This window comes from Coptis chinensis, chromosome 8 (assembly GCF_015680905.1).
Source record: "Coptis chinensis isolate HL-2020 chromosome 8, ASM1568090v1, whole genome shotgun sequence".
NCBI classification, from domain to species: domain Eukaryota; kingdom Viridiplantae; phylum Streptophyta; class Magnoliopsida; order Ranunculales; family Ranunculaceae; genus Coptis; species Coptis chinensis.
In genome coordinates this window covers 66,754,006-66,826,094 of record NC_141463.1, presented here as the reverse complement: position 1 = coordinate 66,826,094, position 72,089 = coordinate 66,754,006, and the positions used below count along the sequence as shown (strand labels likewise).

Genomic DNA, 72,089 nt, shown 5'->3' with positions numbered 1-72,089 from the left:
GTCAAATGCACCACTCTACGGGTTCAATGGCGACCGCACAGATGCTATTGGAGATGTCATCCTACCAGTCTCCATTGGAGAAAAAGAGGACATGGTCAAGACATCAACACGCTTCAGTTTGAATGATGTCAAGTCGTCATACACTTCCATCTTAGGACACATGCGAATTCACAAGATCCAAGCAGTTCCATCAACCTTACACTAAGTCCTATAGTTCCCCGGACGAGGCATCATGGATCTCAGAGGCAACCAACTAAAAGCTCATCGGTGCAATAAAGTCAGCGCAACAACCACGACCAAAACTCAGGTTGTCCAAACCAAAGACATCCCAAAGTCGCAAGATCCTCAAGCTTCTAGCCCTCCAGCATCAGCAATAGACAAGCTCAAGGAAAAGTCAATTTGGGCACAAATGATGACCCAAAATATGTTTATGTAGGGGCTGATTTAGAACCCAAACTCAAGGAGCAACCAATCAATTTTCTATCTCTCAATAAAGATGTTTTTGCTTGGTCGTATATTGATATGCCAGGAATCGACCCTCAGGTCACTTGCCACAAATTAAATGTAGATCCAACTGTAAAGCCTATCAAACAACGACCTAGGAAACTAGCACTCATATTTCAAAAGGCCATCAATGAAGAGATAGAAAGGCTCAAAAATGTTAGATTCATCAGAGAGGTCGAGTACCCGACTTGGCTAGCTAACATTGTAGCCATTCCTAAGAAAAATGGCCAAGTACGACTCTACATAGACTTCACCAATGTCAACAAGCATTGCCCAAATGATAGCTTCCCCCTACCTAAGATTAACATACTGGTAAATCAAACTTGCGGACATGAACTTCTATCATTTATGGACGCATATAGCGGATACAATCAGATACCACTTGTAGAAGAAGACCAGGAAAAAGCGTCCTTAACAAGCGAACAAGGAACAATCTGCTACAACGTTCTACCATTCGGCTTGAAGAAAGCTGGTGCGACCTACTAGAGACTTGTCACAAAGATGTTCAAAGACTTGTTGGGCGACTCTATGGAAGTTTCCATAGATGACATGGTAGTCAAAACCGAAAAGGTTGGCAAGAAGCCTTTGAAAGATTGCGCCAAAACAAGATGAAGCTCAACCCAGCAAAATATGTGTTTGGGGTAGCCTTAGGGAAATTCTTAGGATACCTCGTTTCACAAAGACGCATTGAAGCAAACCCAGAACAAATACGAGCTCTCCTTGAAATCCCAGAACCAACTTCCAAACAACAAATTCACAAGCTATCTGGCATGGTTTCAGCTCTTAATAGATTCATCTCACGTGCATCTGACAAATGCATACCATTCCTGCAAATACTAAAGAAGGGCGCAACATTCACATGGACAGACGAATGCCACAAAGCTTTCAACGACCTGAAGGCTTACCTATCAACTCCGCACGTCCTGTCCAAACCAAATGAAGGAGAAACACTAGGGCTTTACTTTGCGACTACTGACTTTGCCATCAACTCAGTCCTCTTTCGCGAAAGCGAGGGAATCGAAAAACTAGTCTATTTCACCAGCAAGACATTGGCATATTCAGAAAAGTATTACTCTCCAATTGAGAAAACAATGTTATCTTTGTTATACTCTTCTCACAGGTTTCGACCTTACTTCCAGGCTCACAGCATCAATGTCATAACAGATGTACCCATCAAGCAGGTTTTGAGTTATAACAACAAAACAGCCCGCATGGCCAAATGGGCTGAAGAACTCGGAGAACATCACATCAAATTTTTTCCCATAACATATCGTAAAGGTCAGGTCGCTGCTGACTTCCCCGTCGAAGATGTCAACTGGGAACCAGAGGCTATTACTTCACTCCATCAACCAACCACCCCAGACATATGGCACTTCTACGTAGATGGAGCGTGCAACAACAGCGGTAGTGGACTAGGGGCTGTGTTAACTTCACCAGAAGGAACCCATCTACAAAAGTCAATCAAGATCGATTTCACAACATCCAACAACGAAACGGAATATGAAACATTAATCACAGGCCTCCGCATGGCACAACAACTACAAGTCCGTAAGCTCAAAGCTACAATAACTCACAACTAATCGTCAAACAGATCACCACAGAGTATGTGACAAACGGAGCAAACATAGCCAAGTACACTCAGGTCGTTAATGATATCATCAACTCATTCATAATATTCTTCTTGGAACATATTCCCTGAGAGGATAACAAACATGCAGACAGCCTAGCTTTCTTAGCCTTGAAAACCCAAGATGCATGTCCCAGCACAGTCTACATTGATATCCTAGAGTGGCCCGCCTACCAACAAGAAAGCGTCAACAGCCTCATGGACTTCCAGCCCTCATCCGAAGAAGAGATCACTCAATCTTGGATAGGCCCATTCTTGGAATTTATCTTACATGGTGAGCTCCCAACAGAGGCAAGGAATGCTTATGCCATACAATTTCGAGCCCCCAGATACACCGTGACCAATGGACGATTGTTCTGTAAATCCGTAGGAGGACCCCACCTAAGGTGCATAGCTCCACGCGAATGCCAACTCATCTTTGATGAAATTCACAAAGGCGAATGTGGCAACCATGCAGGAGCAAGATCTCTGGCCCATAAAGCAATCGCCCAAGGGTATTATTGGCCAGGCATGAATAACGAGGCAAAGAACTATGTTCTCAAATGCCACCAATGTCAAACATTTGGCCATAACCATCTAAGTCCAGCACGGGAGTTAATCAACATAACCAGCCCTTGGCCTTTCCATATGTGGGGGCTAGACATCATGGGACCATTTATCCCACAAAAGAAAACAGGACTCAAATACGTTCTTGCAGCCACAGATTACTTCACCAAATGAGGTGAAGCAATACCACTAGTTCAAGTCAAGGAAGTCCACGTTATCAACTTTATATGGACTAATATCATAACAAGATTTGGTCTACCCCACACCCTCATCATGGACAACGGAACCCAATTTACTGGCACACAAGTCAATGCATTCCTACAAAAATGGTGCATTACTCAAGCATTTTCTATACCTAGATATGTACAAAGCAATGGCCAAGTAGAGGCCAAAAACAAATCCATCAAAGAAAATCTCCAAAAGAAGTTGGAAAGCAGGAAAAGCCAATGGTCAGAACAACTCGAGAACATTTTATGGGCATACAGAACAACAGGCAGAGCCAGTGCCAACGAGTCTCCTTTCACACTTTGCTTTAGAATAGAATCAGTCATACCATCAAAACTTACAATCACAACCACACATTCTGACATCGTAGAGTCAGGATAAAATGACAACATCTTAACCAAAGAAGTTGACCTCCTAGAGGAGCGAAGGGAAACAGTTGCAATATCCCTATCTCGGTACCACCAAACAATCCAACGATCTTACAACAAGAAGGTCGTCCCAAGATCTTTCCAAGCTGGTGACCTAGTCCTTAAAAAGACCTTAGCACCAGCCAAGCTTGACCCAACTTGGGAAAGCCCATACAAAGTTCACAAAGTCGTTGTAGATGGAGCTTACTGGATCAAAACTTAACTCGGTGATGTGCTTTCCAACCTTGGAATACAGCTCTACTCAAGCATTTTTAACAATGATATGTCTCCAAATGTATCAATCAAGTGAATAAAATTTCATCAGCATTTCGTGTATAAATGTTATCGTTGTATTACATGAATACCACGCATCTTACACTCGCTATCCGATCAGGGATATCAAAGTAACCGACCTAGCACCAACGCTAGGGTTAAGCATGACTCAGCTATAATTACCACGCAATGGTTAATTATCAATCAAATTCAATCCATCGTCTCCCAAAAGGACCATAAATCAACTTAACACCAACACCAGGGTTAAGCATGATTCAACTGTAATTGCCACGCAAAGGCTAATTATCAGTCATATATAATCCAAGGTGCCCCCAAAAGGACCACAAGTCAACTTAAGGCCTTTTAAATGGTTAAGTTTGACTCAACTATAATTATCACTCAAAGGCTAATTATCAATCAACAGTCAATAAGAACTTCCCTCAAAAGGAACTACTCAGTTAATACACACACCTAAGAACACGAAACAACCTAGGTGCCAACTACGCGCATCTATCAGGTCATACACAAAAACCTACGACCTACAAGCATTAGACAACCTAGCAAGGTATGACAGGTCGTCTAATCTACTACTATGCAACACAGGTCGTCAAATAACAAAACAAAAAGCAGGAGGAACAATCACATTCATACAAAATTCAAGGACAATTTCAATTCAAAACAAATAAGTAATTTAAATATTTTTACTTATTATAAATTCGGTTAGATACTAGAGGCCCCCAGGTTATCTTGGGAAAACAACCTCAACATCCCCATCAAAAATAGAAGTATCAGTATGGACAACAAAAGAGAATATAGTTCAAAAAGCTTCATCCAACATTAAATCAAATTATAAGAAGAACAAGATCAGTTGACACAAGGAAGATTCTCCACATTTAAGGGGTCCAGTTGGCAGCCCTCTTCACCAATAGGGCCACTAGTCGGATCACAACTTACATTTAGCACTTCAGTGAGCTCAGCAGCAGGAGAAGCACTTAGGTCGGTTGGTAGATTAGATCGTCTACTAGCATCTGTAATAGTACTCTCTACAGTTACTATTGCAACCCCACTTTCAATAGATCTCTTGAGGGTTTTGTACTTACATTCTAGCTCCATGTAATCATCCACCAGAACGTAAACATCACCACTCTCTACCAAGTCGACCAGGTCGTAATATTCACTCTGAGCTCGCTCAGCAATGGCCTACGATTGTTTGCTCTCAGCAACCCAATAAGCTACCTCCACCCTTGAAGCATAAAGAGACGGCTACAACAAAGCCACCTTCCCAGCTAGATCCCCGACCTAAGCCCTCATCCCCACCACTTCAGCCCGTTCAACCTCTTGCATAGCCAACAACTTGTCATAAGCCTCCTTCGCAACATCCAGCTCCTTCTTGTACAGGTCGGAGATAATTGTCATCTCCCTCAGCTTCCTATACATCGCCAAGACCTAACAAGATAACAAAGTAAGTCAGGAGTCAACATCACAAAGCACAAAACAAAAACTCAGATTGGAAGGACACTTACAAAACATAGCGAGTGATCCATGTCTACATCGCCAAGACCTAACAAGATAACAAAGTGAGTCAGGAGTCAACATCACAAAGCACAAAACAAAAACTTAGATTGGAAGGACACTTACAAAACATAGCGAGTGATCCATGTCTTTCAGGTTCGCCTCCAAGTCTTTCCCCGTCTCCAGCTGGTGCTTATCACCATCTAGGGCAATACTTTCCAGTAGCCCATTCGCAACTAGTGAAGACTTGAAACTACAGTCATTATTCTTCACTAGCCGCGTCAACCCACTTACGGGGTTGTAGTAGGTGGCCTGATTACGTCGAACGTCGAAATCACCGACCTTGTCACCTTGGGCGCACTCCCGACCCCTTACACTTTTTCAAGATGGTAGCGCTCCGGTCTCACTAGCCTTCTTCTTACCCTTTTCATTAGCCACCCCCACATCCACCGCCAACTCCTTCAGATTCATCTTCTTCAAAGGAGCCCGACTTGATGAAGAACGACCTTCCACCATAGCAGGTCGTTCCTCGGACTTCGGTTGGTCCTCTTCCCCCCCTGCTCAACCTCACCGACCTCGGCTTTCCCTCGGGCCGAGGCCTACTAAAAAGAGGCGGGAATATCACAACCTCTTTCAGCACTCCCACCTCCACGACCAGCCCTATCACCTTCACCCCCCTCAGGTTGTCTAGACATAAAACGGCTACCAGAGCCTCCTCCATCCATTCACACTCCAGAAATAGGTGCCTTCCTTTGATCCTCTCTTTCCATCTCAGTATCCGAGTTAGAATCAGAGATGTTAAATACTAGCTTTCAGGCCCTTTTCTTCTGCTCATCTTTTTCAAGTTTATCTTCACACCACCTCGTCTTTTGAAATAGTGTGCAACCTCCTCCAACAAAGACACTTTTCTTCCCAACTCAGCCTGTCAAACTCTTTAATAGCCCCCCAGAAAGCGATCCGCAATTACGACCTCTGCAAAACAAACAAATGTCAGAACGTAATCATATCAACTCGTAACCAAAACAAATGACCCACACAAATAGACGACCTACACATGAAAACGACCCACAAAGATAAATACCTACCATTAGTCCTCACACAACAATTCTCCAAAGCACATCTAGGAGGACAATAACTCCCCACAATCAACGGAGGCCTACGCCACCACTCCTCCTTACTCACACCAACAATCACAGATGATTTACCCCTCATCACTTGAAAACCAAAGTTCATAGCAGAAATATTTTCACAGAAAAATACTCCAACACGTTAGACAAACAAATATTGTAACCCCTCTATTTCAGCAGATCCATAACATGAAACACCTTCCAGCTATTACCTACAAATTGCAGGGGTGCTTTCCCACAAAAGTTTAGAACATCTAAGGTCAGAAGTGAGAATGGCAACCTTAACTCTGCCTTCAGTTGGTCATACCTAATTACAACCCCACCATCTTGAGGAACATAGTCTGAACCAAAAACGTTCTTCTCACTACTCAGGTCGTATATCATCAGATCAGGACTATCAATCCCAAACTCCCTTCTCAAGTTCCCAAAGTTATCAAGCACTTACCTAAACACCGCCTCCTCAGTCATCGTCTCCAATGACTATGTGCCCTAACACCATTATCTCCATCACATACAGTTCTCTATCTCTAATAATCCAACTCAACTTCCCCACTCAAACTATCACTAATAATCGATATTACAAAAGCAAAAGAAAACAAAAGATCAAATTTTTGAGATTGAAAGAGACGCACCTGAAGACGAAAAGATTTTGGTTTTCTTTTTTTCTCTTCTATTGTGTTGATATAATGAAGAAATGAAACACCTTCACACACAAAAACCCTTCAGCTGCATAAATCTCGAAAACAGACAAAACATTTTGCCTTCCCACAAAAAGCAATCATAACCTCGCCCACAAACCGCCGCGATTTAGGCCCATGGATCAGATCCAACAGTTCCCGCACATTTTCCAAACTTGTTCAAATAAACCAGTTGTCTGACACGTGTAAAAAACTTTCTTTTATCATTTATTTTCACACCACAGCTGTCCAAAAAATTAAATAAAATAAAGGGGGCTATGTAAGTACCCTCCGTTCTCAAACATATCACTACAACACACGTGTCCACACACTAGGTCGTATCTTCACATCACATCACCAGCTCGTACCACGCCACCAGGATGTGACAACGAACAAAACTCAGGTCGTCCTAAATATCAAGCACAGCCATATATGAAAGCAAATGATCCACCGCGATCCTGAAGCTCAGTCAACTCACCAATCAAGGAGACATTTACTTTGTAACATCAGAAGTAATGACGAATCATCAAGATAGCACAAAATATGGATCTACACTTGACAACGGCCTAGAGCAAATAAGGAAAGTCGGCTCAAACATCTATAAGTAGATAGAGATGAACTACATAAGCCTTGATTCAAGTTTACCCAAGGAACCATACGTAGACAACTCTTGTCTAAAGAAAGAGTGCAGTCATTCCCTACCAAACTCAACATCAGGTCGTAGACACAAAATCCACACCTCTACAATAAGTCAGCCAAAATTTTAACATCCACAACATCTTATTGCCAAGTAGAAATCATAGACTTCCAAAACAATGAGCTCTTGGGGCTGTATGCTTCTAGTATGGACGATATTATGCGGTTTGATCTGGCCTGATCAAGTATGTGTTGATCAATGGACGAAGACGGTGAGTCTAATGCATGAATGGTATCAGTAACTGAATTGGCTTGATCAAGCTACTTAAGAAGATGCATCGGTTGGATTTGAGAAGGCTTTATATACCGGTTTGCCATACTATGCACCTAACATTATACTTATGGATGATCAAATTTAGTAGGGGTGTATCTTCATGAGGAACTATTGACTCTGTTACCTCCATTAGGGTGCATCCGTGCGGGTTCATAACGGATGCCACTAGACAAGCATGAAATTAAGGATACAAGCAAGAATATTTGGAGGTTAGGATTCAATCCAAGGTTCTTTGGATTTTATATTCTTTGGGTGCTAGATTATAATTCATAGGGCTAGCTAGACAAATGCTTATTTGTTGATTTGCTTTTCTTGAGACCAACTTGTCTATGCCGGGGAGGAGTGGCAATTGCCTCCTTCATGAAAAGCGTAAGCAAGGAATTGATGCACTACAGACTACAGGGTTTACATTAGACCTGTGAAGCCACAAATTAGTGGTGGGTTGTTCACATTTTAGAGTACTTATAGGACAAATCCTCAGGTCTGTTGGAGTTATCCCTCACATGAGGAGAGAATCAGAGCTGGAGAGAAACGGAGCTGATTCGGCTTTGAATATGTCGAGGCGCTGGCTTCGAGTAAGCGCACTAGCTTCATGCATTTGAATCAGTCCAGTGTTTTGGCGCGACCCGCGCTCAAATGGGGCGCACTCGCGCCCAGGTCTAATTTTCGTGGGCTTCACTACAGTAACCGCAAAATTTGGTTTTTGGAGATAAAAACCAAAATCAAGGTTTTGGAAAATCTAACCAAGTTAGAAGGATTGGAATCCAGACTAAAACAAAGAGAGAGAAACCCAATCTTGAAAGCTATCAAGATTGAGAGATAACCTTTACAGAGATACAACCACTCAGAAAGAGATAAGAGTGATCTAGTAAGGTGAGAGACTGAAAGGAGAGATTGTAATCTTCCTTCCCACTTTATAAAGAACTGGCTCTTGTGGAAGTAGGCATCATTGGCCGAACCACGGTAAATCTTTGTTTTGTGGTTTGCCTTTATTGCTTTACATTATTATTTGTTGTTGATAGTTGTTTAGCGAGTTGGGCATGTTAGTATAGGCTGTAGTTGATATTTAGAATTTGTCTAGAGTTGAATTGTGTTCAAATACAACTTATCTGTGTAGTGGGGGAATCGATTGGTATTGGTATAATCCCCAACAAGTGGTATCAGAGCCAGGTTAGAATAGCTTAGGGTGTTATCCGAATCTTGGTCAGAAGGTGTTTGACGAAATTCCTGAGAGAAGATTTGAAGTTAAATAACTTGTAGAGATGGACCATTCCGTGAACACTCGCATGATGAGTCTGAATAAGAAGAACTACACCATCTGGAAAGCCAAGATGGAAGACTTGCTATCTAATGCGAAGGACTTGGCACTTCCCATTGAGAATGAGGGAGTAAAACCGAAAAAGACTAATGAGGCCGAGTGGAAAAAGCTTGACAAAAAGCGATTGGATACATTCGACAAATGGATTGACGACGATGTCTTTCACCATGTGTCCCCCCGGACTACAGCCTTGATCGGGAAGAAACTTCGAAGACCTTTATGAGAGGAAGTCGGGTGGAAACAAAGTGCTAGTCGTTAAGAAGTTTGCGCACCGCGAAGTACCAAGAAGGTTCTTCAATGTCTGAGCATCTTAATGAAGTACAGAATATCATCAATCAGATGCATTTGATGAATATCAATTTGGGAGACGAAGTTGAGGCTTTGTTTCTATTAGGCTCTCTACCCGAAAGTTGGGAGACATTAGCAGTTTCTCTACATGGAACAGCCAAAGATGAAATTGTTACCATGGAGATGGCTACCACGTCTTTGTTGAATGAGGAGACTAGAAGGAGTGCAAGAAGCAGCTCCTCTCACTCAGAGATCCTTTTCACAGAGAAACGGGGGAGAGGTCGAAACAGAAAACCATCTCGTTCTAGAGGTGATGATAGAAGTAAATCTAGGGGTGAAGCTAGAACTCCTAAGGTAGAGAGGCAATGTTACTATTGTGCCACCAAAGGCCACTTCAGATATGAGTCGCGAAACAAAAGAGGGATGAGAAGAATAATACTGTGTACATGAAGACATGGTGTAGAGGAACGGAAACACAGGCAGAGATACTACCGCACTAGTCGACGACCTAGTGGAAATTGTGTCAGATTGTGGTGTGTGCTGTCTTAGTACCTCATGTCAGGATATAGAGTGGGTGATAGATATAGGAGCATCCTATCACGTCACACTGCACAGGGGATTCTTCACTACCTACAGCTGTGGTGAATATGGTGAAGTAAGGATGGGTAACAGTGGAGTCTCGAAGATTATAGGCATTGGAGATGTTCATGTAGAAACCAATGTCGGCTACACATTGACACTCAAGGATGTAAGACATGTCCCTGACATATGGTTAAGCCTAATTTCGGCTGGGAAATTAGATGACGATGGCTTTGTAAACTTGTTTGGTAACGGGGTATGGAAACTGAGCAGAGGTTCCATTGTAGCAGCCAGAGGAAAGAAAACTTGCTCTCTTTACAAAACACGGGCTAGTTTGTGTAAAGCGTATTTAATCGCGGTAGAAGAAGAAGCTTTCATCCGAGCGTGGCACAAGAGACCGTGGTCACATGGGCATAAAAGGGATGGAAGTTCTTGCTAAGCAAAAGGCCGTGCCAGATATTAAAGGTACACATTTAAATACATGTACTCATTGTTTGGTAGGAAAGCAACACAGGGTGTCTTTCCAAAGATTCCCGTCTCACAGAAAGGACACTGTCCTTGAACTAGTGTACAGAGACTTATGTGGTCCTATGAGAGTAAAGTCCCACCAGGGAGCTTCGTACTTCTTGACATTCATTAATGATGCGTCAAGAAAGATATGGGCCTATAGTCTAAAGACCAAGGATGAAGTACTTGGCGTGTTTGAGAAATTCCACAGCATGGTGGAAAGAGAGACTGGGAAGTTGTTAAAGTGTATTCGCTCAGATAATGGGGGTGAGTACATTGGGCCATTTGAAGAGTATTGCCAGAGTCATGGGATTTGCCATGAGCAGATCGTTCCCAAGACACCGCAACAGAATGGAATAACAGAGAGAATGAACCGTACCATTGTAGAGAGGATGAGATGCATGTTATCTCACTCTAAGCTACCTAGAAGCTACTAGGTAGAAGCAATGCGTACAGCCGTGCATGTGATCAACCTGTCGCCAGCAAAGCCTCTGAATAGTGATTATCCAGAGAGAGTATGGTCAGGCAGAGATGTTGATTATGGATACTTGAGGGTATTTGGGTGCAGGGCATTTGTGCATATTCCGAAGGATGAGAGATCCAAGCTTGATGACAAATCCAAGCAGTGCATTTTTCTGGGTTATGGAGATGAAAAGTTTGGTTACAAACTCTATGATCCGATTAACAAGAAGGTAATCCGAAGTCGAGATGTTGTGTTCTTAGAAGACCAAACTATAGCAGACTTTGAGGAGGGTGAGAAGCTACATGCTTTCACCAATGATCTTATTGATTCAGAACCAGAAGTTCCTACCGGAGCGAACGCGTATGCATTGAGAATCTGAGAGAACCATGAGTTTGAAGCTCATGATGAGGATCCTATTGCTCATGATGGGATAGAACCTATTGGTATAGAAGATGCAGATGAGATGCATGAACCACCACCAGAGCAAGCAGAAGTGCATCCTCCTGAGGCACCAGCAGATGGGGCAAGGAGGTATGACAGAGGGAGACTAACTTCAACCAGGTATCCACCACATACGTACGTGCTACTATCGGATGGTGGAGAACCTATGTACTATCAAGAGGCACTTGAAGGTACAGACAAAGAAAAGTGGTTGAAGGCCATGCATGACGAGATGTATTCTTTGCATAAGAATCACACTTATGAGTTAGTTGAGAAACCCACAGGGAGAAAAGTTCTCAAGAATAAGTGGATATACAAAGTCAAGCATGAGGAGAACAATCCTCACCCAAGGCACAAAGCTCGCCTTGTTGTGAAGGGATTCGGTCAAAGGAAAGGGATTGACTTTGATGAGATTTTCTCTCCTATAGTGAAGATGACTTCTATCCGGGTGGTATTGGGTATGGCCGCAAGTATGAACCTAGAGGTTGAAAGCAACTAGATGTTAAGACGACTTTTCTTCATGGAGACCTTGAAGAAGATGTCTACATGGACCCGACCCGAGGGTTTGAGGTCAAAGGCAAGGAGCACCTAGTATGCAAGTGATAAAGAGCTTGTATGGGTTGAAAACAAGTACCGAGACGATGGTACATAAAGTTTGACTCCTTTATGGCGAAGCAAGGATACAAGAAGTCCTTCCTCGATCATTGTCGCGTTTGTTCAGAGATTTCCGGATGGGGATTTCATAGTTATTCTTTGTATGTGGATGATATGTTGATAGTTGGACCAAACATCAACAAGATATCCAAGCTGAAGAAAGACTTGAGTAAGTCCTTTGAGATGAAGGATTTGGGTCAAGCAAAGCGATAATTTGGGATCACGGATCACTCGTGACGAAAGAGTGTGAAGTTGTGGCTTTCTCAAGAAAGCTACATTGAAAGGTGTTGAAGAGATTCAACATGGATCAATGAAGCGGTCGGTTATCCTCTTGGTGGCGGTTCCGCATGACCAAAGAGATGTGTCCTAAGGGGTGAGTATGAAAGCGAGTCGATGGAAAAGATTCCTTATGCATCCGCAATGGGGCGATTTGATGTATGTCATGGTGTGTACTAGACCGGATATTGCTTTTCGCCGTTGGTGTTGTAAAAAGCGATTCTCACAAATCCGGTCGAGCATTTGGGAAGGTGTTAAGTGGATATTGAGATATCTCAAAGGCACTTCCAAATCGTGTTTGTGCTTTGGTGGAAGTAAAACCTTACTTGAAGGCTACACTGATGCAGACATGGCAGGTGATGTTGACTCGATGAAGTCCACCTTCGGTTATCCGGTTACTTTTGCCGGGTGAGCCGTTTCTTGGCAATCTAAGTTGCAAAAAGTGTGTTGCCCTCTCCACCACGTAGCCGTAGTATATTGCGCCACCGAGTGTTGCAAAGAGATGCTATGGATGAAGAGGTTCTTCGATGAACTAGGGCTAAAGCAGAAACAGTTTGTACTTCTATGTGATAGTCAAAGCGCCATCCACTTGAGCAAGAATCCGAGTTTTCATTCTAGATCCAATCACATACACATACATTATCATTGGATTAGAGAAGTACTCGAAGACACGCATTTGTGTATCGAGAAGATTCATACCGAAAAGAACGGGTCGGATATGATGACCAAAAAGTCTCCGAAAGGTAAGTTTGATATTTGTTGTCTTCTTCTTGGGAATGGTAGCGACTCCTCCCCGCTGATTTGGAAATTGCATGGAGGTATCTCCCCTCACCGCTCGAGGGGAGATTGTTGGAGTTATCCCTCACATGAGGAGAGAATCGTTTGGAGAGAAACGGAGCTGATTCGACTTTGAATATATGTCGAGGCGCTGCTTTCATGCATTTGAATCGATCCGGTGTTTTGGCGACCCGCCAAAATGAAGCACTCGCCAAGTCTAATTTTCGTGGGCTTCTGATAAAGAATGAAATTTGGTTTTGAGATAAAACCAAAAAATCAAGGTTTTGGAAAATCTAACCAAGTCGGAAAGGATTGGAATCCGGACTAAAACAAAGAGAGAAAACCCAATCTTGAAAGCTATCAAGATTGAGAGATAACATTTACTGAGAGATACAACCCCCAGAAAAGAGATAAGAGTGATCTAGTAAGGTGAGACCGAAAGGAGAGATTGTAATTTTCCTTCCCACTTTATAAAGAACTGGCTCTTGTGGAAGTAGGCATCATTAAGGAAACCACGGTAAATCTTTGTTTTGTGGTTTGCCTTTCTTGCTTTTACATTATTATTTGTTTGTTGATAGTTGTTTAGCGAGTTGGGTATGTTAGTATAGGCTGTAGTTGATATTTAGAATTTGTCTGGAGTTGAATTGTGTTCAAATACAAGTTATCTGTGTAGTGGGGGAATCGATTGGTATTGGTATAATCCCCAACAAGGTCCCCAACCCGCTGCCACTGGATCATTTTTTTTTTTTTTAGTTTTTAATTTATTTGATGAGCAGCACATCCCAGTAAATTCAGGTGATCGAAAAGCTGGATTATACCACAATTAATCTCAGAAGCTCAACCTTAATCCATATGAGACTTTGAGTTGCATATCTGTAGCCTGCTTTCAGATTTTGGCATGTTTCAGTATGTCATCTAGTTCACTAATAAACTAGAAGTACATTTTTACCAGATTAACAGATGCCCTAAGAGTCTAAGACTCCTGAGTTCCCTTCAGGCCGGTCTTCAGCATTTCTTCTGTCAAAATGTATGTTGCCTTCAGCTAAATGGATAAATTAACTAAATCACTAAAGACCAGCTTTTATCACTTGAATCATGTAAGAATGCAATGCAAATTCTATTTTCTTATTATTTGGGGAGGTATACAATGGTTGGAATAATTCTTTTTCTTTATCATAAACTTTTCCTTTTTTTCTCTAGATTGTTGTTTCGCTCGGTTTCCCTGTTATTGTCACCATCTATATTCTCTATACTAAGAATTGTTCGGTGATTGGGTGATGTTACCAATCATCTCCAAAGATATACAGGGCTGATCTACAGGTACCTGCACAAGTTCAAATTCAAACCAGTAAACTGAGTTGCCGAAATGCTTGAGTTAAGTAAGTTTAAAGTAGAATAGGACTACCAAATCAATCAGTCTTAGCTAGCTAATGATAAAGATCAACTATATATGGTAATGGTGTTACTTACAAAATGACCAGCGCCAAGTATCCAATAGAAATGAAGATTCTTGTATGATTTCTTAAATGCTTTTGTGACTGATTCATCTCCATCACAGTAAAGAGGGTATCTGTCTGAACTCAAAAACGTCTTCAGTCCTTCCCACCTGAGATAGTTTAGCAAGTTTCAAGATATATTGATAGTACACAATTTAAATGTATTCTTAAATTTTAGCAGATGAAAAAGTGGAGTGAAAGGGTTTACTCAAGCTTCTCGACCCAAGCTTCTACTCCAGGAGTTGAACATATGAGATCAAGCTATCAGAAAGTAAACAAAAGTCATTTCAGTACTAAATGACAGAAGAATCATAATGGCTCAGCCATATTCCAACGGAAGTGCTGTTATCACATTCCCCCAAAACATCTTGTTGGAGTTAGTCTTGTACGTACTCTTGTATATAAGAATCAGATGGTTTTGTCAATATTTTGAAAAAGCTTTGCACAAAAGCTGCATGGCGTATACATTTATATCCTGACTGAAGTACTCAACTGATGAAGCAATAAACATTTGTATTGCTGTCCAAACTACAAAGTATAGTCATGTAAACATTTGATCTGTTGAAGGCAATAGCACAGAATCCATACCTGTCCATTATATACTGTCACATTTATCCCTTTCGCTAGGAGTTCATCTACCTGAAGGAGTCATCGTGAAAATGTTAACAAATTTTTGAGATATAAATGTCAGGTTGTACATACAATCTCCACTTTAATTAGTACACCAGCCATTAATCGATAATATTTAATCTCATATGATTGAAAATTTGAAAGGTAAAAACAGCTGACAGAGAAAAAAGTTCAAATTGTAGAGGCATGATAAGCATGAATATGGCCTTATAAGCATAGGATAAAAATTCTGGTAGATGGAGAGAAAGATCAGAACCTATGAAAATATCAAGGAATTTTGCTAGAAGTCTGGAAGCTGTTTTTTGTGATTTCTCAATCTTCAAATAATTGAGGATTTATGAAAACTAACCATATTTATGTACTAAGATTCCTTAAAGAGTAGCAGAAGTATGAATTCAAAATCTCGTCTAAACTGATATGAATGTGTAATGACTAATGAGACAGCGGCATACTAATGTATACCTCCTGGATCCTTGGTTTCATGAAGGCGCCTATCATAGCTGGGAAAACAATATCTTCTTGCCCTCCCCATCTGCCACATAACACAGTACACAAGGTATCCCTCAATTTTGACAAAATATGTACCTTATAGTAGTATGTGGTGATTTAAGAATGACTCACGTAATATTATTAGGAATAATCTTTAGCTTCTCCCTAATAACCCCGTTCAATAAAATACTAACGTCATCTTCTGCTCCTGTAGGCCTGAATGAGTACAAATGTTTTGAGTACCGCTGGACTGATGTTGCTTTTGATGCTACACTAGATGTACTTGAAATAATAGGGTCGTTTCTCTGGTCCAACAAGATGTTATAGAAGTCCTGTGCGACAAAGAATATTTAAGTTTTAATCAGTTTAGAGAACAAAATTTTGGATGGGAATCAGGAACGAACAGACAGATAAAGACACTTGCCACATCATTACTGCTAGCCCTTATCATATTCTCAAGTTCTTCCCATGACTGTTCTGCCTCCAAGTATTGCCCCTTCGCAAGTTGTTGCTTGATCGTTTGAGCTAGACTGTTTGCAAAAATAATTACGTTACAAATCTCAAATTTTCATCTTCATTAATCAGCTTTTATGTGCAAGAAGAGATATATCTCAAACCTGTTTGAATCATTTAAACCATTGCTGTCAACCCTCGAAACAGCTTTGAGCAGAGGTCCCCATGATAGCTGCATTTCAGAAAGTACATTTAGATGATTGCTATAGTTTAGGAGCATATAAGATAGTTCAGGAGTTGAAAAAACTTTACTAAACATGCAAAACAAGGATATTGTATTTGAGGTAGAGAGTACAAACCACAAAATCTTCTGAGGAGATCCAGCTATTTCCTAAAGCAAACCCTGGATGAATAAAACAAAAAGAACAGGATCAGCCAACCAATAACCTAAACAAAGTCTGAAACGGAGTATCGCAAGAGGTTTACGTTACTGAAGTGTTGGTTACAAAGCAGGATTGCAAACAAGATGAACCGATAGTTTTCGACGATTGGGATCAGACTATAGTTTGAAAACAGGAAATCTATTTCGAAACTCAGAAGTCTTTCAAAAGAAAGAAGTCGAAGGGAACTCAAGATTCAGTTGAACAATCAATTTTGATCTGAAGTCAGATGAGTCTAACAAGTGTAAAGTTGTTAGATTACCTCCAAGTTTGAGGTTCAATTCCCCTGCTTCGACCGCCTTCAGAATAGATAATCCAACAGTAACAGCAACCTTCCCTCCATATGATTCTGCTACGACAAAAAGAGGACTTTGTTGAAGACTCATATTACCATTGAAGAGTTCCTTTAACAAGGTAGTTAAATCAATTGCAGCCTCATCATCAGTTTTAACTGGCAAACTGTCATCCTTCACATCATCCACATAACTGTATCCTGTTCCAACTGGACTATCCTATATACCATTAGAAAAAGGCACCTTCGATTAGTCTATTTCGCAACTAGTATATTCAACTGAAGCAATTGAAAAAAAAAAACATAGTAAAGAAACTAAGAGATGGAAATGTACCACAAACAAGAGATCAGCTTTTCGAAGCCAAGTTGAATTACGGGGCTTCAAGTCCCCATCCAAGGGCCCTATCTCTAGAAAATTTCCAAGTCCAACTCCAGAGGCTCCCTAATTCAATTGATTAACTGATTCAAATTAGATGCAGTGTGGTTACTGTGGTTCTTTTGTAGTGTAACGTTCTTATTATTTGTTTATCAAAAAGAAAGTACACACACTCTGTATCATATGTCTCTACATAAATGCGTGTTTATGGCGCATGTACACATGTATGTATGTACGTGTTCGATATACTCACAGGACCACCTTGCAACCACAGAATTACAGGCCAAGGTTTAGAGGGATCTTCAACTCTATATGGACTTTTGTAGAGCCACCAGAACAGATGAGCTTCTACATAATACAAACAACATCAATTAGCAAACACAGTTGTAACATTAATTACAAAGATACACAACCTGCAGATTAACTATAGAAGAATGCTAAGGCCCTTCACAGTGTTGTCCTTGCACTAAAATCTAATGGAATTAATGAACTTAAAAATTAATTAGGAATTACTGGGTCGAACTTCAACGTATCCCCATTGTTCCGATCCATCTTCAGTTCCAGCTGCTAAGGCTGAATGTCCACAAAAGAGGGGAAGGGCTATCAGTACAGAAACTAGAAAGAAAGACAATCTTCCCATTGTAGTTGTATGAGCAAAACGAACACTGGATAGCAAAAATAATCTAAACTTTGATTTATATATGAAAAAAGAACAAGAACTTTTGCATGGGAAGCTTCAGTATCTGTTCATAAACGAAAAGGACTGAAAAAAAGGAACAAGAACTAGATACAAAAGTACACTATGGTTGTGATACAAACAAGTTATGAAATATTTGACTTTCTTTATAAAATGCATAAGAATTTGGTACCATTATTTGTTACGGGAATGACAGGATTGGCACAAACAAGGAAACAATGGAAGAAATGGCAAACAAAAATACACAATATTAAATTTAGGCCGCTTTATTTGTCTTTATATTAACGTGCATGGATTGCAATAATGCGGCGGTAGTTTGAAAATTGCAATAATTCTACGTTATTTTGGTGACAGTTTCGGTATTTATTATTTAACATGAGTCCTGTTATTGACGGACCCATTTTGTGCTCGGGCAGGCCCCGGCCCAATTTGGGGTCAGTAATTACAAATTATGTCTTGGACAGACCCCATCACTAAAGCCCGAACAGAAATAAACCGGAAATAACCAGTTACACACTTACACCCCCAACCAAAGAAACCAGTTACCAGCCTTTGTCCCCTTCATTTAGAACTAGCCAATATGCCAGCCTGTGGCCGACTTGCTACATTAATAGTTGATTTTCTCCAGCCTATTATAAGTGTATTGCGCTATTATTTTGATGATGAACTGATTAAGTACTCAATGTTTTAAAAGAAAAAATTCAAGCCTATTATTAAAGTGTATTGGGTTTTAAAATTAGTTTGGACCTTTTTGTTAAATGTTAATTGCTTAGGGAAAGAATAGGCTGTCTGAAGACATAAATTTTTTTTGGGCAAACACAAATACTTTTAGAGAGAAGAACACATATTGCCAAATTAAACATACTTCTTGTTTTAGGGTTACATTTAGAATCCCTATCGAATAACTCCAACCAAATTAAATTCCATACCCAATCAATCATCAAATTAAATTGTGGGAACTTCAAATCGCGTTGGGCTGCAAAAAAAAAAAACCACTATAAATCAGTTCATTCTTAACTAAAAAAAATGAAATATTTCAAATGGGTTTCCTATTCAAATACCTGGAGTAGTTAAAATCAAATGGGCATTATCTAATTTTTTTTCATGTTAATTATTCTTTGACGTTACTTCAATGCATTGGTATCTAGTTTTCAATTTTCCGTTAATTATTCTTTTTAGTTTAGTTCAATGCAATTGTATACAATTTACAATTTTCCGTTAATTATTTTTTGAGGTTAGTTCAATCCATTGACATCCATTTTCTGATTTTCCATTAATTATTCTTTGAGTTGTTCAATCCATTGAGATCCAGTTTTCGATTCTCCGTTAGTTATTATTTGAGGTTAGTTCAATACATTTGCATCAAGTTTTCGATTATACGTTCATTAATCTTTGAGATTAGTTCAATGTAGATGTATATAGTTTCTGATTTCACATTAATTATTCTTTGACGTTAGTTCAATGCATTGGTATCCAGTTTTCTATTTTCCTTTAATTATTCTTTTTAGTTTTGGTCAATGCAGTTGTATCCAGTTTACAATTTCCAGTTAATTATTTTTTTAGGTTAGTTCAATCCATTGACATTTAATTTCCAATTTTCTGTTAATTATTCTTTGAGTTGTTCAATCTATTGAGATCCAGTTTTCGATTCCCCGTTAGTTATTATTTGAAGTTAGTTCAATACATTTGTATCTAGTAGTTTATAATTTCTCGTTAATTATCCAAGGTAGTGTGTAATACCAACATCTATTGATGATTATATAGTGTCCATGCATGCAAACATGTCATTAAAAAAAATTATACATGATTATTTAGTTTCTGATTTCTCGCTAACACAACAAAATAATGTATCACAACAAAGAAAACACATGCTTCTAGTCAAGAGACATCTATTTTTAGGAAGTGATAGTTGGTCATAAATAAGACTACATGGGCCGCAAGCTCCTAGTAATGGAGCTTCCATGCATATAGGCATATAGCACATGAGGAAGGTTATGTGACACCCCAAAGTGTAGGACTGTAAAAGGCCTAAGAGCAATTTATGCAAAAATGCATAAAGAATCTATCTATCAATGAACATGCATCATTTGGGAAATGGGAACTCACATTCTTCTTACAATGAAAAAAGTTGGTTTGCCTTCACTAAAAATAAAATAAAAAATACAATGAACCGAAACATCAAAAATGCTTTGACTGAACAGAGTAAAATTTACTGAATGATATTTATCCAAAAGACAACTCCATAGGACATTCTCTAGTGTACATATCATAATCGTTTTGAAATCATTACAGATGAATTAAAGCATAAAGTCTAAAGATCAATGAATATTTAGGCACTAAGAGAAACAAATTTCCATTGGCCAAGAATCCTTCTTGATCCAACTTAAAAAATTGGGGATTCACACTTCAGTCTTCTATGATCGAAACTCTCAATATTTCTTGCTTGCAAGTCTTGCAAATCCTCGGGGTTTCTATAAACTTAATTAAGGTCTCTTACAGGAAAGTCTTGGAATACATGGTCAAACGGATCAAACACTGGATATTCAGTATTAGATGTTTTGTTAACTTTCAAGCATTTCTCTATATTCCTAACTTCCTCTCTAAATTTTTCTCTAACTTCTCTCAGTTGATGGAAGATTTTATTCAACGTCACCCGCTTTGCTGTTGGAGAGCTTCAGGTCTTATATGAGATTCTGTTACATTCCTGACATAATCTGTTACATCTCACCGAATTGAATCAAATACTTATCTTTTTACTTTATCAGATAGGCATGCAAGAAAATAAAAATAAATAAATGTTGAAATTTGAACCATGAATGTAGCGCTACTGATAACAACATACATCCATATTTGATTGTGAAATGTTGTTTTTCCAACCTAATATTCCATCCTTTTACTATTTCCATTATATTTGAATTGCGTAATCACCAATTTGTTCAAGATCCACTTATTACTTTGAGATTAAAGTAATAAGTTATATATGAAAGAATGTCATATATATATAAATCATGGACACCATGAAATAATAGTTTATTACACGGATTTTCTTAAGAAGAGAGCGCATACCTATTAAGAGCATACAACTTAGAATTTCCAAAATAGATCTCCCTCAAGCAAGTGCAGATACCTACAATAAACATGTTTAGAATGGTGCAAATAGTTCAAACATTAGTGTCTCTTGGTAATAATAGTTAACTGATAACCAAGTTCTCGTATAGCTTTTACTCTATTTCCTCAAACTATATATGAAGTAATTCATTTGAAAAAAGAAAAAAAAAAACTAAAGAAACTAATAAATTGCATAAAGTCAATATCATTTAAGCATCCAATGATTTTTCATATCCAACCAATGCTTGCATAACACAATTGCATAATGTCTTACCACTATTGTTACACTTATTATTCTATATACTTTCAAGTTATATTATTTAGTTCACTATAAATTTAATTGCGTAAATCTGTCGAGCCAAATCCAAACAAAAAGCTTAGCATCAATCAAAACAACTGCCAATAGCAGTAGCAATCTCAAAACAAAAAACTCCATGCCAGAAATCTAAATCTAACCATATGTATATAGATATTGTGGATCCAAGAACATTTTTAGATCATTGACTGTTGAAACCTTACACAAAAAATGGTAGCAAGTAAATACACCTAATGTGGAATTACTACTATTTCAAAAGGGCATGCACATTAGCTTCCAATAAGATATAAATAAAGTTAGTTAATCACTTAATTGTACCCTCTCAATGTTGCAGCTTTGTACTGCACTCTATTGGATTTGAACTGTTAATCATTTAACTTTCATTGAGTTGTGAGGACCCAAAGTTAAACATTCCTATATACCTAGCCACCTAGGTGCACTTGTATCGAAAACAAATCCCACAAGAGATGTTGTGGCAACCCTAAAACCACTGTAATCCCATCACAAAATCTATGTTATGTTTAGTGGAAAAAAGGAATGTAGATACCCAATGTAAAAAAAAAAAAGAAAAGAAGAATGTATAGGTATATAAGAAGACAATGTTTCAAGAAAGGAGTACTAGCAGCATTGTGGTGCCATGTTATTCGTTTGAGCCGATATTTGGGCAAGCTTCGAGGTCGAATTCCTTATAACCTCGGGAGGGTGACGTATACAAGTTTGAAGTTCGAAGAGCTTTTGCATATTGGTGGGTTTCCATGTCAACAAGCTGGTGGACAAGCTTCTTTAACAAGGGGAGAGTGATGTAGAACATTAGTTGTTGTCATCTGTGTCATGGGCATGCGCCCTTAGTTGAATCTAAGCCTATGGTTTGAGTCCATTAGTTAGTTGTGACACATGTCATGTTCCTATTGGTTTATGCTTTCTAGGGTTAGTATAAATAAGGGCTTATAGTTAAGGTTTCAGGGAGTTGTTTTAGTTATGTTATGAATTATTGAGTGATTATCAATAAAAGGTGAGACTTTTAGGGTTTTACAAAGTGTAGATTTTGATTAAGTATTGCTTCTGCCACTTCAATATATATTATTTGGTATCAGAGCATTAGTTTCCAGGGGTTCACGGCGATTGAATTTACAATTTAATTGAAACACAATTAAAAGACGACCTAAAAATCACTCTTTTATTGAATCTCTCAATCACAAATCACACACGTAAGCACAACTACTAAAACTCTAACTACAAGCCCGTTATTTAAAGTAAACCTAGAAAGTATAAACCAATAGGAACACGACATGTGTCCAAATAACTAATGGACTCAAACCATGGGCTTGGACTCAACTAAGGTGCTCACGCCCTCAACATCACAGCAATGTACTAATGTTCTACATCACTCTCCCCATGTTGAAGAAGCTTGTCCACAAGCTAAAACAGTGGAGCGTCTGAAGCTGGAAACACTGACAAAGGTTCATGCTGGAAATCTAGGACAAGATCAGGTGCCTTGGCAACAACATCTTCGACCTCATCTTCACCTTCACCTTCAGCTAATGAAACAGGGAGCTTCTTCTTCTTAGGACACTCGGCAGCAATGTGATCCATAACGCCACATTCAAAACACTTTCTAGCAGCACTATATGTCCGAAAGCGATCGACCGCGGGGAGTAGCGGTGTAACTATACTTGCAGAACCAGTATAAGGTGTAGAAGTCGTACCAGGTGAAAGCACTCTTTCAGCACGCAATGCATATTTCAACGCGGTAGCCATGTCCTCAATCTCAAACATGATAAGTGCTTCACGAATTGACTTGCGCAGGCCATTCAAATAACGATCCACCCTCTGTTCATCAGTTTCAACCAACCCAGCACGAGTACACAACAACTGAAATTGCTCAGTATATTCTTGAACCGAAGACAACTGTTGTTTCAAATTCTATAAATGAATGAACAAATCTTGTTGGTACTGTTTAGGAACAAAATGTGCATGTAACTCTCGGCGCATACTAGTCCAAGTGCAAACACGCCTATAACCTTGATTAACCTTCCACAAATTTAATTCATCCCACCACACCAAAGCATAACCCTTCAACTTATTGGCTGCTAATTTAACCTTCTTACCATCCTCTAGGTTTTTATAATCAAAGGCCTTTTCAATTTGATTAAGCCAATCAATAAACTCATCAGGATCGAGTTTACCATCAAAAGTAGGCACATCGATTTTAATATCACCCGCCTGACTCCTCTCCAATATACGGAGGAAACGATTAACATCAACAACCCTATTATCAATATTCTGAATACCATAATCTTCATCAAAATAATTAAAATGGTCAGACCTTTCAAAATCACCTGCCTGACGATTAGGGTCACAGTCTGGCCTACGACCACTTCAGTCAGTAGAAGGAAAAGGAGGAAATGGAGACCAACCCCTATTCTTTTGCCTTGCATTGCAAGGAATGGGTTATTCCCAAAAATTCCTATCACCATCAACCCAACGCTGCCCAGGATGTTGGTAACCACGACCTTTACCTCGAACCTAATTAACCCGCGAAATCTCACACCCTTGTGGAGGAAGACGCGCACCTCTAGATGCCTTTTGCATTGGTAGCCCTCGATTTTGGCCATTAGGTTTAACCTTGGCTGAAAAATTAGATCTTGTGGCCCTTGGGGCGCACGACAGGTAGCTGTTGGACTGGTGGTGGCATTATAGGTGGAACACGCACAGGGGGTTCACCAACACCTTCATCACCTTGACCATCTCTAACAATAGGTGGTATATGATCACCTACTACACCCAGGGGATGAACCTGAATGTCGTTATTCTCTCTAACAACTCTTTCCCCGCCATTATTCTCTAGAGCAATAGGTGCAAAATGGTTTAGAAAAGGGACTATACCAGCACTCTGCAAGGACACATCATCAGTATCTGAAACCACTGAACCATTATTCTCTGGTGGTGGCAGCTGTTGGGCCTCTCTCTGTACTGTGGCTGTTTGTTGTTGTAGTAAAGTTATGGAACATCTCTGTCATGTTTTTCATGTTTTCCTCTAAACGAAAGATGTGAGTTTCCATGAATGGAGGATGACCTCGAGTTGCTTTGTTATTCACCATAATAACACAAAAAAATTTGACTTTTCAAGAAAAAATTTCGCCGTGAACAGTGACTCGGTGAATAGTAGTCGATGAACAGTGTTTTCGCGAATAGTTTTTTGGTGAATAGTAACCCCTGAAATTAATTTGCTCCGATACCAAATAAAGTGGTTAAAAAATTTGAATCTACAACATAATTTGACTTTTCAAGAAAAAAAATTGCCATGAATAGTAACCTGGGTGAACAATTACGCGGTGAATAGTGCCTGATGAACAGTGTTTCACAAACAGTGTTTTCGGTGAATAGTACTGTGAATAGTAACCCCTAGAATTAATCTACTATGATACCAAATAATGTAGATCTTACTGGAGGAAGCTTCAATTTAATTGAATCTACACTTTAATTGAAACACAATTAAAAGACGACCTAAAAATCACTATTTTATTGAATCTCTCAATCACAAATCACATACATAAACACAACTACTGAAACCCTAACTACAAGCCCGTTATTTAAAGTAAACCTAGAAAGCATAAACTAATAGAAACACGACATGTGTCCAACTAACTAATGGACTCAACCATGGGCTTGGACTCAACTAAAGGGCTCACACCCATAACATGTAGAGGGAACATAGGCGCACACCTATGACACTGACAGACTCGACTAATGTTCTACATCACTCTCCCCAACCGAAAAAAAATCCGTCATGGAATTTCTAATCAACAAAAACTTAAGGTAAAGAGAACTGCGTCCACAAGCTTTGGGAAATCGGCCAATACCCCAGCTGAAAGGAATCCAACCATGAATTTTTCTTTTGTAGCAGCTTCCCTAGCTTAAAATCAGTAACCCACAACATGCTCTTGGACATAGATTATGAAAACAATAACCAGAAGATGCACCAAAAAATTTCGGTACCAATAGCTTGTCTTGAAAGCTCGTAACTTCACCAACATATGTGACTTTCTTGAAGGAAATCCAAATCTGCAATCGTGCTTTTTTGAAAAACAAATCACTTCATTTGTCAAAGTGAGTCACAAAATTTTCCCAAAGTAGATCTTTGTACTTATAAAAAAGAGACTCATCTTCATACTTATCAAAGATTGGTGGAGTGCCTAATAGGGGGGCTTCAACATCTGCCGGCAGTCGAGCGGCGCCATCATTGAGAGGTACACCCTCACGTTCCTCATTGAGAGGAGCTTCCCTATTGGTGTTTTCTTCCATGCCAACTATGTTCTCTCCGTTGTTTTTTGGATCTGTATGCAAAAGGGTTCAGAAGAGGGATTGAACCATCAACCTGAGATGCATCATCAGTACTAGTTACTGAACCATTATTCTGTGGTGGTGGAGGTGGTTGTTGTACCTCTCTTTGGACTGGAAACTTTGCTTCCATCAAGTTCTGGAACTTCTGTGTCATATTCTTCATGCTTTCTTCTAAACAAGACAAGCGAGTATCCATGGATGGAGGACGACCTCGAGTTGCTTTGTGATTCATTATAACAACACAAAAAAAATTGACTTTTCGAGAAAAAAAAATTGTCGTGAACATTAACTTGGGTGAACAGTGATGCAGTGAATAGTGCCTGATTAACAATGTTTCGTGAACAGTGTTTTCGGTGAACAATACCGTGAATAGTAACCCCTGGAATTAATCTACTCTGATACCAAATAATATAGATCTTACTGGCGGAACCTTCAGTTTAATTGAATCTACACTTTAATTGAAACACAATTAAAAGACGACCTAAAAATCACTCTTTTATTGAATCTCTCAATCACAAATCACACACATAAACACAACTACTGAAACTCTAAATACAAGCCCGTTATATAAAGTAAACCTAGAAAGCATAAACCAATAGGAACACAACATGTGTCCAACTAACTAATGGACTCGAACCATGGGCTTAGACTCAACTAAGGGGCTCACGCCCATAACATGTAGAGGGAACATAGGCGCACACCTATGACACTGACAGATTCGACTAATGTTCAACATGTTATGGGTGTGAGCCCCTTAGTTGAGTCCAAGCCACTTATAGTTAAGTTTTCAGGGAGTTGTTTTAGTTATGTTATGAATTATTGAGTGATTATCAATAAAAAGTGAGACTTTTAGGGTTTTACAAAATATAGATTTTGATTAAGTATTACTTTCGCCACTTCAATCTACATTATTTGGTATCAGAGCATTAGTTTCCAAGGGTTACTGTTCACGGCGATTGAATCTACACTTTAATTGAAACACAATTAAAAGACGACCTAAAAATCAATCTTTTATTGAATCTCTCAATCACATATCACACACATAAACACAACTATTGAAACCCTAACTACAAGCCCGTTATTTAAAGTAAACCTAGAAAGCATAAACCAATAGGAACACAACATGTGTCCAACTAACTAATAGACTCGAACCATGGGCTTGGACTCAACTAAGGGGCTCATGCCCATAACATGTAGAGGGAACATAGGTGCACACATATGACACTGACAGACTCGACTAATGTTCTACATCACTCTTCCCAACTAAAAAAATTTGTCATCGAATTTCTAATCAACAAAAACTTCAGGTAAAGAGAACCACGTCCACAAGCTTTAGGTAATCGGCCAATACCCCAGCTGAAAGGAATCCAACCATGAATTTTTCCTTTGTAGCAGCTTCCCTGGCTTAAAATCAGTAACCCACAACATGCTCTTGCACTTAGATTATGAAAACAATAACCAGAAGATGCACCAAATTTTTTTTGTACCAATGGCTTGTCTTGAAAGCTCGTAACTTCACCAACATATGTGACTTTCTTTAAGGAAATCCAAATATGCAATCCTGCTTTTTTGAAAAACAAATCACTTAATTTGTCAAAGTGAGTCACAAAATTTTCCCAAATCAGATCTTCGTACTTATCAAAAAGAGACTCATCTTCATACTTATCAAAGATTGGTGGAGTGCCCAATAGGGGGGCTTCAACACCTGCTGGCAGCCGAGCGACGCCATCATTGAGGGGTACACACTCACGTTCCTCATTGAGAAGAGGTTTCCTGTTGGTGTTATCTTTCATGCCAACTCTGTTCTCTCTGTTGTTTTCTGGATCTATAGGCGCAAAAGGTTTCAGAAGAGGGATTGAACCATCAACCTGAGATGCATCGTCAGTACTAGCCACTGAACCATTATTCTGTGGTGGTGGAGGTGGTTGTTGCACCTCTCTTTGGACTGGAAACTTTGCTTCCATCAGGTTCTGGAACATCTGTGTCATGTTCTTCATGCTTTCTTCTAAATGAGACATTCGAGTATCCATGGATGGAGGACGACCTCGAGTTGCATTGTCATTCATCATAACAACACAAAAAAATTTGACTTTTTAAGGGAAAAAAAATCGTCGTGAACAGTAACCTAGGTGAATAGTGACACGGTGAATAGTGCCTGATGAACAGTATTTTCGGTGAACAGTACTGTGAATAGTAACCCCTATAATTAATCTGCTCTGATACCAAATAATGAGGGGAGATCGATAATTCAGCCTGCGGATGTATTAGTCTACAGTTGGTCTGAAGGGAGACATGTATGTGTTGATGTCACTAGAGCCTCTCCGTTGGTAGGGCTTGGGAATGGAGTCTTTGAGGTGGGAGAAGCAGCTAATAGAGCAGCGGCAGGGAAAATTGAGAAACACGAGGAAGCTTGTAGAGCTAACCAACATTGTTTCATTCCGTTCAGTTTTGACACTTTTGGTTTCTTAGCATAACAGTCTGTTGAGCTCCTTAAGAAATTGCAGAAAGTTATGGACTATAACATAATGACAGCTAGTTCTAACGAGTTTGTCTTTAGGAGGATAAGATTTGTTATTCAGAAAGGACTTATGGCGCAGCTTGTTGCACGTTTGTCCTAATTATTTGTAAAATTCGTTATCATTATCAATAAAATTTCCACTTAAAAAAAAAACAAAAAAAACAAGAATTTCAACATATAACAGTGATTAAGATAGAAACAAAGATATTCACCAAATAAAATAAAAGCAATTAATAGACGTAATACCTGTAACAACCTTACCAGAAAAGAATGAGATCTTCTTAGTATGTATAAGTGCTAGAATAATCAAGAGGAACCAACAATGTGCACCTACAAAAAATTGGGAATTCCAACCAATAAGAAAAAGAAAAAGTTAGTACTAAATCTAACCAATGGAGTGGCAATATTCAACTTCACATCATCCAAATGATACAAAGGGAAGGAATGATAAACAACATGAAGTTATCAAATAAGGCAGGTGTGCTACTTAATATAACCAAATAACACATTTTCACCCATTCTCTTGATTGTGATATACTTGTGATAAATGGACTAAAGTCACTCTAAATTGTAGCAGAGGTCGGTATTAGTAACCCCAATTTCGATGACCTTGATATAAGACAAAGGACCAACATTCATTTTACATTTATTTACAATATGGTAGAGGATGAAAAGTAAGCCATAGCACCCCTAAGCCTAACCTGCCTTATTAATTTAGTCCTCTTTCATATCAGTTGTCTTATTTTTTGAAAAATGAAAAACCATTCATATAAACAAAAACATATTAACTAACTTGAACTATTTTATTCCAGCAATCTATAACTAAATCATGTGAGATTAGGAACCAATTTATAGGTAAGGACTGAAGATGTAGTATAACTTATGGTAGTAAGCCCACACTTGCAACTAATATACATACCAACATCTAAACTGGAATAAAATTTTAAGCTACTATTTGTAAAATATGTAGTATAACTTATATATAGTAGTATTCTGGCTAGATGCAATAACAGTCTAAACGAATAAACTACATTATAAAGTTATTGAACATACCAGAGGAATAATGGTGGGAAGTGTCCTTGTTACTCGAGTAAACAGAACCGACATTTATTAAACAAAGGATTTCTTGTTTCAGCATATATAACAGCAACATCAAAAACATGCTTAAATGATGCATTTTCTCCCGTCAATAAATATCGTTCAACAGCTTTATGATTATTTATAGCAGTAGCTATGAATTATTAGACTAAATATATCAAGGCCAGTATCCAACAACCAATATCTATTTTAACAAAGTCACGGAAACCTACTTCAATACCAAGACATAGATTTAGAACTCAGAATCATAAATTACTATTACTTCCCAATAGTTAGTACACAACTTGAATTTTTAACTTACTCGAACTATCTAATCATTGTCACTATTTTCGACTAAATCAAGACACCCCAAATCAGTACAAAGACTTAAAATTTGATATTGGTTCCACCCATTCTCACATTAAATTTTACTTTACTACTAATACAAAACTCTGACATTTATAAGTCAAACTGGTCGGGAAAATAAAATTAGAGAGATTACCATAAGGCGATTTGAAAGAAGTTATTCGGAAAAAGCAAATTCTAATGTATGTCCCGCTTCCTTCCTTGTCAAATGAAAGAAGATATTCAGAGAAATCCCAAGATGAAGAAAGATAAAGACATGAAAAGAGAACATAAAGAAAAGTGCTTACCAATCAAGTAATTTTCATTCCATTGTATGTTTCAAGTTTATGCTAAATCTGCACCATTTGACCATTCGACCAAACTCCATTTGAAATTTTCTTTAAAACATATCATTGACCCTACCAAGCAGTGAACAACAAAAACATTCATAAGCAAGACAACTCAAATTGAGATTTAACAATTGAAAAAAATAATTACACTTATTCATTTGTTATGGAATATATTAGGAAATTAAATGGGTTAAAACGTATAAGGTGTCAATAGTTAACTACCATGACATTTCCATAGCACAAATGATGGAAGCAGATATGAAGTAGCACTACTTAATTCTTCCTGAAAAATGTAGTCAACATGTTGATCTTATTGTAGGTTAGTCAAAAGCTAAAGAACAAAAATGCAAGTTGATCTTATGGGTCGTTGATCAGGCCTGAGTTGTTTCAGGTCCATGCAAGTTCATCTTACAAAGCCTATAAACAACTTCGGTCCAATACTTAATAGGGAATTTGGGATTTAGTTGGACTTCACAGTCGTATGTTCATAACACTTAGAGATATAAGTGTGTATAAATGAAGTGGCATGACATGCATGGCCAACTTAAGGCAACTTAAAACCTAAGGTGCCTAAAATGTGGCCTCCTCAAACACTTTTTGTTAACTTAAAAATACTGCACATAGTAAAATTTAAGTGAAATTATGAAAGAGATGCTTATTTTTAGGTATACTATGAAGGCCTACTTTTAAGGACCGCAAACGTCAAACAAATGCAACATGATTTGTAAATACAATGAGATTCCATTCCATGTTATCACTTATCACAACAACGGATCTAATTTGAAAAACCGAGTTTTGAATCTCAGAAGAGAAAAAACTAACATGACGTTTAAAAACTGAGAGATCATTAGTAGGTATTTTGAAATTATACAAAGAATATGTGTTTTATCCCCACAAACCTACACATAGAGAGCATACCAATATGCTCTTTATATAAGCATACACATTGTCATAGACCATCATCACTAAAGTGTTTTACGTTAGATTTATGTATCGTTATTCGTTAGTCGATTTATATTCCATTGAATACTAGAATCTAAAGTCACAGTTTCTTGAAATGCACAAATTTCCAGAATTAGTTATTTTCTTTGCAATAATTTCAACATTTAGATTAACAAAATTTTGAGTAGTGTTCGTCATTCTGCGACTAATTATTTCGTGTTTTCCTGAACAAACGAAACGGAATCGAAATGGTTAATATATATAATGCGAACACCACACCTAGATTATGTTCGTAGTTGTTTCACTCTATGGTCGTGAGATTCCAATCAATTCAAATTGACTACAATACCAAGCCACTCTTTTACATACAAAACATGCGTACTATTCGCTCTTAGCAAAAACAAATTGTGAAGACCATGTTACAGCCAATCGTATGTTTGCATTCCTAGCTTACAACATCAAACCTCCTATAAGATTTTAACCAACATAACTCGTCACATAATTGAAGCACATTTATCAAAGGCCATGTTACAGCCAGTTGTATGTTTGCATTACAGGCTTACAACATCAAACCTCCTATAAGATTTTAACCAACACAACTCGTCCCATAATTGAAGCACATTCATGGCATCCTCAGCATATTCAAACAATTTTTTGTCAAACAACAAAAGTAAAAATGAAATTCTACAGCAACACCATACACTTCATGGCTTATACTACCCTCAATAGTCACAGTAAACATCTGTTCTAATACTATGATTAAGTCTATCTAAATTAATGTAGCAATCTCATATTCAATACTTGAACGCATGGATGCAGTGTCAAAAACAGAAAACTTACTTGTTTGCAAATAGGACAACTGGTCACGATGGTGCACCAATCTCAAGTTGGAGGACATGGGTTCCCTTTCTCTGTCTTTGCTATTGGTGCTTCATAATGTTCTCTTGCGAAGACCTAAGAGCCTTTCTCACTATAGCCTTGGTACATAGCTTGGTCGACAATGTTTGCACCATTACATTTAGGAACTCTTTATGGAACCCAACCTTGTGACTCCATGCAATTTTTTCTGCCATAATGATCGAAAGGTGAAATATCACTATCGCTACCCTTATTTTGGTTTCCACATTTCTTTGAGCTGGGTCAGGTGAAGCAAATAAATATAGAAATGGTCAATTCATATAGAGAATAATAGAATAGCACTTAAAACTACTTTTGCATTTTAAACCTAATGTATACACCTGGATATAAAACCTTTTCGAGCATGAAAAAATGGGAGTGTGAATGCTCTAACCAATAGCAAGGCACTCATAAAGAGCTTTGACTCTGTGAAAACCTAAGTGCTCCATTGACTCAATGAAAGCCAAATTAACAGTCATTTAGTCAACTTTACAGTTACCTGTTAAATCATGAAATAGATCACAGGTGGTGCATGTCGAGCATCAAGATTATTCTCGTAAACAGGTCCAATGTTTCTCTTCTTAGCTAGTGTCTAATGGATGATTGTCTTCTAGAGAACCTACATCATAGACACAGTCTTGATATTTCTTTTGTGTGAAACCATTAAACCGTTCTACGGGTTATGCATTTCTTTGAGTTCTTAACATGTAGATTAGTATCAACATTTCACACTAAACCATTCAGGACACTATTAAGAGTTTTCATCAAAATACTCATAGTAAGACGATCAGTATTTTGCCTATTAAAATCATATACAGGGCCAAAGGTCATGTAAACACTTTATAAAATTACTTTAATATTTCCACTCCCTTAATATCTTCTTGATGATCTTTTGCTCAGGAAAGAATTGTAACAGTTACAATATCCAAAAGATTGCACCATGGATACAAAATTAATGAAAATTGTTTTCTCAAAAATATTGGAGGTGACATTGAAACTTGCAAATCCCACATGCAACAATTTGAAAGGTTAATATAAAGATATCCATCTATTGAAATTTACTTAATAGTCAGCTAACAACATTTATTAACACATACATATGGTAAGACATTCGAGAGAATAGAAAAGATAACTTACTATACAATTAAGTTTATTGGGTTTGCACTTTCTTTCCATGTTGTCCAGCACCTGAAAGTTCCCAAAACTATGAAATCATTACCACTTAAAAGCCTATTTGAAAATGGGAAGAAAAAAATATGAAGTCATCCTCAACCAAAGCCATTTATGCTAAACAATATATCATAAAAATTAGCTAATCTTTTCTTCAACAATATATTTATGAAAAATCCCAAGAAGTATGATAAGTACCAAAAACTGTAATATAAAATCCCATAGAGACATAATATTTTGGTTAATTATGTGTTTAATAATAATAAATTAATGATATTTTCGTGCTTTTACATGATTGAGGAATCAACGTGAAAATGAGGATAAAAGCCAGTATTTAAGCATGGAATAGTGTGTTTACATGAAGTATTTCAATTTAACCCACATGAAGCTCAATGAAGCCCGACTAAAGCACAGGAAATCAAACATGACAGTTCCAAGTTAGAACATGATCAAAGTGCCGAAAAGGCATCAAACTTCTGAAGCCCGTATTTACTGAACCTAGACTCCAATAGGAGGAAAATGAACCATCAAAAAGATCAGTGCGGTGAGCTCTACACATAGGCGGGACTTTGTAAAAAGTCAACTTTTTGGACCCGCCACTGGTCGAGGCATGAGGGACCCACTGTGCGGACCTACAGAATCTGACAACCAAACTCACACGTCAAGCTTCCTTACAAATCAAGCTACAATAAAACCATGAAAGACTTTTGAACATAACTTTAGCACAAAAGTCCTAATTGATGGCATGATTACGTGGCATGATTAGGTGGAAAAAAAAGTCCTAATTGGTTGATTAGGTCGCAAACAAATTTATTTGATTTTGGCACAAAAGTCCTGATTGGTGGCTTAATTAGGTGGCTTAATGTCTTGATTAGAAAAATATCAAGATTTCTCATTTATGGATGCAGTTGGTTGTTAGAATTCACAAGGAAGTAAAGAAAATGAGAACTCATTGCTATAAAAAGATGTCTTCATGAGCAAGAAATAACTTTTGCTCCATTAATTAAGTTTAGTCCAGAGTAGAAAGTTTTCATGTTTTGTAATTTTTGATTTTGTTAAGTCAAGTTTCTTTTAATATTTTTAAATCTATGTAGTTAATTTAAAATCCTTTCTAAGTAATAAGTATCATTTTTTTTTTATATTGTCTTTTCTTTACAATCAAGTTAAGTTGTTGTAATTTGTAAAATCTAAGGATTATAAGAAAATCAGTTAAAACTTTCGTAGGTTTTAGTAATTTGAATGTCAAACACCGTAGAGTAGCTTAATTAATCAACTGCAAATCCTTCTCATGAATTCCCTAGGTAGAAATTCTAGTGAAATATCTACAAACAAAGGCTCTAGACTTTAGGTGGAACGATTCCCTTACTCGAAGTGTATTACAACGTACACATGAGTTAGGTATTTGATCAAGTGTACTCGAGTGTGTGTGAGAGACATAGATTTTTATACATGCAAAAGGGTGATTATCAATTAGCGCCGCTGCCATCCTAAAGACTCAAGGGAGCTGTGATACAAGCTGGAATATCTCCATAGGCAACCCCCCCATTCCTACCCTTTCATCTCTTTCATTTTTTGCTTTGTTTTTCGTTCGAAATTTCTTTGTGTTTTCTTACTGATTCAGTAATGTAATTTGTTTTTTCTCACATACAGGTTCCATATGAGTTGAAAAGCCATCTACTTGAACCACTGGAAAAATTCCAGCTAAATGCAAATAGTGTAGAGCGCGCACCGCGCCTTAGTTGGCCTATTTGTAACAAGTCTACCCGTAAAAAAATAATAATAAAATAAAAGAAAAAAAAGAAAAAAAAAGTAAAAAAGTAAAAAAGTAAAAAATAATAATAATAATAATAAATTTTTTGCCAAAGATACCAAAAGTACCAAAAGTACCAAAGCTTTGTTTGTTTGCCTTTGTACCAAAGCCATTGCATCCCATGAAATCTTGACGAGGTTGAATTATTTTGGGGACTATCCAATTCAGTTCTCGAACCTGGGACAATACTCATATCATGTTCTAGTAGCATAAGAACGTACTTCACGGCTATTGAAGATGCTATTTATAAGCGTTGCACGGGCATTTCCAGGTTTCAACTCCTAACATTTTCGTTTCTTAATATTATCATGTTATATATTATTATTTCCATGATAGCCTATATATACGCATGCGTGGAATTTGTTTGCATGTTTACAATATATATACGTATCAGTGGATGTTGTTACATGCTTAGCATCTATCTATATATTAGTGCACTATTTTGTTCAATAAATTGATTTTGTCATGAAAGAGGAGAACATTCCAATGAGGGTTAAAATCAGAGTTGGGTAAGTTGTTTCTAAGTCCTCCGAGGTGAAGCTGCTCTCTATATGACATTCACAATCTCACTGAGTATTGATGAAATCAAATTATTATGCAAAATATATATGTGTCATTTAGAGTAGTATATTATTTTATGTTGCCTAGTTAGTTTTTACGTATGTGATATCCCTTTTTGCCTAGTAGTCTATATATATGTATGAGTGGTTTCGACTTGCTTGTTAGCGTAGATATTCGTATACGTAATATATATTTGCCTATTAGCCTCAATATATGTATTAATGATGTATATTTGTCTATTAATATAAAAATATATATCGATAATACATCTTTGCCTATTAGTATATATATAAGTATGAGTAGAATCTCTTCACATACTAACGTCTATAGCTACGTATGAATGAACTATGTTGCATGATTTGATTTTATATGCATATTTAGTAACTTACACTTGAAAATAATAAAATAATCATTAATTAATTAATTAATTAAAAATTAAAAATTAAAAAAAAATACCACTAATCATAATAATGCTAATAATTATTATATTGTGCCTTTATCCTATGCATAATTTTTAAATAGCTTAAAAAAAATCATAAATCATAATCATATGCCAACGGTGTTGAGGAAGCTTGAAAGATTGAGGTTCTCTAATTAAGGAACGTGTTTGCACAGAAAACCTCCCTCATATTATGCTAGTGTGCTGGTTGATATCGACCTAGCCAATCCAATTCCGGACCAAATATTTGTGGAAGTGCCTGAACTAGGGATTGAATTATGGCAGAAAATTCAGTTTGGATCAATTCCTAAGTTCTACAACCATTGCAAGTTGGTAGGACACTTAGTTGTTGAGTGTAGGAATGCCGCAAAAGGGAACGACTCAGTGGCACAAGATTCTACAGAGAACGTAAACTCAACAAATGACAGAGGGAAAGGTCCATTAGACCAGGAACCTCAGGAGGACAGGGGAAGAATGTCGAAGAACCAAAAAAGGAGACTGAAGAGAAATAAGAGAGCACAGGAATGGAGACCTAGACCACTACCAGTCTCTAATAGCACAGCTCTTGAAAGGCAGCAACAAGTAGAGGAGAATCAGTATGGGCAAGTGGACGATACTCACACCACAACTGAAGTGAATGGAGAAGCATTAGGACCCCGACACCGGGGAGTCCTCTGTATCGAAGTAAGAGAAGTCCAACAGGGGGAAGCGAAGGGATGGGATGAATCTAGACATTATCAATTATGAATTAACTCTCTCAACCTCTCGATTCATGCATGGACACCGAGGATAGAGCCCCATAATAACTGAATCAGGCAGATTCCATCTGCTGACTGATGTGATAGACTCTACGGAGTCGGAAGCTTCTGAAGTCGAGACAGAGCATTTCCATGATCGTATTCAGCTTGAGGAGATGGCAGTGGTTGACCCTGTTACTCCGAATGTGGAAATATTGTACGGAGTTACAACAAGATCGGGGAAACAATGTGGTAGAAGAGGGCCTGATGTCAATAAACAGAAGGACTCGAACCCAAGGAGTTGCAACAGTGGCAAGAAGAACAGGGGCAGACCTCGAGGCTCCAAAAATAGGAATCATCGATGAGGACTCCTATGTGTTTCTGGAATGTGCGAGGTGCAAACGAGGTTGTGAAAGCGAGAGAAATAAACAAGGTTAGAATAGAGAAGAAGCTTAGTGTTTTTTGCTTGCTTGAAACCAAAGTCAGGCAAGATAAATATGATCTCATTAGGACCACTTGTTGTCCGCTATGGGAGCATATGAATAATTACAATAAGGATCCTTCGGGGCGTATTTGGATATGCTGGGACCCTATATTGATGGAATTGAATAAGATATCGGAATCAGACCAGTACATTCACTGCAAGGGGAGATTCAAACCTACCAATGAAGAGTTCCTTTTAACTGCAGTGTATGCCAGAAATATCAAAAACCTCAGGATGCAGCTATGGAGAGACTTAATTATCATCAAAAGCTCAGTGAATTTGCCTTTGTGTATAGCAGGAGACTTTAACAACATCACCAAAGCGGAAGAAAGAATGGGTGGGAGTCCAATGCATCCTAGAGAAGCAGAGGAATTTGTAGACTGTTTGCACAAAATAGAATTATCCGATCTGAGATTCAATGGATTTTTTTACACATGGAACAATAAAGTAGAAGGAAAAGGCAGAATAATGACCAAAATTGACCGCTGTATGGTTAATAGTCTATGGGAAGATGAATTTGCAAATTCCATGGCAGAATTTTTGCCCCACGGAGTCTCTGACCACTCGCCGATTCTTCTCTTTTGGAATGATTTCGAGAGGAGGACGCCACCTTTCGGGTTCAAGAACTTTTGGCTTGAACAGCGCTAGCCCACACTATCCTCCAAGAAGTGTGGGCGAAAGTAGTATTGTCTCCAATCCTATGTATGTGCTTGATGCAAAAATTAAAGCTTCTGAAGGAAAGATTGAAGCCGTGGGCAAGGAATAACTTTTCAAACATCCATGGAAGAGTTCAGCAGGCCAGAGAGAACCTATATGATATTCAAAGGCAGCTCTAATCTAAGCCTTTGGACCCTTGGTTGGGACAGAAGGAACATGAAGCTCTACAGAGATACAGTGAATTAGCAGGTATTGAAATCTCGGAGATTAAATGCAAGCAAGAAAGTGAATGGATGCTAGAAGGAGACAAATGTACATCATTTTTTTTTTAAATCCATTGAAGAAAAGAAGGCTAGAAACGAGGGGATTTGGGCTATCCGAATTCTCGCGGGATTTGCTATCACAGACGGAGCAGAGGTGATCAAGACTATCATCGAAAGTATTACACGGCCTTCGAACCGAAGCGAGAGGAGATAAGTGATCGCGAACTTTTTCACACGGTACAAGTCCAAATACAATCTCGACCACATGAAGGCCATCATGGAAGGCGGAGGAGTTATCAGTAGCGTAAAAAAAACTGCTCTATTTGAGATGAAAGAGAGAACACACCCCGTAGGGCGGACGGGTTCACTCCTATTTTCTTTAAAGTCTTTGGGAAGTAGTCGGTCATGATTTCTCACTTGCTATTCTTAATGCTTTCAAATTATGCAAGTTTCCTAGAGGAGTTAACGCCACTTTTTTATGTCTTATCCCTAAAGTCAACAATCCCACAAAAGTTGAAGACTTTAGACCCGATAGCCTTGTGTAACACTATATACAAATGTATTTCTAAGGTTATTGCAAATAGGATTAAGATAGTTATTGATCGTTAGTGCAGTCTAACCAATCAGCTTTCATTCCTGGCAGATCCATACAGGATAATATTCTTCTGTCGCATGAGCTTCTTCGAGGATATGACAGGAAGCATGGCACTCCTCGATGTACCATTAAGGTGAACATAAGGAAGGCATATGATATGGTCAGTTGGGAGTCTATAAAGGCAATGATCAAGACCTTCGGTTTCCCGGACAACATGTATCAGTGGATAGACATGTGAATATCCTCTCCTTCTTATTCGTCATGATAAATGGTGCACGGAAGGATATTTTAATGGAGGCGGAGGAGTCGGAACAAGGAGACCCCTTATCTCCTCAGATCTTTTTGTGCTAGTTATGGAGATTCTCGGTTGTGTGATCAAGGAAAAGCTCAACAAGTAGAGATATCCAGCATTACCATTCCAAATGTAAGAAAGCGAAAATCTCCCACCTAGCTTTTCTTTGATGACGTTCTTATGTTACGCAAGGGAGGAGAGATCGCCTCCATACAAGCCATGAAGGAATGTCCGACATCTTCGAAGCAAAACTGGGTTACAAATCAATAAGCACAAGACATCACTTCTTGTGGGAGGACTTAATGATCAAGAGGCTATTGCTCTAGCCACCATCTTAGAGGTTGAGTTGATTAAACCTCCAGTGAAATATCTTGGTCTTCCACTTATCTCTGCTCGCCTGGGCATCAAGGAATGTCAACCCCTGATAGAGAAGATTACTCAGAAGATTTCTAATTAGAAAGCACGGGTCTTAACGCATGCGGGCAGACTACAGTTAATAAAGTCCATCCTGTTGTCCTTCCACACATATTGGGCACGAACCTTCATTCTTCCCAAGACAGTACTCGAGCAAGTGGAAAGTATCTGCGCTAAATTCTTATGGACTGGTACGAATAATAGGAGAGGACTGCACCAAGCAAGCTGGAGTACAGTTTGTCAATCACAGGAGGAAGGTGGATTGGGAGTGATGAATACCCATAGATGGAATGTGGGTGCACATTGTGGGCTGATTTTCAAACTAGTCACGAAAGCAGAATCCATCTGGGTAGATTGGATATGGAAGCAACACATCAAATCCAACTACTTTTGGACTATGCAAGTCCCCAGAGACTGTTCTTGGACGTGGTGAAGTATCTTGAATAATAGAACCACAGCCAAGAAATTTGTCAAATATTCAATCGCAAAAGGGGAAGAAACATTGTTTTGGCATGACATATAGTGTGAAAGATCACCTCTGATCGAAGACGCTGAAGCAAAGGCAGAATGGGACTTTCATCTGAATGCAAAGGTGAGTATCATCATTTCCAATGGAGAGTGGAATGACGCGGTCAACCTGATGCAGTCTCACACCTTATGGGAGGTTATTAGAGCAGTGGACATCAATACCCATCTTGCCGCACAGGATCGTAGTGTGGGCGCTTTCACCCAAGGGGTTGTTTACATCACCCACGGTGCTTATCGGGCCCTCTCACCCGGTCAAGGACAAGAAAAGATGGCACAAGCTGGCATGGGGTAAGTGGGTGTTACCGGTGACACTCATTCACTATATGGCAGCTTGTTTTATAAAGTCTCCCGACTCAAGACAGATTGGTGCAAAGGAAAATCCTACTTTCTTCATCTTGTTGCTTATGTAATAACAGCCGGGAATTTTCAGGACATCTGTTCTTTGAGTGTATGTATTCCAAGGAGATCATCTCTAGAGTCAAACGACTTCTTGGTATTGTCACTGATAACATAACAGCTAACAGGGAGTGGTCGTCGATTCTGCGACTATGCAAACAGGCAGATGTGGGAGAGGTATACAAGGTTTTTTTCTGCGCTGCTGCAGCCTATATTTGGCTGGAAAGGAATGAACGCAGATTTCAGCACTCTACCAAACTAGCGAAGAGGATATACGAGAAATTGGTCAGAGATACAAGGAATTATTTGCAAGTCCTAAGACCAGAAATGGATGATACGGTCAGAGCAAGGAATCTATTTCAGCAACTCAACCTTGAAACCAAATACAAGAAGCAAAGGCAAACCGAATGTGTTTGGAGACCTCCAAGTGGCAACCGAGTGAAAGCAAACACAGACGGAGCCTTGAAAGATAACGGTCTTGGGCCAAGGAGGGATTATAAGAGACAAAGAGGGACAAGTGGTAGCTGGGTTCGATGGCGTGGAGGCTTGCTTTGTCGGTGTTGTTCCAGGAAATCAAAGCTATCGACATATGCCTGCAAAGATGTCTCGATGAAGGTTACAAGGAAGTGGAGGTCGAGTCTGACTCATTGAGAGCGGTGAATGCAATCAACAAGCTAGAGAAACCTCCTTGGTTCTGTCTTGACATGCTTAAAGCTATAGAGATGAAAAGAGACAGATTCACTTATATATCCTTCTCTCATGCTTATAGAGAAGTGAACCGAGCTGCGGACTATCTAGCTTCTCTTCATGACGCATCTAGTTCCGTTGTACATTTTGTTCCCCCTTTAGATCATAGATTACAATGTATTGTAAATGACGACGCAAGTGGGCAAATCTATGTACGAAACAGTTAAATCAATACAGGTGAGGGTCTGCCTAACCCTAGCTTAATTTGGAAAAAAAAAAACCTCCCTCATATCTCTCATGTGACCTGGCTGTTGGTTTATGTACCCGTATTCCTCGCTTCACTGCTACATTAGCAAAAATGTAGGCCTACGTTGTTCACTTCTAATTCTTACGTAAATGATAAAATTCATGTAAAAATAAGTTTTTTTTGTGCCTCAGATTTAATTTTATGCTTGCATGAGAGTAAGGTCTGGAAATAATAAAGAAGAATATACTTATCGTAGGCGAAAATACAATAAGCATTTGCATAAGCTCTCACCTCAAAAATGTTCTTCATCTGTTAATAGTAATCATCAAAATCCTTTGTTGGCATTAACTCCATTCATTATGGCCAACGAACCTCTACCAGCTGAGAAGCCCCTTTCGGACTTCTATACTACTTTACAGGAAGGACCTTCTTCCTGCATCAAACTCGAGGATATTGTGGGTGATTTTTTAATCCCGCCCAACGTTTTTGGATTGTTACCTGTTTATAATGGTTTAGACCATGAGAAACCATACAATCACCTTCGTAGGATTTAGTAAGTCGCCACAACTTTCCAACATCCATCCGTCTCCAAAGAACAAGTCTTGCTAAGGTTGTTTCCTTTCACCTTAGCTGATAAAGCTTCAGTTTGGCTAGCAGGTCAACCGCCACAATCCATCAAATTCTACACTCATGTACATACTACAAACTTGTGCAATCTTTCATGGTCAAATTCTACACTCAGAAGAAAACTATTGAAATATTTTAGAAAATCCAATTCTTTCGCCAACATCCTCATGAATCGTTTACCGAAGCATGGAGTCAATTTACCGATCTTCTTTTGGAATGTCCCCATCATCAACTTGACACCGCTGTCCTCGTCCGTTCATTCTTTAATGGCCTTTCCGATCATCAAAAAGAAATGTTTGATGTTATGAATGGCAGTTGTTTCATGGACAAAGGAGCTACTGAGGCATACAATTTTCTTGAAAAACAAGCTTCGAGAGGTACCCACTGGGGTAACACTGATAATTCAAGATCATCTAAAGATACTACTCCTAAAGCTACATCTATGTTTGAGGTAAAACCTGATCCATAATTGAAAACTATGATTGAGTCCCTAACCAAGAAGGTAGATGCTCTTGCAGTTCAAGTAGACGATCAAAAACCAAAACAGGTCATGAACGTTAACACTTCCCCATGTTTTCTTTGCCTAAGTCCATCTTGATGCATATTGTCCTTTGTTATATGACTCCACTACCCAAACATCTGAAGAAGCTTGTGCAGGCAACATCCCTAATGCACCATGGAGACAACATCCGAATTTCGCTTGGCGACCAAATACACAGCAGATGGCTCCTCCAGGTTTCACCAATCCGCCTGCTCGACCATCCACCAACTATACTCCATACCATAAAGGGAATAATCAGCAGTACCAACAAGGTCAAAATCAGGTTCCACGCAATTCAAATCCTACCTACCAAAACAACCGTAGCCTTGTTATAGTGAATCAAAATTATGGATATCATCCTCAGCCCACCAACAATGACCATGACCTAGTTCCTATTGGTCCACCTATGTAAGCTTCTGCTAATAAGACGACTGAGACTTTCCTGGCATACATGAATCAACAATCCCAAATTCTGACATCGATCCAGCAATCTCTTCAACTTTTAGCGCAGGATAAGAGTCAAAAGGGTGTGTTTCCTAGATAAGCAGTTCCAAACCCTAAGCTAGCAAACATTGCCTTTGAACTCAACAATGCACCAACTATGAGTAATCCAAACCATGGTGAGGTGAATTAAGTCACTACTCTTCGATCTGGCAAAACCATAGATAATCAAATATGTATGCCAGATGCATGATCACCCGAACACAGCTGAATTTCCCAATATACCTGATTATGATGTTGAACCTACACAGGAAGCACCACTTCAAACCAAGTCATCATCCACCACACCGGGAAACGAGTGAGCTGATCCGTATGCCAAATTCCGACCAAAGGCACCGTTTCCTGCATGTTTGTCAAAAAACAAACCTGATAAAATTTTTGATAAGATTCGAGAAACGTTCAAAAATTTGACCATCAACTTACCATTTCTCAAAGCCTTCAAACAATTGCCAAAACATGCAAAGTTTCTAAAAGATATGTGCACCACCAAAATAAGAACCAATGTTCCTCAACAAGTGTTCCTCATAGAACAGTTCCCTTCCATCACTGAAACCAATGGTATTGTAAAATACAAAGACTCAGGCAGACCCACCATTCCATGCATATTGGGAGACAAATATACTACTACTACATTACTAGACCTAGGCGCAAGTGTGAACTTACTTCCATATTATCTATTCAAACAACTAGGTCTCCATGAGCTTAAACCTACAAACATGACTCTGCAGTTAGCCGATCCCTCCATCAAGTATCCCAAAGGCATTGTAGAAAATGTCCTTGTAAAAGTCTGAGATTTTTACTATCCCGTCGATTTTGTCATGCTGGATACAGAATTTGCCTATGACTCTATTCCTATCATCTTAGGACGTTCTTTCCTTGCAACTGCAAATGCCCTCATAAACTGTCGGGATGGTTCCATGATCATGCCATTCGGAAATCTTTCTGTCAAGGTAAATGTTTTCAAGCTAATGAAACAAATTCCAGATGCTAACATTGATGGTGAGATTAACATGGTTGATAGTCTCGCGCAAGGGTATTTAACAACATCTTTTCCTAATGATGAAGTGCACCAATTTCTTTCTTTTGGTGTTTTGGAATTTGATGTTGACTCATACAGTAAGGACGTCACCACATTATTAGAGTCAGCACCACCATTTGACCCTACTATAGTGTTGTTTGGCGATTTGGAAGAACATAAATTTGTCTTCTCCATTGAAGACAACTTCCCACAAGAATCTTTGACTCCCATTCCTGATTTAAAGCCTTTTACTTTAGATTTGAAGTACGTACATTTTGATTCTGATGGTAGTCACCTAATTATTATTTCGTCCGGTTAACAAAAAAAAAATTGACACCCGGTTAGCAAAAAAAAATTATTATTTCGTCCAAATTGACAGACGATCAAGAAGAGAGTTTAATTGATGTCATTTAAGAACACCGTTCTACCCTTAGATGGTCTTTAGATGACATCAAGGGCATTAACCCTAGTGTGTGCACCCATCGCATACATCTTGAATAAGAAGCAAAGACGTCGTGTGAACCACAACATCGTCTAAACCCCGCCATGAATGAAGTGGTGAAGGAGGAAGTTTTAAGATTACTTGATGCTAGTATTATATACCCTATCTCTTATAGTGTTTGGGTGAGTCCAGTCTACGATGTCCCCAAAAAGTCTGGCATTACAGTTGTGCGAAATAAAAAATATGAACGCATCTCCACTCGTGTCCCAGTGAAATGGAGAATTTGCATTGACTATCACAAACTTAATACGGTGACATGTAAAGATCAGTTTCCTCTTCCCTACGTTGACCAGATGCTTGAACGTTTAGAGGGTCATGCATATTACTATTTTCTTGATGGATATTCAGGTTATTTTCAAATTGTCATCGATCCTACTGATCAAGAAAAAACAACGTTCACTTGTACTTTTGGCACCTTTGCATATAAACGAATGCCTTTCGGCCTTTGTAATACCCCTGGTACATTCCAACGTTGTATGCTTCACATTTTCAGTGATATGGTTGAACATTTTATGGAAGTTTTATGGACAATTTCTCCATAGATGATAACTCATTCGATAGATGCCTATCAAATCTTTCCCAGGTTTTTGCGTGTTGTGAAGAGAAGAATCTAGTCCTTAACTGGGAGAAATGTCATTTTATGGTTACCAAAGGAATTGTTCTAGGACATATTGTTTCAAAAGACGGAATAGAGGTTGATAAAGCAAAGATTGATAAGATTTCATCTCTTCCTATCCCACGAACGGTTTGTACATCCATGCCTTTTTAGGCCACATTGAATTCTACAGGAGATTCATTCAAGATTTCTCAAAGGTTGCTAGACCTTTAACCAATCTCCTAATTAAGGATGCCATATTCGATTTCAATTTCAATTGCAAACAAGCATTTGAGACTCTGAAAATTGCCCTGACTGCTGCTCCTATCATCCAACCACCAGATTGGTCTAAACCGTTTGAACTTATGTGTGACGCTAGCGACTATGCGATTGGAGCAGTACTAGGTCAACACTGAGACGATAAACCCATTGTCATTTACTACGCTAGTAAAATCTTAATTAAGCTCAACGTAACTATACCACCATTGAGAAGGAGTTTCAAGCTGTGGTATACGCATTGGATAAGTTTCGTCCATACTTAGTTGGTTTATCAACAATTTTCTACACTGACCATGCAGTACTTCGTTATCTACTCGCTAAAAATGATGCGAAACAGAGATTGATCCGATGGATCCTTCTCTTGCAAGAGTTTACTTTGGAAATTATAGATCGATAAAAAAGGTTGCGAAAATGTTGTTATTGACCATTTATCAAGGCTCGTCAACGATGTTGATAACGACTCAGACCCCATCTGCGATTCCTTCCTTGATGAGCACTTGTACTCAATCTTTTCATCTCCTTGGTACACTGATATAGTGAACTATGTTGTTACCAAGGAAGTTCCTTCCTCTTGGTCTCATACTGACCGAAAAAAGTTCTTTTCCACTGTGAAATATTATTTCTGGGATGACCCCTACCTCTTCAAGTATTTTTCAGACCAACTCACACGCCGTTGCATCCCCGACTGGGAACACAATGATGTGTTATCGTTCTTCCATGAACAATCTTGTGGTGGTCATTTCAGTGGTAAGAAAACTGCAGCAAAGGTTCTACAATGTGGATTTTACTGGCCCATATATTTTAGAGATGCACATGAGCATTGCAAAGCATGCGTTCGCTGCCAACAGCTAGGCCGTATTACTCAACGCAATATGATGCCCTCAAATCTAATTCTAATTATGGAAATTTTTTATGTCTGGGCATCAATTTCATGGGTCCCTTTCCAAATTCACATGACTTTCTCTACATCCTGGTAGCTGTTGACTACGTGTCAAAATGGATTAAGGCAATAACATGTTGTGTTAATGACCATAAGACTGTTGTATTGTTTGTAAGAGAAAATATTTTCTCTCGTTTTGGTATCCTAAAAACTATTATTAGTGATGGGGGATAAAAATTTTTGAGTCTTTAGTAAAGAAATATGGAGTTACCCACAAGGTGGCAACTCCGTATCATCCTCAGACCAGTGGCCAAGTGGTAGTATCTAATAGAGAGATAAAATCCATTCTGGAGAAAACAGTTAATCCATCTAGGAAAGACTGGTCTCTCCGATTATCCATTGCCTTATGGGCATATAGAACGGCCTTTAAGACACCTATAGGGATGTCTCCTTACCGCCTCATTTTTGGAAAGCCTTGTCATCTGCCGGTTGAACTTGAGCATCGTGAAAATTGCAGGCAAAAAGTGAAAATTGAAAATCAATAAGTTTGAGGAAATTCGGAGTGATGCATATGATCTCTCTAAATCCTATAAAGTCAACATGAAAAGACTGCACGACAAGCACATTTTGCGGAAAGATTTCAAAATTGGTCAAAAAGTTTTGCTTTACAACTCAAGATTACACATTTTTCCAGGAAAATTGAAAACACGATGGTGTGGTCCTTTCATTGCCTCTGTTGTAACCCCTTATGGGGTAATCTCTTTGAAAAATTTAAATGATAACAATGAATTTCAAGTAAATGGTCAACATCTCAAGCATTACCATGAGTTACGGTCTCCAGATGTCGACAAGGCTCTTCTACAAGATCCAGTCTACACCGACTAATAGATTTTCTTGGTGTACTTCATTTCATGTGTTTTAAAAAGGGAGTACACCATTTTGGTAGCCGGGCCCTCTTTTCTTTTCTTCTCTTATATCACTTGGAGTGTGTGGTTGCAAGTGCTGGAATCGTAGTCCACAACAACTCTATTTCAGAATTGAGTATAAATATCTTCTAATAATCGAGCAAACGTGTCGTCTAGTAAACGATAGGTATGAAAAATTTCCCCTCCTTCCTTCTCTTCCCTTTTCTACTTTCCCTTCTCTGGAAAAATTTCCCTTTTCTACTTTCTGCCTCGTGAACTTCAGCTAATCATTTGGTGTAAGTCCCACTCATCACGAATGGGTAATGGTCGTAGTACTTTTGCTCGTAAACGACATGCACGAAGGATGGGGTGGTGTATGTGTTGTCAAACACCTTTTTGTCCAGGTCTTAAATTACTATCCGATATTTGCTGGTGTAAGGTATACTTTTATCTGACACTAGCTAAGCAAGATAAACTTCATCACCGCGCCGTTTCTCCCACAGGTTGGGAATCGTCTTAAGTATTTGACGTTAAAAGACTCACAATCGTCTTAAGGATCTGACGTTAAAAGACTCAACATGTATATACTCGTGTCTTTTACATTTCCCCTTTGTACTACCTCTATGCACAAATAGATTCGTGTTCAACCTCGGATGTTGCCTACTCGGGACATGGGCAATGGACTCCACCAGGCCAACCCCTAGCAATTCACTATTTAATTTCATTTCGGGGCGGTTTGAGGCTATACCATAAGTAATAAGAGTAATATTATTAGACTGTTGCACCCATTGCACAGTCAAAGATGGTACTATCCTGCACCCTAGGCCCCCAAAACATAAAGGTTAAGCCACAGTCTGGCTGGATTGGGTTAGCTCCAGAGCCGACATGACAGTTGCCTGGGATTTTACGTGGAGAGTTAATCTTCCCTTGTACATTTGTCTATAGTTCCTTATATATATGAAAAAAAAATCAAATCAAGTTCGAATTATTATGTTCGAATCAAAAACAAAAAAAATTCACAAAAACAAAACAAGTTCGAATCATTATGTTCAAATCAAGTCGTGCACGCTACTTAGGTATGCCTAACCAATGTCGTGCATGCCACTCTGTAAGATATAACCAGCTTTTATTATTGAGGTTTGCTAAATAAATTCAGAATTTACATGTAGGTCTAACTACCTGTGGCCCTTTCCTCTGCATGTTCTATCTCTTTGCATACCTCGATAACAATCCTAGGGACGTGACTTTACATGCCCTATTTGACAACTCAAGATAGACAATACGTGTTGGTCTAACTGCCCTGTGAAACCTTCCTCCATATTATCTGATACTTATGAACACCTCTTAATCGTCTCGGGAATCTGACGTTAAAAGACCCACCAGGGAATTTCTCATTTGAACGTGCTACCACCTAAATGTGATGTGACAAGAGCACATGTTTTATATGTGTTTTTCCCACATATTAATTCTGGATATAACTGCACTTGCCGTCCTCATCCGTAAATGTTCATATCTTGGCTATAAATATCTTCCTTTCAACCCTCTTCATTTCACTCATTTTTCACTATTCTTCCCTCACTTATACTTTCAAATGGATCAACCAAAGAAAAATAGTGCCCGAGAAAAATTATTTGAATTTTTTTCATGAAGGCCTGTTTTCTCCATATTTTGACACATAAATTATACATCGAGGATGGATGCCTCTTCTATATCAACTCAACAATCTTGTAAATGATCTGCTTCCACTTAACCATCCTTGTCACTAACAAAGCCTGGATTTTGTTCCACCTTTATAAATTAGGTTTTTAGTTATGTTTATCTTTTGGTTAACCTCTTTTGCCTTTTTGTGTTTTCTCTTATTAAGCAGTGGTTAAGGATAGTGTACCATTAGGTTGTAATAATTATTGTTGATATCAATAAACCGTCATTTCAAAACAAATTTTAACCTATTGTTTTAATTTTTTTTACAAGAGGGTCTTATCTTCTTCCATACTCTTCCATTCATCACGACAGATTTTATTCGACTTTATCAGCAGGCATGGAGATCAAATTTGATTCCCTTGCGGTGAGACCTTATCGTTGTTTCATGCAAGGATGATATTCATCAAGCATGGCAACTCCGAAAATCATTCCTGAGCAATCATTCCAGGCTATGATGGACTCTCCAGCTTATGGCCTTCACTTCCGTGAGTACATCACCAACATTGGGTGGTCTTCCCTACTTCTTCCAGCGGACCAAACTTATTCTCCAAGTTTGGCTGCATACTTTTATACCAATATGGAAGACACCTGATCAGCTCTCAAATGTGGGTTTTATTACCTTTTTATTAATGCATTACAACCCTTCTTACGCTTAATGAAAAGACAACTCATAGCTTTTATTGACTTTTTCAGGTTATAGAGAAATTCAGACCACTTATCATAAAAGCTAAGTCTTAGCACCAAAAGGAGGCTTAATCAAGCTTATTATGAAGACCAGAAGCTGCTATGAAAAAGTGCTGAAAAAGTCAAAGTCAAAGGTCAAGGTCAAAGTCAAAGGTCAAAGCCCTCAACTCAGAAGACTAGAGATAGAGGCCCTTATCTCAAAATATATATAGCATTCTCTAAAACCTATCTTGGTCAATAAGAAATCAAAAAGCAAAAGCAAAAGCATAGAGTGGAGTGTGAGGTGTCTCAAAAGTAATAGAGAAGGGCAAATTAGTAAAAGACAAAAATAGGGGTATATAATCTAAAAGTTAGGGAGAGAGAATGCACCTAAACTTAATCTAGTGTCATGTAGGATTTATTTTCTTGTCTAGTTTTTCAATTAAGTCATTTACTTTCTTGTTTTTCAATTCAATCTTGTTATTATTTTTACATTTTCAATCAATCAATCTATTTCTTTGTGTTATTTCTTCAATCAATCATTTCCTTTTATTTTCTTTCAAGTTTATGTCTTTTCAATCTTCAAAACAACTTTAGTTTTCAATGTTCTTCATAGCTTAGAGCTAAAAACTTGTCCTAACTAAGATCCTACCTTCCTTTCTTCAACTCCCAACCATTCAAACTCTAAACAATCTAGGATGAACCTCACTTCTTACAATCTTTTGAAGTTACTAACACTATCTACACCTTCAACACCCGAGCATTCAACCATAAACACGGTTTCTTCCTAGATGAGTTCATAATCACAGTTGGGGACACACAACATATTTTCTCTGAGCCAACGATTACCCTAACTTTGGATCTGCCTTATCACCAACCAACAACAACATGGTCATACATTAGCCAGAATTCATACCGTTCATTTTCATGGCCTCATTTTTGCTGGACATATGGTGATGGTCTAGCACGGATAGACGAAGCAGCACCTGGCAGATGGCCAGAAACCACCATTCCCTTAGCAAGCATGACCATGAACGTGGGAAATGCGATGTTGTTTGTACTTCTCAACATTATGGGAGATTGGTATTTTTCTACTGCTAATGACACTGCCTATGTCGTCTTCAATGCTCTCGCTTAAGGTCATACACTCTTTGATATCACAAACTGTGTTATCTATAATTTGAAAAGAGCTCACAATTTTTGACACGAATATTTACTTTTACCTGTAATCGCATGCCGAATTATGAGGACACATTTCCCACATTTTTTGGCCACTTTCAATGACTAGGTTAAAGTAGATTCTATGTGCCCTGCAAACAGAATAATTCGTTCATTAAGATTTCAGGCATGGCGGCGACCATCACGGTACCTGAGGTACATCCGCTGTTTCCTTAACGACGAAGATATGTTGGCACATTTGAACGAATCAGGGGCACCACAATGGGGCACCATTTGGCAAACCATTATATATTGGCATGATGCTAAGGAAATACATTTCACTCGAGATGATGAGAGAAAGTCAGTATCTAGTTGTTGTTAAAATTTGAGTTGAACAATGTATATATATGTAAATTGTATATAGTTGTGTTTGGTGTGCTATCATTTCTATTTTTTACATAATATATTTGTTTAGAAGAAATTTTTGTTGCAGATGTCCAGCCCTAATTTTGCTCACGGTTCTCAGGTAATTTCTTTCGGCATCTCTCGATACTTCGAGGACTAAGCATCATGCTGTTTGGTGGTGCTTTAAACCTGTAGCAAAAATTAGGCAATTTGTAGGTTGTATATAGTTTGTAATCTAAATAAATATACTTTGTGACAAAGTCTTGTTTTCTTTTCTGTGATGAAAATTGTATAGAAATCTCACATTAGCACTCAAATTAGGATTTGTTCCTAAGAAACTTAAGATAATACGTACGCAATAGTTTTTACATCTTTTCATGAGCATTCATATCATTGACAGTACATAGCAGTAAATTTTCGGAACCCACGGTTAGCCTACTTAAATTACCAATCCTATAAGAATCTAACCAAAAAGCCTCGATATGTGTGAATTATAAGTAATGACACAGAGGAGTATTTTGTCCAAGTAGAGAAAATCACGCATCTACTTACTTGATCACCATCTAAATCCTAAGCAAGAATTTAGGCCTTCTTTGGATTGACAAAACCAAAAATTCATACCTATTACAAATTTTACCGCTAGTCGCTCCACTGAACCGTTCATCAAACTTTTCATTTTCACCAAAAATTCCTTACCTATGTATTAAACCAACTAAAATGAACCCACCTATATGATGAGTATGAGAAATATATATATGGAAAAATAAAAAGAAAGACTTGTCCCAAATCAAAATCAGTTACTTGTGTCAGAAAGAAAAAGAAAAGAAAAATAGAATTATGTTTCCCAAAATTCAAAAAAAAAAAAAAAAAAAATCAAAGTTAGAACTCCCCAAAATCAAATAAAAAAGAGTCCAAAGTTAACAAGGATTTTTCTAATGTAAATATCTAGAAGACCTTATTCTCTCATACTTATCATTTTTTATTTTCCATTCCCATTTTCTTCTACACCACCACCTAAGCTCCATAATACCTAATAAAGACCTCTAGCTCAATTAGGAGTAGGATGGTGTGATAATAAGTAGTAGACATGATTGATCGACTTTGGCTCCTCTGAATGTCATTGAGATGTGAGGAAAAGTGTGTCACTGAACACTGGAGTTCGTTAGCAAAACCTGAGTGAAAAAATTATGAGCGAATTTGTGTTTCGACACATACCTGTGAGAACCTATTTAGGAACGCTCTCCAAAGGATCCAGAAATGGCCCTGCTTGTACATTGATCAGCTCCCAAATATGTGTTTTATTACCTTTATATTAATACATTACAGCCCATCTTACGCTTAACGAAAAGACAACTCATAGCTTTTACTGCCTTTTTCATGATATGGAGAATTTCAGACCACTTATCGTAAAAGTTGCGTCTTAGCACCAAAAGGAGTCTTAATCACGCTTACTATGAAGACCAGAAGCTGCTATGGAAAAGTGTTGAAAAAGTCAAAGTCAACGGTCAAGGTCAAAGGTCAAAGGTCAAAGCCTTCAACTCATAAGACCAAAGATGGAGGCCCTTATCTCAAAATATGACCTTCTCCAAAACCTAACTTAGTCAAGAAGAAATCAAAAAGCAAAAAAAAAAATAAAAGCAAAAGTGAAGTGTGAGGTGTCTCAAAAGTGATGAAGGAGGGCAAATAAGTAAAAGGTAAAAGTAAGGGTATATAATCTAAAAGCTAGGGAGAGAGAAAGCATCAATTGCTTTAAAATCCAAACCATTTGGTTTGTTTTAATTTTCTTGTCTAGTTTTTCAATTCAAGTCCTTACTTTATTGTTCTTCATTTCCTTTTATTTAAATCTTGTTATTTTGCTTTGTTTGTTTTAATCAATCAATCTTATCATGTTGTTCTTATTTCAATCTTCAATAAATACTTCTTTCAATGTTTTCATGTCATTTCCATACCAAACAACTTGAGTTTTCATGTTTTCATTAGCTTAAAACTAATCAAATCTATACCAAGAGTTTACCTATCTTCTTCTTAACTCCCACACTCAAACTCTAAACAATTTTGGATGAACCTCACTTTTTACAAACTCTTTTGAAGTTACACACCACAATACAACAAACTTCAAATGGTGCCGCCGTCATGGATTGAAGGAGCAAGCGTGCCTGGTTGAGAATCTAAGGAGTAAGCACCATTCTCATCTTTCCATATCTATTTTTTTTATTATTTTTCGTCATTTTATTTTGTTGTTTTTCAGTACTGATTCACTTTCTTGCAAATAAGGTTCGGGACCAACAAGCTAGAGAGGAGTTGAAGTTATAGCCAAAAGATGACCAAACTTCACCGGAGCCGACAGGTGACCGCGCGGGCGAGTGAGGGGGCGACTGCCCAGGCACCTCCACATACAATGGTCTAGTTTTTTGGCAGTTCAGTCGTTTTTTGATGAATAGTTGAACACCGAGCCCGGATTTTGTAATAGAGTAGGAAAAATCAGTAGAACTTGTTTGTAATAGTTAGAGATAAAAAGAAAAACGAAAAATTTTAGGAAAAAATTGCTTTTGATTCATTTTTGTGGATGAACATGAGTTAAACTAAGTTGTATACTTACCAAGGGATTAGAGTTTTCATTGCCTTGGAAAGTTCAAGCGTGTGAGACAAGTTATGGATCATAGCTCACACACTATGAATCAACTTGGTAATCAACACTCTAAGTTCATTTAACTCTAGTTAAGCGAGCCTATCAATCTAAAACTAGTTAATCTATAGATTAGTATAGTATTAGTTTAATTTTAAGTTTGGGCCCTTGAAGGCAAAGTTGTATAAATTATCAAAAACCCAACTTGTGGGCTTTTTAAGTGGGCCTTTATAATTTATTGTAACTTAAAACAGAGTAAAGCTCGAAAGGTTTGGCATGATTATCAGATCACGCGCCAACCGACGTCGCCTTCTCCTCAAGCAGCGTGTAAACACGGCTTGAGAAGTAAATTCTATACCTCCTTGAAGCCCAAGTAAGATGATACCTTGTGTATTCAAACATGCTTACGTAATTGTTTGAAATTTAATTTCCGCACTGCAATTTATATTCGCGCATAAGGTTGAACCCGAGCCACATAACAACCATTGGGAAGTCATTCCCCAATGTAGGTAAATTGGACGTTGCTTGATTCTTAAAGCCGCTACAAGAAAAAAGGCTCTATATCACTGTTAAAAACAGTGACAAAAAGTCTTTTGTCACTGTTTTTTTTTTTTTCCAAAACCGTGACGGAATAAGAGTCATTTTTTTTTCCAAAACCGTCACAAATATTACTTTCAATAGTAGTCTTCCAGCAACTTAGCACCGTGACAAATAGTAAAAAACAATCACTAAAAAACATGGTTTTCGTGACTATTTTGGTGAAACAGTTGCAAATTGAATTGTAAACCATCATAAAAGAGCTGTTATTTACATCAGTTTTCTTAAAACCGTCATAAACATCATTCTATTTTATAAAAAAAAAGAAAAAAAATCTCGTGCTACTCTAATTCCGCACTCATAAGCAGCTAAATACATACGATTGATATAACTTCATAAACTCATATAATTCGTTACATTCCAAAAAATATTTCATTACAAACACTAATTCCACTTGAACATCTCAATCTCTGTACATAGACAAAAAAAATAAAGAAACATTTAAATTCAATAGAAAAAAAAAGACATGTGAGATAGCCACATGCATTCCTGCCGCCCATGATGAATCTTGGTGGTAGTTCGACAAAATTCATAGCTATACAATCTCAATTCGAAAGATTATTCCTTGCATTGTACAAAAAACAACATAGTTAATATTCAACCAATCAAATTAATTAAAATTAAAATCGTTGTGACATAGTTGCGTTGCTAAACTATGGCATACTCGTGCTTACTAATGGAGTTAGCGTAGCGCGCTATCTGTTATAGAATGTATGTTAAAAGCGTAAAAATAGGTGTGAGACAAAGTCGAAAGTGAGCATACGAAAGTCAAGAGACTCATAGAAAATTTTAACAGCTTACAATAGTTTAGTTGTCTAATCCTTATACCTGCAAGAAGTTGCATAAGTATTTGACCAAGCAAATGGCTTCAAAGCGGGAAAACTAATCCACATTTATTGAACTAGTTGTACTTTGCAACTTGCATAAGGACCACAGGGTAAATGTGTCTTAATCAATAGAAACCTACGCTCTGGGGTCGAATCCTGTTTGAACTATCACATTATGGGAGGGAGTCTAAAAGCGAATGAAGTATATGTATATACATGTCTCCACACAAAACGGACCAAACAATCAAATTTCTTGGTCATAACACATAAATAGTGCATACATTCTATAGATCATAGGAGGTTCCATCTATCTCAACCATCAATGTATAAGGATAGTGTAGATTCTATTCTTAACGAGTCACTGGATAGCGGAAACTCAGATATTACATATGTAATAAGCTTGTTCATCATTTAAGGAGTCTAATTGGGTTACTGATCAGCTTGGACCAAGTCAATTCCAGTCCATCTCATTCCCACAACTCCATTTCATCAATAATTGGAAAGCACTTAAACAATTAACGTTTTATCTACTCTACTAATTAATGTGAGAAAAAAAAATTACCAGCTGTAAGGCTGGTTCTCTTCAATCCTTGTGGCTAGCGCTAGACAAGCTATCCAAAAGACTCACTCCTTGCATGCATTTGATTCCTACTTACAATCAAACACCAAATCACCAATAAATATTTTGATCACAGAAGAAACCTCAAAGTAACAAGCCCATTAATGCCTACTCATTGATAAAAAAAAAAGACTAAATGTGAACAACTTAGTAAATAAATTTGAAGTGTATTTTCAGTAGGGAATCTTTAGTTCAACCCAATATCAAAGATTAAGACAATCCGTCAGTTTGGATTTTAGTATGCAGTGGGACATCTGAAAGAGACCCTTTGAGTTCCTTAAAGTCAAAGCAAATAACTTTATAACTTTGCTTCTAAAACAAACAGTCAGACTATCCAATAACAGAAAATCAAAGCACAATTATGTGTTCCTTATTTGTTGAAAACAAAGACATTTTTCTAATGTTCATCACCACCCAAGAAAGATTAAGAAGTGCTAGTGCAGAACTTGCAATGTAAAAATTGTAAAGACGTTTTTCTAATGTTCATCTTAGGGAAATTAGGATCAAACTAACTTGTGACAAGGTCCTCTTGAAAATAGACCAAGCCATGACGAAGAAACAAAACACCAAGCCCATACTAACAGTAAAAACACTTTAATTATATATGAGAAAGGAAAACAATAATACCTAAATAAAATGAGTAAAAATTGCTGACCATGACTGTCGAAGGCAGTTGAGCTTTCCAAACATCCACACAAACAATTGCTCACCAAGATAGACGACAAGCAAAACTATTACCTCGCAAATGCAATAAGAAATAACTAATTAAACCAATAGGCAGAAATATCCTCAAACACATGCCAATGCAAGTTAATCATTATATGAAGAAAATACAGGATGTAAGGAGGAAAAGAGAAGCACTTCAATTTGACATTACTACAAGTAAATTCAGACAAAAGGATTTCAAACCTGAGACAAACTCAACCATGTAGATTGTGATATAGAAAGGATTGAGTTCCAACATCTTAACAGGGAAAGGAGTTCCAATAACTTAACAGGGAAAAAAGAGGCACAACAGAGTGACAACAGGCAGACAGACTCACACTACAACACCTTGAGGGCAAACACAGGCACCATAACATGTATATATAGCAATAGTACTACCTCGCTGTAAACTGCAATCAATTTAAAAGACTATTCAATAGTGAGTAGCCAACAAGACAATTTTGATAGGAGGTAATTGAAAAGAGGTTCAAGTTATCACCTGTGGCTGGTTGGCTACTAAAGCAAGTTCCACGAGGCTAAAACACTCAAGAAGTGAGTGCTAAGCACAATCAATTGAAATACAAAAAAGGGCCCTCAAAGTAGTCAATTGGCGGAATTTAGCTCACAAATCTCGATGTCTTCTATAAAATCTAAAACAAAACTCTCCAAAGACACAACAAGGTTCCGTTAGCTTACGATGATTTGACCACATATAATACGAGTAAAGTTTAGTACTTGCAAATATATCAAGTGTGAGAAAAATCTTAAAGCAAACGATCCAAATCAACCAACACTAAAAATTTCAAGTCATAAACAAAGATGTCTGATTAAAATTTAAGTTAAGGAATTTATTTCCTGATCCAACATACAACATCTGATCTGACCAAAATTGAAAGTCGATTAACATTTAACAGGGCTCATGGTACAGTCACAGTGTTATGCTTTTTAAACTACCCTAATTAATTCTCACCTGCCTTGCTTGAAATTTGACGAAGAAATGAAGAGAGAGCAAGAGTTGAAATTTGTGTTGACTGCAATTGAAAGAAGGATTAGAAACGGAATCCGGCCAAAAGCAAAAGCTCAATATAATGGGGAAAAAAACTTGAATTAAAGCTAGCAAATTAAAAGGGCAAAAAAAAAGAAACCCTAGAATAACTAACTTGGTTCAATTGGCCGATGTAAAGAAATCGACTTGGTAGTTCTCTTACCCTTCTCTCATCGTCCACCTCGAAGTTAGAGCAGCAACAACGTAAAGGTTTCACTTTCAAATCAGATACTTCTCTTATCCCTTTCTCGTCTTCCATCTTTATCATCTTTTGAGTTCAGTGTCATTAGATTTCAGTTGAGTTCAGTGTCAGTAACTCTACCTTTGCAACATCAAGATGTTGGCAATCCATAGCAGCAACAGCCACCTGCTCATAAAGAGTCCACTCTACACAAAGAATCACAATCCCTTATCAAATACATTTTAGCTACAGAATAAGAAATCATCCCACTACAATCCATGCGACTATCATAAAACAAAGAAAAATAAACATCCAACTAAATAGACCTGACAAAAAAGAAAATCATAACTAATTTCCTGCTCGGTTCCCTCTTTTGATTACGCCTCCAATTTTGTTGTTGTATTTTGTAAAGTTTCTCGTTTTAAGGTGTAGGTGATTGATGCACTTAAAGTGCCACATTTAGACTTAGTCACTTATCACATAACTATGTTATTCACTGCCTCCTCCTCAGTTTTTTTTTTTTTTTTTGTTGGTAAGCCTGTTTTAAATGAGATCAGTAACTCTTTGATCTGGCGGGGTTCGAGCCCCGGACCTCTGGTATCATCACCCAAAGATTTTACCGACTTTGCTAGTCGGCACCTGCGCCTCCTCCTCAGTTTGGGCTTGGTGTAGCTAATTGATTTACTTATAGTGTCAACAAGTTGAGACAACAAACCACTAGATGCATCACGTGTTCTAAGGGGAAAGAATTAATTCAACCCAATAACAATACCCATTTTGCAAAGTATAGCAATACAAAGATCTAATTTTTAATAATAATCAATTGCATGAATAAATAAATAATAATAAAAAAAAAAACAAGAAGCATTACCTTCGGGGCCTAATTTGGAACGGCGAATTTTAAGTTTACTAACGAGACAAAGATATTCCCAAACAACACCACCACCATTATCCACCTGGTTTTCTAACCTATTCAATTACACTTCCTTTGTTGCCCCTACCATCTTCCCCACTAACTACAACTCAATTATTTCCAATCCTAAATTAATAATAGTTTGCGATGGATGGGATTTTTGAGGAGACTTTGCCTGCATCAACAACACTAAGATGATAAATATAATATATTTCGTAACCGAGATGGGAACACCGTTTGTAATCCACTTTCTTCCTGGTCTCGATTTGGTGGATTTGAATAAAAAAAAATATAACTTATAGAGGGATAAGAGAGAGAAGACTAGGTGCAGGCGTGGAGAGGTGGAAATTTGGGTGGACAGTTTATTTTGAGTCGTGACCTCGTGGGGCATGCTGTTTAACTTTGTTTGTAACTAGGGTATGCCCGTGCCTACGACCCGTGAGACCTCAACGCGCCTGCCGCGCTACCCCAACAACTCGTTGTGTCTTCGGTAAAGGCGTCTGCGATGCGAAACGCTGCGTGTCTTCGCACTTTAAAAACAACACGTCGCACCTTCGGCGCAAGGCCAGCCGCGCCTTTGGCACGAAACAACTCGTCACACCTTCGGCGCAAGGTGTATGTGCGTCTTCGGCGCGAAACAACTCATCGCGGCGCAAGGCCAGCCCAATTGCCCATTATCCATATGCCCAATAACATCAATTGGGTCAGCCAATTGTGTAGTACCATGTCAAATTTGGAGGCCCAACAGTTTATAAGCCCAGCCTTTTAGATGATTTTTAGATGCCTACCCCCACTATTACAATTTTTTTTTTAATTGAGCCCATGCTCATGGTTCCAAGCCCATAAAAGATTCAACCCATAAAAATTTTGTCCAATGTTGACTTTTTTGTGTGGGGGTGGGTGAGATGAGAAAAACTGTTTAACTCACCCCATAAAAACTTTTTAATTCACCCTCCATGAGTTTTGAGTGGCTATGGTTAGAGGGTGTGTCGACCACGTCTCACTTTATGACGTGGAATCTGTTATCCCACTCATCCCTGTTTTGTTAGATAGATTAATTTCTTACGTCAGCATACTCAACACGTAACAGTAACAATTAATATCCCAATTATGACTGGCCTATTGGAGTGGTGAGTGGTCACACATAACACTAACTAATTAGCCAAGATGGTTTCTGTCACGGTTCAGTTTATGGGGGTGATAAAAACCTTTTTAAAATAGTTACAAAACCCCTTTATGCCATTTGTGACAATTTCAAACATAATAGTCACAAATAACATTTTAAAACAGTCACAAAAAGTCTTTTTTCTATTAGTACCCTATACCAAAAAATGAATTAAAATCAATCAACTAGAGCCCAAAATAGTCACGCTCCTCCAGAAAATGGCAAAAATATAGCCACGAGAATTTAGAATAATTAGTTACCAGATTCCGGTGGACCAACTACTTTCCTCACTCCCCTCCCCCCAGATTCATCGTGAGTGAGATTCTTGGTAGCACACAACTTGGTGAAGTGACTGCCTACTCTTCTAAGATGTGTAGTAGAGCCATCGTAGTCTCGCACCCAATTGTTCCTTTGAGCAGAGCATCGTAAAATATATACCAAACCAAATATTTTCAAAAATTCAAAGAAAAATGAATTTCTACTATTTGTGCATCATCATTGATTAAGCATTCATGTCTTATCAATATGCATCGCAACCATTATGGAATTACAATGCAAACCTAGAACCTTGTTCTTTTTGCGGTAGTCCTTATCACTGGTTATCTCATTGTTCATCATATACCAAATTCGAGTCTACTATAGGAAATCCTTACGATTACCAACTTCAATTTTCAAACTTCCCTAGTACCCCATACATTCAAGAGTTTTCTAATCATGTCGACAATTCATGGAGTTCCATCACAAATAGTCAACCACCATTCATCTATCCACCTGGTCAGTTAGAGTACGGTTTCACCCAAAACCCATTACTATTCACATCCATATCAAATTCATATTCTACTACACCATCCTTCACATACCAACTCTACCAGGAAATGGCCAAGCAAATAATACTAACTTAGCAAATAGCAACTACCTTATGTTTTCTCCAATCCGATTCAAATAATGCCACATCGGAGAGTAATATTCTTCCACCCAATCCAGAACCCATCCAACAAGAGAAACAAAGTGTTACTATAACAAAACAAATTTCTAAAGCCCTTCCTGATATTCATAACCAATCAAATCCCCATCACCTCCCACCTGACTATCGTGAGAATTCAAAATATCATGATGATGACTATATGCCCAAAGTCACAATTTCTCTCACATGCCTTAATGTATCATCACCCATAAATGAGAAAACTCTGGTAGAAGAGACTCAAGAGCATGTATTGGACTCGACACACTTGGACAATGGTATTGAAAATATTTATGAAGATCTAGGTAGAGAGGACAAAGACAATGAAGTGCTTGGAAAAGAGGGAGTAAAATATATGGTGGAAAGTGGATTTCAATTTAGTTTGACCGTTTAAGACTTATCGATAGAAAAACATTTGTGACATCCTTGCTATTGCAGATATGAACCACAATCTTGTGGAAATGCCAAACCTAGATGAAGAATTCTCTGAGTCCTCGAGATCATGTGAAGAATCACCACCTAACCATCACCATCCCAAATTAACACCTCTTGAAATCCAACCTCTATTCATAAAAAATCCACCAATTTCTTAGGACTGCACTACAAAACCATATCAAAGAAACCTCAAAGTCGCACTTAAGCCAATTGCCTTTGAGATCATTCATAATTTTCTAAACCTTTTCAGTAAAAAGACTTTGCCCAATATACAATCACAAGAGTCCATCATTTTAGTAGTCGAGAAACTTGGTATGTCCCATTCCCCATCATTTGAACCTCATGAAGGACATCTACCACCAACCTCTCACTCTTTTGGACAATTCATCAACTATGACGGGTTATTGCATAAGTTCAATGATGGGTTGTGATAAGCACCCAAAAGTGTATTATGAAACCCCATTGAGACATATAAATTTGGTTAATTATGTGTTTAATAATCATGAAATAAATATGTTTTCATACTTTTGCAGGTATTTGCAGTAAACATGAAAATATAGGTTAAACCTGCGATAAAGCATGAGGAACGGCGTATATATGAATTCTTTCAAATCCGCACAGAAGCATCAAACATCTAAAGCTCCTATCTCTCGAACCAGGACTCCGAATGCGACAAAAGAGCTGCTCAGACAATCAGGGCGATGAACTCTACGCATAGGCGGGGAAGTTGTAAAACTGCCCAAATACCGAACCGCCATCGATCGCACATGGACCCACTATCTTGGGGCCACAAGATTGGATGAGTCATCAATCATGGAGCATGTCAAGACAAAAATAACAAATTATTGGTGCAAAGTTGACACCTTGCATGTAATAAATTAGATTAGGTGTTAATAGTGAAAAAAAAGGCAAGGTGTCACTTTGTTTTAATGTGGTGGATAAAAATGAATTAATGTGGTTTGATGATTCACGTGGGAGGAAATGAGATTTCTCTCAAATGGAAAAGAAATTAGACAAGGGTGGGGGACACTCCATTTACTCCCTTGACTTATTTTCCTTACATGGTATTATTTTAGTTCCTTAGTGAAAAAAGAAAGAAAGGAGTTAGTTAGTTTTTAGTTTTTGTAAGAAAGCTTGTAATAGTTTTAATGGAAGAAACATTTGTTTTCTTCTAGAAAATAAAAAGCAAGTGAGTTTGATTGTTTATCTTCTTCCTCTTTCTCTCTCTTTTTGTTTTTCTAGTTGTAATTTCCTTGTCCCAAGGATCATGAGCTAACTTCCCTTTTGGGGAGTTAATCCAACTCATGTGAGGGAAAAACAATTGTTGTTGGTTTGGTAGGTTGTTAGGAAGAACAACTAGCTCTACATCCTATCCCAAAATGATAGTTGGTGTAGTGTCTAGTTAGGAATCAAAGCATTGAGCTTAGAGATAAGTCATTGCTTGGTTCCACTTGCTAGCATGTATGAGCTCTTAAGTGAGCCATGCATGCTAGGGATCAAGTTTTCTTCCATTAGGGGATTGTCTATGAGTCTAGGAAGAATCAATAAACCTTTTCAAATCAACAACTAAATGATAGTTTCACATGAGGAGGATTAGCTCTCCACCTTTTCTTAGTAATTTGTATTTTTGTATTAAGTGCATGATTTCAACCTTTAATGTTTTTCTTAATGTTTGTGTAGGAAAGAAAACCTAGCTTTAGTAGTATAACCTTACTCATTAGTTCCCTAAGAGTAATAACTAATTTGTAGTTGTCCTAGACTTTAGTTGGTTCGACTCCTTACTTTAGTTTTACGAAAACGAAAATCGTGAGTAAGGAACTTTGAGTTGCTTTTGTACCAAATTAGAGATTCTAATCTCTAACGTAAGGAAAAGCTAATATCAAAATGGCATCGCTGTCGTTCTAAAGCCAAAGAACGTGTTCTACAAATCGGAAGTTACATCAAGGGGGAACCCCCATTCTCTTCTTTTCTTTCCTTCTCGTTCATTATTACGTTTTTGTTATTTTTTCGGATTTTTGCCTCATGATAGACACGTTAAGCTAAAAAAATTTTCGTTGCACTTCCGGTACCAAAAGTTAGGACTGGCGAAAGTACAACTGCAGGAAATTATAAGAGTTCTGGAAAAATTTGAACTCATTCTGAATTACTTGACACGTGGCGTCGTGTGTGAAGTCGCGTCTTGCTTGATCTTGACCAGCGTCCATGAGTGAATTTCTTCCTTTGCCACTCCTGTTCAACCGCCAGCATCCACTGATACACCCTGATCCATAGCCAGGCCTAATTTTCTAGACCAGTACCTAAAAATTCGAATATCTTTTGGGATTAATCACGTCGACGGATTGAAACGTCTGTTTTAATTTTTTGGTGGACTAGCGGGAAGCTACATGTTTCAAATTTTCAGTGTTATTTTATTTTTCATTTTTTCTGCATGAATGCCATATACGTAGTTATTATAAATTAGTTTATGGATTATTATTTACGTCTTAGGCTAGAAATATGCATGAATCATATTAATACGCCCGTATATATTTATATGCGATTAAGTGGGTATGAATTGCATATTAATGTATATGTACATACCAATGGTACTATTTTGCATGGTTATCTATATTTATATGTATAAGTGTCTATTATTGCATGTTTAGTATTCTCATTATCGTTACGGTATTGTCTAATAAGTTCGATTTTGTCAAGAAAGAGGAGAACATTCCAACGAGGGTTAAAATCTGAGTTGGGTAAGTTGTTTCTAAACCCTATGGGGTAAAGCTGCTCTCTATATGACATTCGCAATCTCAATGAGTATTGTCGAAATCGAATTATTATGCAATACAAGAGTCGTATTTTAGTTTATGTATAATACCTTGCATGTTTAGTTTTGTCGTATTTATCTGGGTATGTATACTATCTCCGCATGCTAATGTATTTAGATACGTATGAGTTATTCAAATTTGCCTGTTAATGTTGATATACGTTTACATAATATCGATTTACAAATTAGCGTACATATACGTATTACTGATGTATATTTGCCTGTACGTATGGAAGTATTTATCGATGACACAAGCTTGCTTATTCGTATAGCTATACGTATGAGTAGAGTATCTTCACATGCTACTGCACCTAGTATTGTATGAGTAGATCGTATTTGCATGTTTGAATTTTAACCCTTGCATAAATCTCTAAAAAAAAAAAAAAAAAAATTAAATTAAATTAAATTAAAATTAATACCGCCTTTGCATAAATTTTAATTCCATAAATCTTAATCATATTCCAATGGTGTCTAGGAAACTTGAAAGATTGATGTTACTTAATTAGAACCGTGCTTGCACGAAAATCCTCCCTCATATCTATCTTGTGACCTGGCTGTTGGTTTATGCACACGTATTCCTAGCTTCACTACTACGTTAGCAGCAGCTTAGGCATATGTTGTTCAACTCTAATGCTTAAGATAATAATAAAATTCGAGTCCTACTAAATTCCTTCTGTAAATTAGATCTAATTTTATGCTTGCATGAGATTAAGGTCTGGTTCCACTAAAGAAATTGAACATGCCTATCGTCGAAAAAAATACGATAAGCAATTGCGTAAGTTCTCACCTAAAAAATTGTTCTTCTTCTCTCGCTAATTACCTTCATCACAATCCTTAAATTTAGCCATCAACTTACGTCATTATGGCCGATGATCCTCCACCAGCAGAGAAGCCCCTCTTGGACTTCTATCTTTGCATTCACGGGAAGGACCTTCTTCCTGCATCAAACTTGAGGACATTGTCGGTGATTTTATTTTCATTATCCCACCAAAGCGTTTTCAGTTTGTTACCTATATATCATGGTTTGGAGCACGAAAAACCTTACAATCATCTTCATAGGCTTCAACAAGTGGCAACAACATTTCACCATCCAGTAGTCTCTAAGGAACAACTCTTGCTTCGACTGTTTCCATTCACTTTAGCGGAAAAAGCGTCAATCTGGCTAGCAGGACAACAGCCACAGTCCATAGATACATGGAATAGACTAGTTCAAGCTTTCATGCTTCAGTTTTACACTCAGAAAAAAACAACTGAAATGCTTTAGAAAATTCAATTCTTTCGTCAAAATCCTCATGAATCCTTTACAGAAGCATGGAGTCGTTTCTTGATTTTACGTTAGAATGTCCTCATCACCAACCCGGACAAAGTGTCCTTGTTCGTTCGTTCATTCTTTAATGGTCTTTCGATCATCAAAAGAAACTCTTGATATAATGAGCGGCGGTTGCTTCATAGACAAAGGAGCTACGAAGCTTATACTTTTCTTGAAAACAAAGCGAAAAAGGTACACACCTTGGGTAACATTGAGTCGTCTCGGTCATCAAAGGACAATGTTACAAAGGCCACATCTATTTTTGAGGTAAAACCGATCCCGAAATAAAAATTTGATAGAATCCCTAACTAAAAAAGTAGATGCCCTTGCGGTTCAAGTAAGCGATCAACTACCAAAACCGGTCATGAGCGTTGACACCGCCCCTTGTGTCTTTTGTCTTAGTCGACCATCCCGATGCATATTGTCCCTTATTATATGCTTCCCTACTCAACAATCGGGAGGAGGCATGTGCATTCAACATTCCCAATGCACCGTGGAGACAACATCCGAATTTAAACTTGGCCAAAATAACCAACAAATGGGGGCTCCTCGGGGTTTAAGCTAATCCACTGTTCGACCTACCAACAATTTTATTCCATACCGCCAAGGAAATAATCAACAATACCAACAAGGTCAATTTCAAAATAATTCTAATGCTAACTATCAAACCAACCGCGGCCTTGTTCCGGCTAATCCAGGATCCAACTATAATCAACAACTTCCGGCAATAATAATCGTGAACTACTACATTTTGCCTGACAACTGCGCAACCCGTTTGGATAGGACAAAGCGAGACTTTCTTAGCTTACATGAACCAATATTCTCAAATTTTAACGTCTATCCAACAATCACTTCAACAATTGGCAAGAAAAGAGTTAGAAAGGCGTTTTCTGCCTGGCGGTTCAAACCCTAAACTAGCAAACCACGACCTTTGAACACACCAATGCCCACGGTACAAGCACCCCCAACCAAGGTAAGGTGCATGCAATCACTACTCTACGATCTGGAAAAACTGAGACAATCGGATCGTTATGCGGATGATCAACCAAAGGAAAAAGAGGGTTCCAAAGGAATCTATTTCTAATAATGAACCTCTGAAGATTCTCCGGATCCAACAAAGTCAACACCTCGAATGTAGGAAACAAGCAAGTAGACCCTTTGCCAAATTCAGCCCTAAGGCACCGTTTTCTGCCGCTTTGGCAAAGAATAAACCTGATGAGAATTTTCATTTGAAATTCGAGAGACTTTTCAAAATTTAACAATCAACTTACCTTTTCGATGCCTTAAAACTATTACCAAAACATGCAAAATTTCTGAATATATGTGCACCGGAAGAACTAATGTTCCTCGACAAAGCGTTCCTCATTTGAGCAGTTTCCCTCCATCACCGAACCTGATGGTATAGTAAAATACAAGGACCTTGGTAGACCCAGCGGTTCCATGCACCTTAGGTGACAAATACCGCGACTCTTGCACTCTTGGACCTAGGAGCTAGTGTGAACTTACTTCCATATTATTTATATAAACAACTAGGTCTTCATGAGCTCAAACCTACCACCATGACTCTACAGGTTAGCCCGATCGTTCCATAAAGTATCCAAAAGGAATTGTGGAAAATGTCCTTGTAAAAGTCCAAGATTTCTTCTATCCCGTAGACTTTGTTATTTTGGATCTGAAGTTGCATGTGATTCCATTCCTATCATCTTAGGGCGTCCGTTCCTCGCCATCTGCTAATGCTCTTATTAAGCTGTAGAGATGGTTCCATGACCATGTCCTTCGAAATCTTTTCGGTCGAGGTGAATGTGTTCAAGTTTATGAAACAACTTCGAGCGACATTGATGGTGAGGTCAGCGGGGTTGACAACATTCCACAAAGTATTTCACAAACTCTTTTCCTGAAGATGAAGTGTACCAATTTCTTTCCTTTAGCGAATATGAGTTTGAGGGGCGATGATTATACACAAAAGTAAATGAGTTATTAGAGTAAGTATCATTATTTGACCCTATAACAGTGATGTCAAGTAACTTGGATGATCATCAATCTGTTTACTGCATGGATGATGACCTTCCTCAAGAATCTTTAATACCCACTCCCCCCTTACGATTTAAAACCTCTTCTTTGAATTAAAATCGTGCGACTTGATGCGATGGTGCGTCACCCGGTTATTATTTCTTCACAATTGGTGACGATCGGGAAGCTCGTTTAATTAATGTCATTCAACAACATCGTTACGCTATTGGATGGTCCCTCGATGACATTAAAGGTATTGAACCTAATGTGTGCACCCATCGCGTACACGGAAGAAAATGCTAAGGCGTCGCGTGAACCGCAAATGGCGTCGCCTAAACCCTACCATGAAAATGTGGTCGAGAGGAAGTGTTAAAATTACTAGATCGCGGGTATTATTTACCCTATCTCGATAGTGTTTTGGGTGAGTCACATTACCGTGTTTCCAAAGAAATCGGCATTACTGGTTGTGCGAAATGATAAAGATGAATCCATTTCCGCTCATATCGATAAAATGGCGAATATGCATTGACTATCGCAAAACTTAATGCCGTCACTCATAAGGATCACTTTCCATTTCCATTCATCGATCGGATGCTTTCGAGCGTTTAGCCCGGTCATGCCTATTCTTGTTTTCTTGATAGTTATTCGAGGTTATTTTCGGATAGTCATAGACCACTGGCGATCAAGAAAAACAACGTTCACTGTCCATTTGGTACATTTGCATATAGGCGAATGTCTTTAACCTTTGCAATGCACACAGTACTCTCAACGCTTGCATGCTTCATATTTTCAGTGATATGGTTGAGCGGTTTATGGAAGTATTCATAGATGACTTCTCAATATATGGAGATTCTTTTCGATAGATAGTTTGTCTATCAAATCTTGAAAAGGTCTTTACATGTGTGTGAAGAGAAAAACCTTGTTCTTAATTGGGAAAAATGCCATTTCATGGTTACTAAAGAAATAGTTTTAGGACACATCGTTTCAAAGGGCCGGAATCGAAGTCGACAAAGCTAAGATAGAAAAAATTGCTTCACTTCCTATACCAAAAGCAGTTCGAGACATTCATGCATTCTTAGGACCGCGAGGTTTCTATAGGAGATTTATTCAAGATTTCTCAAAGGTTTCTAGACCTTTAACCAATCTCTGCTTAAAGATGCGCTTTTGATTTCAGTTTCAGTTGCAAACAAGCCTTTGAGATATTAAAAACGCATTAACTACGCTCCCATAATTCAACCACGATTGGTCTAAACCTTTTTGAATTAATGTGTGACCCGCGGCGACTATGCTATTGGAGCTGTACTAGAGGCAACGCCGAGATGATAAGCCGGTTGTCATTTACTATCGCGAGTAAAACCCTTAATGAAGCTCAAGCGTAACTATACCACCACTGAAAAAGAGTTTCGCCCCGTTGTATATCGTTGGATAAGTTTAGTCCTTACCTAGTGGGTTCTCCAACTATTGTCAACAACGACCATGTGGCGCCGTTATCTATTAGCGAAAAAGATGCAAAACAAAGGTTGATCCGATGGATTCTCCTTTTGCAAGAGTTTACTCTCGAAATTAGAGATAAAAAGGTTGCGAAAATGTGGTTCGCGGACCATTTATCAAGACTTGTCGGTGATGTTGATCGATGCGAACCTATCTGTGATTCCTTTCGGATGAACACTTGTACTCTATTTTTTAGTCCCTTAATGCGCCGACATAGTAAATTACTTAGTTACCGAGGAAGTCCCTTTATCTTGGTCTCGTAATGACGGAAAAAGTTTTTATCCTTTGTAAAATTCTATTTACGGGATGATCCCTACCTCTTCAAGTATTGTTCGGACCAACTAATCCGCCCGTTGCATTCCGGTAGGAACACAACGATGTGTTATCCTTCGCCATGAACAATCTTGTGGTGGTCATTTTAGTGGTAAGAAAACTGTGGCCAAGGTTCTATAATGTGGTTTTATTGGCCAACACTATTTAGAGATGCACATGAGCATTGCAAAGCATCTGTCGCTGCCAGCCGGTTAGGTTAGCATTACTCAACGCAATATGATGCCCTTAAATCCCATTATAATTGTGGAAATCTTTGATGTATGGGGCATCGACTTCATGGGTCCATTTCCAAATTCTCATGGCTTCCTATACATACTTGTAGCAGTTGACTATGTGTCAAAATGGATTGAGGCATTGGCATGTCGTGCTAACGATCATAAAAAGCGATCGTTTTGTTAAGTAAAAGAAAATATTTTCTCTCGAATTGGTGTTCCAAAAGCTATAATTAGTGACGGGGTAAAACATTTCTGCAATAAAATTTTTGAATCATTAGTAAAGAAATATGGAGTCACGCACAAAGTGGCAACTCCGTATCATCCTCAAACCGATTGGTCAAGTAGAAGTCTCTAATCGAAAATCAAATCCATTTTGGAAAAAACTGTCAATCCATCTAGGAAAGACTGGTCTCTACGATTATCGATGCCTTGTGGGCATCTGAGCGACTTTTAAGACACCTATAGGGATGTCTCCGTATCGCCTCGTTTTTGGAAACCTTGTCATCTGCGGTTGAACTTGAGCACCGTGCTCTATGGGCCATCAAAAGCCTCAATTATAACACTAACGTGGCGGTGAAAAAAGAAAATTGCGGTTAAATGAGCTTGAGGAAATTGAGTGATGCCTATGATCTCTCAAAATCCTATAAAGCCAACATGAAAAGAGTGCATGACAAGCACATATTGAGAAAAGAATTCAAAGTCGGTCAAAAGTTTTGATGTACAACACAAGATTACACATTTTTTCGGGGAAAATTAAAAACTTCGATGGTGCGGTCCTTTCAGCTTTCTCTGTGTTGTCACCCTTATGGGGCTATCTCTGTGAAAAACGTAAATGATGGTAGCGAATTTCAAGTAAATGGCGGCGCTTAAACATTATCATGAGTTAAGCTCTCTAGATGTCGAAGAGACTCTTCTCAATGATCCGGTCTACCGCAGGACTAATAGATTCACTGGTGTACTTCTTTCCATGTATTTAAACGGGGAAAAGTATGCCATTAGGGTAACCGGGCCCTCATCTATTTTCTTTTCTAAAATCCTAGAAGAGTGTGTGGTTGCAAAGCGCGGAACCTTAGTCCACAAAACTCTACTTCAGCTGAGTATAAATGTCTTACGATAATCGAACAAGCGTGCATCTGGGAAAACAATGGGTACCAAAATTTCAAATCCTTCTTTCTCTTCCCTTTTCTATTCTCTTCCTCGCGAACTCCAACTCATCATTTGGTGTAAATCTCACTCATCTCGAATTGGTAATGGTCGTAGTACTTTTGCTTTCGAAGCGGCGTCTTGTGAAGGATGGGGTGGTGTATGAATTGTCAACAACGCTTACGTCCGGTCTTGATCTATTATCGAGATGAGCGGTATAAGGTATATTATTGTGCGACACCACAACAATGGATAAACTTAAATCGTCGCCCCGTTATTCCCACGGGTTGAGAATCGTCTTGAGAATCGGCGTTAAAAGACTCACATTAAATCTTGAGGATCGGACGTTAAAAGACTCACATTAGGTCTTGAGGATCGGCGTTAACGGACTCACATTAAATCTTGAGGATCGGCGTTAACGGACTCACATTAAATCTTGAGGATCGGCGTAAAAAGACTCAACATGTATATACTCGTTTTTATTATTAGCACCCGGCATGGTGCCCAAAGAGAGTCGTGATATGCACCATCGGACATTTCCTGGTTCGTCACGGGCAATGGATTCCACCAGGCCAACCCGATCGGTTTTTCTATATGTGACTGTTTTGGGCGGTTTGAAAACTATACCATATGTACTAAGGGTAATATTATTATTAGACCATTGCACATTGGTCAGGGGATGGTACCGATCCTAAACCCTAGGCCCCCAAACATAAAGGTTAAGCCATAGTCTGGCTGGATTGGGTTAAGCCAGGCCCGATGAAAGTTACTGAGTTAAGTTATTGTGATGTGTTGTTTTATTTGGACTTCCGGTGTTGTTGACACGTTCCTCTCGACTTGTACATTTGTATATAAATGTGTACATAAATAAACAACAAAAAAAAAATGTTGAATGTGATTTTGTCATATTCTAGTGGATGGCATTTTTAATGCCGATCATTTTGATATCTCATCCGTTCAATTTGGAGTTAAAACGAATCGAATTTTCACGTTTGAAATTTCGGAACATTTCAGGATATAGGGGGAATTTTTGGACTTCATTTGGGCTTGGGCCAAAAATTTGACCCGACCCAAAATCACGGATCCGTATACAAAACCCACGCGCGAGGCACCCACGCGTCCACCCCTCTCATTTCTTCCCCCTCAAAATCCGGATCTTGGTCTCCCCACACACCGCGCCGCCGCGCCAAGGCGATGAATTGACCACAAGCCGCGGCCAAAATCCTCAAACTGAAACCCCTTTCCTCCAGCACCATCTCCTCCACCAATCCTAGCTATTTCCACCCTCGAAAGATCATCTACACTGCGCTATGGCGGCACGAAGGAGAATCACGCGTTGGCGAAATTTTGGAAATCTCTACAATTCGGGATGTTTCACCCATTTTTCGATGAAGAAATTGCTAGTAGAGAGTGGGAATATCTATTGCACCGAATTCCAGCTCGATTACTCAAGATTTAGTGTTGAAATTTTACAACAATGGAGGTTTCGGGGTGGCCAATTTTGGATTACGGCCGGATGGGTTGGAGCGTGAACTCACGTACCGAGTTGATTTGAATACCGCCGCATTCCGATAAACTCGATAGTCCGACCACATTATTGTCGAGTATATCGACCACGAGGGATTTGATGTTTGACACGCTTCTCGAGGGAGAGTACAACACAGCTTGAACTGCGTGTACCCGGCATTCGCTCGAGGCGTAACCAATTA

At 38.3% G+C, this 72,089-nt stretch overlaps 1 protein-coding gene across 1 annotated transcript; it reads right to left on the bottom strand.

The window, feature by feature from the left end:
* Positions 1–14,352: 14,352 nt before the first annotated feature.
* LOC147482532 (serine carboxypeptidase-like 51) lies at positions 14,353–18,000 on the bottom strand. The gene is made up of 13 exons (XM_086577268.1): positions 17,861–18,000; positions 17,601–17,695; positions 17,306–17,413; positions 16,942–17,191; positions 16,599–16,642; positions 16,404–16,471; positions 16,211–16,316; positions 15,919–16,118; positions 15,760–15,829; positions 15,256–15,306; positions 14,876–14,928; positions 14,642–14,777; positions 14,353–14,495 (listed from the first exon to the last, which is right to left on the bottom strand). Exons 1-13 carry the CDS (start codon positions 17,985–17,987, stop codon positions 14,424–14,426), a joined length of 1,380 nt encoding a protein of 459 aa, XP_086433394.1. The 5' UTR covers positions 17,988–18,000; the 3' UTR covers positions 14,353–14,423.
* Between the last annotated feature and the right edge of the window lie 54,089 nt (positions 18,001–72,089).

Excerpts from the sequence above, each read along its gene's own strand:
- LOC147482532 (XM_086577268.1), bottom strand. The coding sequence starts at position 17,987 with ATGGGAAGATTGTCTTTCTTTCTAGTTTCTGTACTGATAGCCCTTCCC. Across the intron at positions 14,929-15,255 it reads TGACAGTATATAATGGACAG|CTTGATCTCATATGTTCAAC; the intron begins GTATGGATTCTG and ends ACTTTCTGATAG. Across the intron at positions 14,778-14,875 it reads GCTTGGGTCGAGAAGCTTGA|GTGGGAAGGACTGAAGACGT; the intron begins GTAAACCCTTTC and ends AAACTATCTCAG.